The sequence below is a fragment of the Arvicanthis niloticus genome, chromosome 12 (genome assembly GCF_011762505.2).
Source record: "Arvicanthis niloticus isolate mArvNil1 chromosome 12, mArvNil1.pat.X, whole genome shotgun sequence".
In the NCBI taxonomy this organism is placed as follows: domain Eukaryota; kingdom Metazoa; phylum Chordata; class Mammalia; order Rodentia; family Muridae; genus Arvicanthis; species Arvicanthis niloticus.
The window spans coordinates 73,305,299-73,376,941 of NC_047669.1; the positions used below are offsets into that span (position 1 = coordinate 73,305,299).

The window sequence follows — 71,643 nt, forward strand, 5'->3', positions numbered from 1 at the left end:
CTCTCTCTCTCTCTCTCTCTCTCTCTCTCTCTCTTCTCTAACCCTCTTAACTCCCCTCCCCATGCCCTGAATAAACTCTATTCTATACCAAAAAAAAAAAAAAAAAAAAAAAAAAAAAAAAAGTGGTATATCTAATGCAGCAGAATATTACTTGGGTTTGAAAAAGAATGGAGTACTGACTCCTGCTAACCTCTGAATGGAACCATTAAAAGGAGCCTTTGGGTAACAGGCATTTAAAAAACAAAACAAACAGTATTGTAGGCACGGCAGACAGAAATCCCCAGCTCTTTCTCATTGTGCTCAACTGTAAACTGCAGGAATGGCCGACTCCTGCCGTCTGGGGCTCCTCACCACACACCTCCCGCATCCGCCCAGCATGCAGCGCTTCTCACACGCAGCGCCTCTCAACGTTGCATTTCCACCCACGGCTTCTGCTGTGTCTGTGTTGGTGTCTTCCTACCGAAGGCCAGTCACAGGTGTAGTGACCAACGTGGCGCCCTGCAGAATCTGCCCTTCCTGCAGGCCCAGAACAAAGAGCAGCTCCCTGGACTTGGCAGGGAACCCAGAAATATCTGTGGAAGCTTTAATTCCTCTCAGGGCTCCAGCTAGGCTGTGCCTGGAGAGGTTCTGGGAAGACAACGATTTTGTGCTTTCTGTTGGAAGACAAGGACTGGGTTTAACTATTGAGATATATAATCTGGATAATAGGATTCTAGAAAATTCTCAGGGTTTACAAAACACACTGACTTTCAACAAGAAAGAGAAGAAATTGTTATTTTTGAAATCACCTTTAAAAAATATTTTCTAGAGAAATAATGTTTTGCTCATGATAAATTAAGAAAGTTCCAAGAATGTATAAAGAAGAGAATGAAAGGCTCCCCCAGCTCTGGGCCCCAGGGGTCATTCTCTTAGTAATCTGGGTGCACACATTATTCATAACAATGGGTCCTGCTCTACCCTGTTCTGTAGCCCACTTTTAAATTAAATGTGGCGCGGTGTCAGACGGGAAGGATTTTGCCACCTTGACTCACAGTGATTCATTTCTACCCGAAGAGCAATTTCACGTTTGTTCCGCTTCTTTGCCTTTTTGGTTCGGGAAAGGGCAAAACAGACAAAGCAAGACCGATTCCGAGAACCGAGGACCGAGGAGGGTTCCTGGACTCGTGGGATGGGCTATGGCTGTCCTGCCCATTGCTCCTCCACGTGGCTCCGAGGGGCCAGTGTGTCCCTTGAGGTCCAGTAAAGTGATCTTGTAGCTGTAGAATTTTGTGAACTTGAGTTTCTCCTTGTCCCTTCTTTTGTCCTTGGGTGTTTCAGAGCCTTTTTGGAAAAGAGGTGAGGGAATGTGCCTGTGTCGTTCCCTGGTTAGCAGCCAGCACAGAGCCTGACTGAACATTGACATCCAAGTTCTCATTAATGAATGGATGGATGAGTCGCTCAGGAATGATGCCTTTATTATGGAAATCGTCAGACCATGTGGTCTTCTTCTGGAAGCATCAAATAGGCGTTCTATATTTAGGTTCTTGGAATTGAAACCTCAGTAACAAGTGAGAACCATCACACTTAAAGCATAGATGGAAAGCATCTGTTGTCTTTACAAGTCTGCTGGGTCTTTGCTGTGTACAGGTTCCACTCCTGGCCCCTCATCCCGAGGTTCAGGTCTCTTCTGCTATCCCCATTGCCTTTCAGACATCCCACTTTCTACTTGGGAAAGGCTCCCCCATATCCTTTCAGGCAAGTTTAGAGGAGACTGAGACAGTCTCAGGTAGCTGACCAGGGCTTAGGTAGCTACACTTTAGATAATTTTGGGGCTGATTTGGCGGCAAGTGGTCTGAAAGACCCCTCAGAGTGACAAGCTTGAGCTATTCAAACAGAGGAGGTGGCAGAGCCCGTTAGGACCCGCACCAACCTCTGGTTGGCCCAGCTTTATCCGGAAGGAGACCAGGAAAACACAGTACAATAGTACTGTCCTGAGCCTACAGCTTTACATAAATTATCTTCTTTAATTCGCTTTAGAACCCAATGTGATATGTCCTGTTATTAATTCTATTTGACCGGGAACAGACCAGAGCTTTACATAAATTATGTTTTTTTTTTTTTTAAAGTGAGACTCATCTTAAAAAGTATATTCTTTTGAAAGTACATTTCTGTACTGTAGTTCTCCATGATATAATAGTAACACATTTTAGGGAAAGATATCTCCAAAGCTAATGGTTAGGGATTAACAGTCGCCACTCTCCTAATTTCAAACATTGAATCCCCCCTCCCCCATTTTATTGCAAATAGAATTTTCTCACATAATATATCCTGATTACGGTTTCCCCTCCCTCTACTCCTCCCAGTTTTTCTCTGCATCCCTCCCCTCCAGATCCACCCCCTTTCTGTGTCTCATTAGAAAGCAAACAGGTATTCTAAGGGATAATAAAAAATAGGATAAAATAAAAACGAATATACAAGGCAAAACAAACAGGGAGAAAAGAGCCCAGGAAAAGGTTTAAGGAACAAGTATGGATGCAGGGACACACCCGGGGACTGGACACCACAGTATATGTGTTGAGGCCCTCTCCACTCCACGCTTGGCGGCCACTGTTTCCAGAGACCAGAAGAATGGAGACAAGACAGAGGTTCTGATCAAGTCTCAAGTCTCGTTTATTGAAGGGAAATCTGGGGTATTTATACGCTTTTGCCACGTGCCTTGTAGGCTCGTGGATACCATGTGCCTTGCAGGTGTTGATATGACATAAGCCTTACAGGCGTGGATACCACGTGCACCTTATAGGCATGTATGGCCTGGATAGCACGTGAACTGCATGCCTTGCAGCTGGGGGCAGTAAACAGCAAAACAAAATATGTGGGATATCAGAGTGTGCTTCAGCTGTTGTAGGCTGTTGAAAAACAAGTCTCATGTCAGGGTATATGGCTCAAGATGGCTGCAAAGCTGGAATTTCACTCTGTGGACCAGATTGGCCACAAACTCAGGAGTTCTGAGACTGAAGGTGTGTACCACCTCCACCTGGCTGACTATGTAGGATTTTTTTTTTTTTTTTGGTCTTTCAAAAGATTTCATTTATTAATTGACACGTTATTAGTTGACACGTGTTGAGTTATCCCTAAATCTCTGGGATAAAGCCTACTTGATCATGGTAGATGAGTTTTTTTTGATGTTTTTGTATTCAGTTTGCAAATATCTTATTGAGAATTTTTGCACTTCTGTTGTAATTCTTTCTTTGTTGGGTTTTTATGTGATTTGGGTAGAAGGGTAACTGTAGCCTTGTAAAAGATATTGGGCAGTGTTTCTTTTGTTCTATTTTGTAGAATAATTTCAAGAGTATTAGTTGAATTAATTGCAAAAAATTAATTGGTATTAACTCGTCTTTAAATGTCTGGTAGAATTCTGCACTAAAACCATCTGGCCCTGAGCTTTTTTGGTTGGTAGAATTTTAATTACCACTTTAATTTTACTAGGAGTTAGAGGTCTGTGTAAATTTCTTTCTTTTCTCAATATAACTTTGGTTAAGTGTTATATATTGAGAAAACATTCATTTCCCTTAGCTGTTCCATTTGGTGGAATGTATGTTTTAAAAACATGTTCTTATAATTCTCTGGATTTCCTTGGTGTCTGTTGTTATGTCCCCCTTTGTCTCTATCCTTACTGAATTTGATATTCTCTCTCTATGTTTTAAATAGTTTGGATAAGGGTTTGTTGGTCATCGATTTTTCTCAGAGAACCAACTCTGTCTCACTGATTCTTTGTATTATTCTGTTGTTTCAATTTTATTGATGTCAGCCCTGAGTTTTATTCTTTCTTGCTGTCTACTCCTTTGGTGTGATTTCTTTCTGTTCTGAAGTTTTTGGGTATGTTGTTAAGATATTAGTACAAGATCTCTCCAAAATTCTTTTGATTGTGAGCCTAGCCTTCAATGGCTGAGTCATCTCTCCAGCCCCCAATGTTTCTATGTAGGCACTGAGAGCTATGAACCTGCCTCTGAGGACTGCCCTCATCATGTCCCACAGGCTTGGGTCTGTTATGTATTCACTTTCATTCTGCTCTAGGAAGTCTTTCACTTCTTTCTTAGTTTCTGTCTTGACCTGTTTCCTTTCAGTAGACAATCGTTCAGTTTCCATGAGTTGATAAGTTTTCTGTTGTTCCTGTTATTGTTGATATTCAGGTTTAATCCGCGGTGGTCAGACAGAATGCAGGGCGTTGTTTCCATTTTCTCATATTTGTTGAGGCTTGCTTTATGTCTCAGTATGTGGTCAGTTTTGGCAAAAGTTCCATGAGGCTTGGGAAGGTATATTCCTTTGTGTTTCAGTGCAGTGTTCTGTAGATATTTATTGGGCCCATTTGGTTTATAATCTCAGTTAGCTCCAGCATTTCTCTCTGTTTTGCTTTAGGCTGGATGACCTGTCTATTGGTTAGAGCAGGGCATTAACATCTCCTGCTCTCAGTGTGTGAGGGTCAATACATGAGTTAAGCTGTAGTAGTCTTTACTTTATGAACTTAGGTACCCTTTTGTTTGGTGTGCAGATGTAAAAATTGTAGTGTCATCTTGGTAGATTTTTTTTCCTTTTGAGTACGTAGTGTCCTTCCCTGTCTTTTCTGAGTAGTTCTGGCTTGAAGTCTATATTGTCAGCTATTAGAATGGCTACACCAGCTTGCTTCTTCAGTTTGTTTGCTTGGAATATCTTTTTCCATTTTTTTCGCCTTGAAGTGATGTCTATATTTGAGGTTAAGATGTATTTTTTGGATGAAGCAGAAGGATGGCCCTTGTTTTTGCACCCATTCTGTTAGTCTGTGTCATTTATTGGGGAATTAAGACCCTTGGTATTGAGAGATATCAATGAACAATGTTTGTTGATTCCTGTTATTTTGGTGTGTGTGTGTGTGTGTGTGTGTGTGTGTGTGTGTGTGTGTGTTTCCTCCCTTTTGATTTGCTGGTCTGGGATTATTTATTCCTTGTGTTTTCTTGGGTGTGGGTGACCTCTTCATGTTGGAATTTTCCTCCTAGCACCTTCTGTAAGGTTGGATTTGTAGCTAAATATTGCTTATATTTAGTATTGTCATGGAATTTCTCCATCTGTTGTGATTGAAAGTTTTGCTGGGTACAGTGTTCTGAGCTGGCATTTGAGATCTCTTACAGTCTGTAGAACATCTGTCCAGGCTCTTCTGGCTTCTAGGGTCTCCAATGAGAAGTCAGATGTTAATCACATAGGTCTGCCTTTATATGTTACTTGTTCTTTTTCCCTTGCAACTTTTAATATTCTTTCTTTGTTCTGCTTGTTTAGTGTTTTAAATATTATGTACTGAAGGGAATATCTTTTCTGGTCCAGTTTACTTGGTGTTCTGTATGCTTCTTGTACCTTGATAGGCATCTTCTTGTTTAGGTTAGGGAAATTTTCTTCTATGGTTTTGTTGAATATATTTTCCGGGCCTTTGACCTGGGCTTGTTCTTCTTCTATTTCTATTATTCTTAGATTTGTCTCTGTTCACAGTGTCCTATGTTTGCTGAGCGCTTTGTGCCAGGATGTTTTTAGACTTAACATTTTCTTTGACTGAGGTATCCATTTCTTCTGTTGTGTCTTCAAGGCCTGAGACTCTTCCCTCCATCTCTTGTCTTCTGTTGGTGAGGCTTGCCTCTGAGGTTCCTGTTTGAGCTCCTAAGGTTTTCATTATGAGATTTCCCTCAGTTTGGCTGCTCTTTATTGACTGTATTTTCATTTCCAGGTCTTGAGCTGTTTTATTCATTTCCTTCCCCTGCTTGTGTGTGTGTGTTTTAATAGATTTAAGGGATTTATTCATTTCCTCTGTAAGGACCTCTTTTATATCCATAAAGGTTATTTTAAGGTCTCTGTCTTGTACGCCAACTATGTTGCAGTTCTCAGGGCCTACTGTGGTAGGGTTGCTGGGCTCTAGAGGAGACATATTGTCCTGCATGTTTTGATCGTGAGTTTATGCTGGTGTCTAGGCATCTGATTGTAACTGTAGGTGCCTATATCTGGTCTTGTCGTTGTTGGGTGGATGTTTTGTTCCTTGGTTTCTGTTGTCCTCTCTGGTTCTTAGGAGAGTGTGGTGGCTCTGTGTTGCCTGGTAGGAAATTCTTCCAAGATTCTGCCAGGTGTGACCACTGAGGTTTCCAGGTAAAATGCTTCTCTAAGTATTGGGAGGTGACACTTGGGAATAGAGATGGGCCAGGGCTGGGGGTGGGGCAGGAAGGAGGCAAGCAGGGTCCCACCAGGATCTGCTTAGTCACTCAGGAATGGGGCAGAGAGTGAGGAGAGGCCACAATATGTAGTCTGCTACAGAGCTGGGCATGAGACTGGGGGACTGGAGGTGAGGAAGGAGGGTGAAGATCTGAAGCTCTCCTGCCTACCTTTGCTAACCTAGCTGCTTCTCTAACAGGCTTGGCCGGTGGGTTAGTAATAATTATTAATTACCCCTCCCTCTCTTCCCTCTACTCCCTCCATTACCACACCAACTACCCGCTCTCTCTCAAATTCATGACTTCATTTTTAAAAATTATTGTTGTTATACACACACATGCATAGGTATGTGTGTATACATACAACTGCATGGTTCGTTTGGTGTTGCTTGTGTGAGTATGTTTTTAGGCTGGCCCTTGATATAACTGATTAGAGGGTTGTCTCTATGTAAGGCTAATTCATTCATTCATTCATTCATTCTCTCTCTCTCTCTCTTTCTCTCTCTCCTTTTTTTTTTTTTTTTTTTTTTTTTTTTTTTTTTTTTTTTTTTTTTTTTAGTTAAAGACAGATCTTTATTTCAAACTCTAATCTAGCAAATTAGCGTTTCCCACCAACTCTGGGATCAGAGACCTTCACAGGCTTCACAGTCTTTCATTTAGGTGCTGCCTTTGTGGGGGCCTTGGCAGCAGCCATTGCTGTCTTCTTTGATGCCTGCTTAGCCTTTTTTGCTTCCTTGGCAGCCCTTATAGCTGACTCTCGCTGAGCTTTCCTGACTTCTGGTTTCTGATTCCTCTTGGCTATTATATCAGCAAGAGATGCACCAGTGACGGCTCGCTGGAATTTGACCGCATGGCGGGTTCTTTTCTTTTGAATTTCTTCCGACTGTCCTTTCTGGTGTTTTCTTCTGTGGAGGACAGTCCAGTTTATCTGCCGAGGATTCCTTTTGGAAAGGAATGCGGACTCACATTTTGCATTAAGAAACTAGAAAACCTTCCCGTCAGTCCTGGCGTACCACAGCCCGTGTCCCCGGTAGATCTTGTACCCGCTGAAACTGCGCAGCTCTAGATGTCAGCATGCCGGGGGAAAGATGGCGAAGGGAAAGAATCATGGGAAAACTGATAATTCTCTCTCTCAGCAGGCCTGTAGCTCCTTCATCTAGAGGCAGGGGCCCCCGAGATTTATCTCCTTCACATTAGCATGTCTTGTTTGGGCAGCCACGTGGTTGAGGTTTCAGGAATGTAGTCTTCCTTGTCATTTCTACACTCTGCCTTGTTTCTGAGCCTTAGTGTATGTGTCTTGTGTTGTAGACGTGCCAATGGGGGATGGATACCCCAGCATCAGTTAGTTGCTCTCTGTGTTTTGACCAGTTGTGATTTTTTTTATGGTCTCCAGAAAAATTATATATATATATATATATATATATATATATATATATATATATATATAATTTATTCAGTGTTCTGCCTGCATTTATGCTTGAAGGCCAGAAGAGGGCACCAGATCTCATTATAGATGATTATAGCCACCATATGGTTGCTGGGAATTGAACTAGGGACCTCTGGAAGAGCAGCCAGTGCTCTTAACCTCTGAGCCATCTCTCCAGCCTGACATCCTATTAAGAAAGGAACACTACTCGAAAGAATGAAACTGGGCTCTAGATCCGAGGGAACAGCACGAGGTTTGTGGATCTTTCTAGGTCATTTACACTGCATCCATCTTTCCTGCCTCTGTGGAGTTTTCTGGAGCTTGTTATTTTTTGTATGTAGTTCAGGTAGGAAGGAGGGTGTCGGTCTTTCCGTCCACTGAGTTGTTGGTTCTGGTGTCAGTCACAATGCTGTTTACAGCCTTGTGTTATTCCCCTCCCCCCTCCTCCCACACCCCCACCCTCACCCTGAGCGGGACTGACAAGGAACGGTTCCCTGCTGGCTTGAGTGGATGAGTGGAAGCTTTGGGTTTTCTGTGGTGCTACGTGGCTGGAATTCCTGCATCACAAGGGGTCTGGTTTAAAGTTGTCCTTTATCCAAGAAGACACAAATTTTTACAAGGTTAAAAATACAACATTGAGGGTGACATGATGGTGCCTACTGATGGCCCCAGTAGGTGTGAGACTCAGGACAGCCTTGGCCAGGTCTGTGCAGTCCATTAGTAGTGTGAGTCCTTGAGCTGTTAAAACAAAACAAAACAAAACAAAACAAAACAAAACCAAAAAACCAAAACCAACAAAAAACAATCTAAATCAAAACAACTCAAGGATGACTATGGATTAGGCACTTGGTAAGAAGTAAAAGAACGGAAACCAATGTTGAGGAGATGTCTGATGACTGCCAGCCGCTTTGCTGACTGGCTGTACTTTGTGCTGTGTGTTTGAGAGCATCACGTGGATGCTTACAATGTAGCATTCGTTGTTTTTCCTAAGGTCACTGGGGCTCTTTAGGGCTTACTCATGGAGACTTAGAAAACGCCTCTGGCCTCCTCACGGTTCTCTTTGTCAGTTGTGCCCTTAGCTGGGATGGTGCAAAAGCTTGGCTGACCACTTGACGTTCTTCGCTTGCACTGAAGACATTCCTTCAGTGTTGACACTCCTCTTTGGAGAATGCAGTCTGAGGTCTCCATGACTTCTCTGACCAAGACGGCAGGTGACTCACTGGACCTACAGAGTGCTTTGAGAAATGTCTCACCTGGGACCTAGATGACCAAGGGCCATGGGACACAATACTGGCTACTTTCCCAGTCCCATATCCTCATTGCCTTTGTCCTGAGTACAGCTACTGAACACCCAGGATGTCAGGTACATCAGTATTAAAGAACAGGTGATGCTTTAAAGTTCAACTGTTGTATAACACTTAGATAAAGCTTGACAGAAGTTTCTAAATGAAACTCTCTTAAGACTCAAATTGTAAATTAGAAGCTTAATATACTCAGTAGAAATTATAAGCAATTAGCCTGATAAAACGTAAAATCTTTGTTCTGTAAGCCTACTAATTACTTCAGGAGAGCTGAAAGCACAGAGCTAAGTCACACTTCCAGTCCGTAGATTCTAGGACTAGCACAGCCTGGAGGGTCATTCCTCATGGGTCTTACTCTCCATGAATGAGAGGAAGAACCACTGTGTCCTGAGCATGAGGTACTTTCTCTCAGGCAATAGGGCTTTCTTTAGACCATGTGTAGAATTAAGGTTGGACAATGATCAACCAAATAACACTTTCACTTAAGACTTAGACTTTTTAGGTTTTTCTGTTTTAAAGTTTTAGTTATATTATGGGTTAAAAGAAATTTGGACTCACAATACTTACAATTATTTGACCATTTACGTCTAAGTCATGTGACCAATACAAGGATATAACTGCATGCAAGCAATATATGTACATATTGTTGTATATAAACACAGTTTAAAAAATTAGCAAAGATTTCATGGGCCTTAATTTAGATTGTTTACTTTTAATAGACTTAGCCACAAGTGGTGGTTTGAATAGGTATGGCCCCCATAGTCTCATATGTTTGAATGCTTGGCTCACAGGGAGTGGCATTGTTAAAATGTGTGGCCTTGTTGGAGGAAGTGTGTCACTGTGAAGTGGGCTTTGAGGTCTCATATATGCTCAAGTCTGGCCAGTGTGACAGTCTCGGGCTGCTGCCTGTGGATCCAGATGTGGACCTCTCAGCTCCTCCAGCACCATGTCTGCCTGGTGCCGCCATGCTCCCACCATGATGATAATGGACTGAACCTCTGAAACTGTAAGCCAGCCCCAAATAACTGTTTTCCTTTGTAAGAGTTGTCATGAACGTGGTGTCTCTTCACAGCAATGGAAACCTAAGACACCAACCTTAATCTTAAGTCTGTACATTTAAGTACTTGACTTTTAATATAATTTAGAAGACCTTTAATTTTAAAGACACACAGCCTAATCTGATGACTTAAACAGGCTGAGCAGGCACCAACAGTTTTGTTTTAAAACACTTTTTTGATGGTGTTTTGCTTTTTTTCTATTTAAATTGGAAAGATAAAATCCTCAAAACAAAGCAAAACAAACAAACAAAAAACCCCACCTGTTTTTGAAGCACTGACAGGCAACACTTTAGTGAGCAATTAGGTATTATAAGGCATAATAAATATTTATTTTTATTATATACATAGTATGATAGTATTTTGTCAACCTGACACAAGCTGGAGTCACCTGGGAAGAAGGAATCTTTTTTGGAGACAGAGTTTTTCTGTGTAGCCCTGGCTGTCCTGGAACTCACTCTGTAGATCAGACTGGCCTCCAACTCAGAAATCCACCTGCCTCTGCCTCCCAAGTGCTGGGATTAAAGGCGTGTGCCACCACTGCCTGGTGGGAAGAAGGAGTCTTAACTGAGAAATGCATCCATAGAACAAGAAATGCATCCATAGAACAAGGCTTGCTTGTGGGATGCCCCGCCCATTGTGGGTGTGGCCACCCGGGGCAGTGGTCCTATGGGTAGCGGTCTTATAGAAAGCAGGCTGAGCAAGCTTTGGACAGTAAGCCAGAAAGCAGCGATTCTATGGCTTCTGCTTCAGCTCCAGACTTGTGCCATCCTTGGCTTTCCTTTGTGATGAACTCTGATCAGAATGTGGGAGCTGAGCTGAACTCTTTTCTTCCCGTGTTAGTCATAGTCTTTCATTACAGCAATTGAAGTACTAAGGCAGAATAAGCTTACCCAGATTTGAATGCTATTATTTACTAGGATAATATTTTCTACAATCCCTAAGATGTATATCCATATATCATAGATCTTACATTTAACATTAAGAATATTTCTGAAAGCTAACCCTAATTAGTCCAATAAAGATTTTTAAAAAAGAGTTATTTTAATTGTGTACATGGGTATGTGTGTGTGTTAGCCTGCTTGTATATATGTGTACCATGTGAATGTAGCTGTCCCTGGAGGCCAGAAGAGGGTGCAAAATCCCTTGAAACTGGAGTTCCAGGGAGTTATGAGCTGTCAGATGTGGGTGCTGGGTACCAAACCTGGGTCCTCTGCAAGAGCAGCAAATGATCTTAACCACTGAGTCATCTCTATTGCCCCTAATATGTATTTATTCTTATTTTATGTGTATATGTGCTTGTCTGCTTTAATGTGTGTCCACCATTTTCGAGTCTGGTGCTTGTGGAGGTTGGAAGAGGACACTGGATCCTTTGAAGTTACAGATGGTTGTGAGCTGCCATGTGGGCACTGGGCTCCAAACCAGGGTCCTCTGGAACAGCAGGTATATATGCAGGCAGAGCATGGTGTACAGAATAAATAAATAAATAAATCTTTAATAAAAATAGCATTTTTTTAAAAAAAAAATTGAAATAACACAATGTGGTACCCGGGAGTAGACGAAATAAGACTCGTGATAGGTTATGATGCTAGAAGCAGGCTGATGAACACTGTGGTGGTCAGCGTTGATAGCCAGACAGTGTCTAGGCGAGCCTGGCCTGTGCACGTGTCTATGAAGGACGTACAGTTTAGATGGGAAGCCCTGCCTACTGTGAGCGTCACTATTCCCTTAGCAGGGATCCTGAACTGTGTAAGAATAGAGAGATCCAGCTGGGCAAGCAGACACTGACTCTCTGTTCTCTCTGCTCCTGACTGTAGGTGTGCCCAGCTGCTTCAGGTTCCTGTCTTGCCTTACTCCAATCTGGAATTGCGAGCTAAATAAATAATAAATCCTTCTCCTATGAAGGTGGCTTTTTTTTTTTTTTTTTTTTTTTTGTATCATTACATTCACAGGAAATAACAGTAGATAAACACAGAGAGATTTATTAAAACTATCCCCTCTAGGGGGCTGGAGAGATGGCTCAGTGGTTAAGAGCACTGACTGTTCTTCAGAGGTCCTGAGTTCAATTCCTAGCAACCACATGGTGGCTCACAACCATCTGTAATGGGATCTGATGCCTTCTTCTGGTGTGTCTGAAGACAGCTACAATGTACTCATATACATAAAGTAAATAAATAAATCTAAAAAAAAACCCTATCCCCTCTAGTTTTTGTGCATGTTTGAATATTTATATAATTACAAAAGTAGTTACCTGTCTCTCGTGTCTATCTATATGACTTTTATGTTCAGAGAATGGATTTAATACATTTAATTAAAGCATGCAAGGTAATAAAATTACTAAGTCGCCGTGACATGAAAGTTCTTGTGCTTTTAACATGGATCTTCAATGCCATCGTCCAAAGATGCAAATAACACGGACTTTTGATTCTCACTCCAAACTTGATAAGGAGACCCTTGCCACGAACCTGTTTTAGCTAGACTCTCCACCAGGCATGGAGTCAGCCTGATCTCAGCTTTTGCTGCATTTCTGGTAATTATTTCCTTTCTTTCTCAGTAATGTTTTTTATAATGTAAAAACATTATATAACGCTTAAAAATGAGTTCGGTCACATTGATTCTTAGATTTTATTATTTTTCTGCTGGCTGACGGGGCATACTGAATTCATCCTGTTAAATACAGGAACTAATAGGGGTTCTGAGAGGTTAATTGGATTTAGTTAGTTAATTCTTTCTTGTAACTGTGTCTTCTTACAGACATGCAGCATGCATTGAGCTGATGACATGTCTGATGTGGTTCTGCTCTCCAGAGAGAGCTAAAAGATACCCGAGTCTGAGGAGCTCGGGGGACAGCAAGCCAGACAGCTTGCTAATGGGCAGAATGAGACACCTGGTTGGTTCTTCAAATGAGCAGAAGCTTCTTGCCTTCCCCTACTTAATGTCAGGATTAGAATCCAAGCCCAGAGACCAGCCCACCTTCTGTCTAGTGCGACCCAATCTCTCTGTAGCAATTCTGGTTCCCGGCTTTTGAGCTCAGATTCCAGTTTTCTTTGTTCCTTAGTTTTTCCTGTAGGATATATATATTTTTTTCATAGAGCTCTGTGTGGTTCTGTTTGTTATGTTGCATAGAAGGAGGCTGATTTCTCTGTTGGGAGCTGAGGAGGGTATTCTGTCACACGGATGGAATGGATTGGAAGTGGGTGGATGCCGGCCAACCTGTGTCCTGCTAAGATGCAGCCTAGGGGAGTGTCTGTCCCTCACCCCCAGCAGAGTCCGCTGCCTTTGCTCTGCTGGCTGGTCACGTGCCTGTCAGTGTGCAGAGCCCCTGTTTACCTGCGCATGCAGTCGTTACTCACCCCTTCCCACATACCCCCACACTTGCACACAAAGCCTGAGAGTGGCTTACATTTTTTTTTTTTTTAAAGAACCATCCCAAGCCCATTCTAAAATGTCAAGTGTTTCAGTTTTGAAAGGGGGGGGGGGGGAAGCTGAAAAAACCGTGACTCATGACAAGGCTGACAAACTGCTCTGAAGGTATGCTGGTGAGTCACTAGGAGACTGTAGCGGTGAGGGCCAGCGGTGGGGAGATCGTCATGAGACCAGCCAGTAAAATTCCACTACTCTCCGGAGCGGAGTGGGAGGGAATTCAAACAGCCTGGGATTTTTCCAGCCCTCGTTTTCAGAGGGCTCTGGCTGCTCTTAGATATGTTGATCTACTCAGGATATCAGCAAGAATGATTATGAAAAATGAAAAAAAAAAAAACAACCCCAAAACCCCCAAAACACTGCACATTATTATCTTTCTTTGCCCAGTGCCATGTTGAACCAGCCCTGTCTGCCACTGCGCACTAGCGCACTAGCGAGGCTGCTGGGTTGTCTGGAAGGGTCTTGGGTTGCTAAGCAACAGTGCTGGCAGCATCTATCATGCCCAGTAATGTCAGCGTGGCCAGCAAAGCACATTGGTTCCCCACCCCCACCCCTCCCTCAGCCTCCCCACCCCCTGTGAAAACATTGATTTGCATCATGGACACAGGAGCTGTACTAGGTGATCTTGTGTATAAAATGCTTCAGTGCAGTGTGTGAAGCACAAATGTTGTTTCTAGTCGCAGGACAGAATGTGTGACGTCGTTGCAGATACAGACCCATTCGTGAATGTACTTCATGTTAGCCGTGTGTAGGTGCGATTTAAAAGCCATTGTGTCAAATGCATCCTCGTGTCTTCTGCCGTTTAATCATTTTTCCTGTCTGCCCACACAGCATCTTATTTACGCCTTGTTCTCTCTCTCTCTCTCTCTCTCTCTCTCTCTCTCTCTCTCTCTCTCTCTCTCTCCACTCCCTCCTTCCTTCCTCCCCCTTCCTCTTTGTGCTGTGGTCTTCTGGTGATGGAGTTATTGTTTGTACATAGGGATGTGTGGACAGGAGGACATCTATTTCTAGAGGTGAGAGGGCCCCATGGTTATGGTTGGAGACCGCTCTTTACAAGGCTTTTCAATGTGGTAATTGTGCTCCAGAAATGCTTATTTTGGGGGTGGGTCTCCATCAGGCCAAGGTCTGTCTGTGCCTTTTATTTACCGTCAATAGGCAGCAGTCACAGTGAGCTGGTAAAGGGCCAGAGGGAGCAATGTGGCAGACGGGAAGGAGTCAGCTTTAGAGGAGACCCAAATCTTCTCTCCTTCCCAGTTCACTCTGGCATTTCTACAAGTTACTGCATTCTGTGACTTTCCTGGGAAGGCACAAACAAATGTCTATTCACCACCACAGATAGGGCCCTGGCAGACTAAGGTGAGTCCACCCAAGTCCAGCGTGGCGACCCAGTGGGTTTACTGGGCATATTTGTAGGGGCAGGGGCACTCAAAGACAGCTGCAGCTCCTGGGTGAAGTCTCCTCTCCTCAAGTGTGTCAAGTTGACACACAAGACCAGCCATCTTGGGTATTTAAGGTCTCAGCTGGCCCAGGAGGTCTAAGCCTCCATTTTCCCCAGAGAAGCAGGGCACCTTCCATACTGGTAAGCAGAGTCTACACAAGTTGTCCTGGAAAGAGAACTGGGTTACAAGCTCTTCTTCAGATTCCTGGCCCAGCGGCCTTTCTTCCTGGTCCATTATGAGATCTGTTGTTCTCCCTCTCTCCCTCCCTCTCTTCCCCCCTCCCTCCCTCCCTTTCCTTGTTTTAAAGAAATAAGGTTTTTGTTTCAGTTAGATTTTGGCTTACATTTCCAGGGGGACAGACTTCATCATGGAAGAAGGCATGGGAATCCGGAAGCAGAGGTTACGTTTCATTTTCACAAAGGAAGCAGAGAGGTGGGGTGGGGGAGGAACTTGTCTTTCTTAAGATTATCTCTTGATACTCAGTTCTTCCTGGAGTAGCCAACAAGGTTGGCAGAAACTTTGGGTAGGACTTTGTTGGTGTTTAAGACTAGGCGTTTGAGCCATGGCCTGTCCAAGCTGAGGGATGTGTCTCAGGAGCTTAGAAAGTTTTGGTTGGCCTCTGACATCTTTCTTACAATTCGTTACCACTGAGCTGTTCAGGGAGAGCTACATCTAATTCCCAGCTGAGGCTGAGCTGTCAAACAGGAAGTGAAAGGATCCCTTATTCTGGGGTTTAAACCACAATTGCTGGAGATGGTTGATGTCAGCACTGTCTTACGGATCACTAGCAGAAGACACCTCCTGTCAATGGAAAGCTACCGTGTCTCTGGGCTGGTGTTTTGAGTAAAGGGGCAGCAGAATGAACAGCTTTGCCTTAGAGTCTTAGACCACTTCCTACTGCTATGACTAAGTACTTGAGGCTGGGGAATTCATAAAGACAGATGTGGGGAAGGTCAAAACCAGGTGGCTGCAACTGTTAGCATCTGGTGAAGTAGTATATCATGCAGATGATGTTAGGGGGGGTGCAGTAGTGGACACAGATAAAGGGGACAGAGGGGCTGGCCACTTTATAACAGCTCATTCTGGAGAACAAATCTGTTCCTTCGATGACTACTAGTCTTGCCCAGATGTGATGCACATCTCTCATCCCAGATGAAGGCGGTTTAGCATATCAAGTCCAGCCTGAATTACTCAAGACCTTTTCTCAATATGATTTTGTTTTTGTGTTTTCTATTTACTTTGTATTTTCTATTCGTTAACATTAACCTCACAGCTAACAACACTAAGGCGTTTTCTTCCTAAGGCATATCTTCCAGGACTTAGAAGCTCGTGATACCAGATAGCCCTTCAGCATTATATACAGAAATCACCAACAAAAAAGAAAAAAAGGTAGGCCGGGGGTAGAGCTTACAGATAGAGGACTTTCTTAATGTGTGCTTGGAATTCAGTTCCATTCATAGCAACACATGCACACATACACACACATACACACACACACACACACACACACACACACACACACCCCACAGGCACACAGATAAGGAGTATTTCTCTGTTTGACCTCAACTGAAAAAATGTTTGTTGGTGATTCTTTTATCCTCCCAGGCTTACACATGTCCACACCTGACAGAGAAAGCACCCCGAATATTGATTTGGGGATTATAAGTCACCTTCAGTAAGTAGAAAAATTCAGGTATTCAGAATTGGTGTAGTGAGGATTACCTGGATGTTAAGTGTCCCTTTGCTAAACACTCAGGGAGCAATACACAGAGCAGTCAAACATACGTGCCCTTTGCTGTTAGATTGCCCAGAGATCAGGACGGGCTGGAAAACAAACCAACAACTTGCTCTGCAAACAAATAAATTCATCATTACAAACTGCAGCCAGGGCCCTAAGGGCACTGGGGAGATTTGGTGTTGAGAGTGGTAGACACTTGCATGGTTGGGAATGAGCTCTATGAAACATAAAGGCTGGGAGGGGCTAGTTGTGACGAGGAGCAGAAGTCACAGGATCTGCATTAGCCATGGCCCTATGATAGGAATGCCCAGCGTGCTCTCCAGTCTGCCTCCACATACTTGGATCCTCCTGGTTACTACAAGCTCTGTTCCAGCTGAGTGACTTTCTCAGACAGCTGCTCAGCTTGCACCTGTCTCTTTCAAGTTGTCAATCAAGTTTCCCCCATCATCCTAATTAAAATACAAAACCCCACCCTTCTACTCCTTCTCCATCTCTCCATCAACTACCCCAACTGCCCCACTGAGCCATCACTCTCTAACATTTTGTATTTTTTTCTGATTTACATGTATGTATTTCTTATATAAATTAAAAAGTAACACCCTAGGCTTGGTCCTCTGTGCCCATGAGTTTCAAAGTTGCAGATTTGGCCAACCATTATTTGAAAACATTCAGAGGAAATTATGTATCTGTACTAAACATGCATGGGTTTCTCTGATTCCCTGTTGGATAGAACAGCTGTTTGTATAGCCTTTAGATTGCAAGAGGTACCAGAAGAAACCTAGACACATTGTAACAAACACAAGTGGGTTATGTACAAACAACCTAGACACATTGTAACAGAGGCAAGTGAGTTATGTACAAACAACCTAGACACATTGTAACAAACACAAGTGGGTTATGTACAAACAACCTAGACACATTGTAACAGAGGCAAGTTGATGGGTTATGTGCAAACAGCATGTTATTCTATATGGGGAACTTGACCATCTGCAGCTTTCCAAAGGGGGTCCTGGAAGCAATTTTGGGTGGGGAACTCAATACTGCTTATCATCTATCTCTTTTTGCCCATCTGTCTCTAACGGTATAAGTATTTATTTTGTTATCATTGTTTCCTGACTCCTAAGACACTGCTGCCACATGCTTTACCATCAGAGTCCTCAATTCCCAGTGACCTTTGAACAAGTCTCCCCCTTTGCAGTTACTGTACTGTGCAGGTAGCTGGTCCTGACTGCCAGGTACACCGTGGACACTCGATACGTCACTCACAGAATGGATGATGATGGTGGAACAGATGCAAGACAAATGGCTGTTGGCCATTCAAGTGAATGCAAGGAGTGTGTGCTTCACTCATTCAACGATCAGTCACTGTCTGCTGTTTTCAGGTGAGGCATTCTCTAGTGATGCTGGATACTCCAAATGGGAGAATCTGAGATAGGAGAGCCAACCAACTTCGACTCACAGAACAAAGGAAATGCCTTACACTTGTGAACATTAGAGAGAGCAATGTTTGAGCTCAGAGGAGAAGGGTTTGGCAGATTAATGAAGGCACTGGATATGATATGAGCATGGCTGGTCCTTTGTACAAGAGTGACATCTGTGATCTAGCATCCAAGCTTTTTTGCTTATATACATAAAAAGATGACTTTGTGGGACAAGGGCTAGACGGGGATGAGCCCAGGACTTATGGCCATTGGCTTCAGTTCTGTTTGCTTTCTGCAGAGGTTGGGGTCTACTGGAAGCTAAGGTTAAGCTGTACCCCATCTTCAGCTTCTGCCAGTTGGTCAGTTGGTGATCCCTGAGTTGGGCCAGTGTCTGCACTGTCCATGTGAGCCTAAGTAGCATGCTGTGCACAGAAGTCTGTGTAGCATGCACGGTACACCAGGAACATGCTGTACACGTGAACATGTTTAGCATGCTGTCCATGTGAGCCTGTGTAGCATGTCAGGCTGTGGTCTGGAGGAGGGGCCTATGGGTATAAGATTCAAAATGGTTGTTGAGGATCATCAAATATCTGTGATATCTATAGGAACCGGGATGATTTTATTTTGTTGTTAGTTTTTAGACAGGACCTTGAAAAACAGTTTAGGCAGGCCAGGAATTCCCCATACCCCTCCATAGCCCAGGAAGGGGTAGTACCGGTGTGGTCTCCCTTCAGGATTGTCCTGTTCTGGATTTAAGGGCTGCTCCTGCTGACAGGCAGCCCCTCCCACCTTTCCCATCTCTCCTTTTCCCTCTCAGGACTGGCAACATTGTTCCCAGTCACCACACGGCTGTGGACCCCTCCATGTGTAACTCTCCCAGCTAGAGTTGAATTTTAAAGCAGCAGGAATGAGGACCACTCTTCACAAAGGACTTACAGAGCTCAGGAGGCCTAGGATGAACCCCATGTTGGGCTGGAGCCATCAGGCTTTGAAGACAACTAGCTCATGTAGGCCTGTCTACACATCAGACCAGAGCCCAGGTACAGAAATGGAAAATGTTTCAACTTGTGGCCACAGATTCTAGAAATCTATGAAATATCAGGCAAATCTTACTGTTCAGAATGGATTTGACTAATATTCCACAGATTTATAGAATCTGTGGAAAGAAGAAAAGACAGTTACTAATCAGAGGATGGGTTCTGTTGAACAAAGATGACAGTTCTCATGGGGACAGTAGAACACTTTAGACACATTAGAAGCTCTTATAGGGCCGGGCAGTGGTGGCACACGCCTTTAATCCCAGCACTGGGAGGCAGAGGCAGGTAGATTTCTGAGTTTGAGGCCAGCCTGGTCTACAGAGTGAGTTCCAGGACAGCCAGGGCTACACAGAGAAACCCTGTCTCGAAAAACAAAACAAAACAACAACAAAAAACCCAGAAGCTCTTATAGGTGTGCACAGTTGGCATCCTGGGCTTGGGGGACGGGGGGAGGCTAGAGGCTGTGGCTGAGTAAACCAGAAGTTGCTGCATCCTGTAAAAGAGGACCAGACCCTAGTCATGAGATTTGCACAACATTATATGGACACATAAGGAGATGACATCTCCAAATACTTGGCCTTCACATTCTTTTCTGGTTCTATTTGAAAATGACAGGAGTGAGTACCCAGAAAGTTTAGAACATATGAAACTGCCAATATTGAATATACATATGCATATGTGTATATACATGTATATACATGTATTTATGTATATGTATATATGTATATGTACATACATATTTATATACATACATGTAAAGGATATTAAGCAAAATGGGGAGATGGCTCAGTGGACTAAGCACTTCCCATATAAACAGGATGACCTGTGTTCATATCCCCAGCACCCACATAAAAGCTGGGTGCAATAGTATTGTCTGAACCCAGCTAGGAAACAAAAGATGCTGATGGAGTGGTTGCTTCTCTCCTTAGGAAGGAGAGGGTGCTTTTAAACAGCTGCCTGTGGCGCACACCATGACACTGATTTTTCTGTGTAGAGCATAGTCATTCATGGCCATATGCAATGCTGCCCTTCTGCTGCTGTACCTGATGAGACTGACCATTTCCTGTCATCTGTCAGCAGTAGAAGGTTTGTATGGGACTTCAGGATGAAGGGTGATCACATCACCATTTCTTTTAGGGCCCAGTTATGATGTCATTCTCATCACTTCTTCTAATTATACCTATTGGTATGACCACCTACTGCAAAGCAGTCTGGGAAATGTAGTTCTCAGCCAGCCAGCCATGTATTCAATAAGATGTCCACATTGAGTATCTAAAGTGTCTTAAGATTTTGGATTTCTTCATATTTTGGAATATTTGCATATGCTTAAAGGAAACTTGGGATATGGGGCCTGGGTCTAGATACAAAATAATGTAAGTTTCATATGTACCTGAAGGAAACTTTATACAGTGTTTTCAGTAATAATTTAAAACAGCAAAATAGAAATTCTGAGTTTTTGAGGGTCACAGATTTTCAGATTAGGGATGCACAACTTATACCTCTGTAAGACAGAAGAGCAGAAATTTGAGGGTAACATCTGGAGCCAGTCAGAACCCGACAGAAAAAGCAAAAGTGATCATTACCCCTCTGAGGGGCTATTTGCCAGGCTCCCTGAGCAGCAGGCCCATTGTCCAAAGGCAAAGTCCCCTAGAGGCAGAAGGTAATTTAGGAAATGATTCAGGCTCCCTGCCTGACTCATACTTTGAGCATCCTGGAGAGAAAAGCAGCCATACACCCATTTGGGGTTTGTTGTTTAGCATGTAATAATAATAATGACTTTGGCACTAAGAACTTCCTGAGGGTTAATGAATGACTGGCTTGGATTAAAAGCCCAAATCACTGCCGAAGCTAATCAACTCTTTCCAGCTCTGTGTTAATCTACAGGAAACGTTCGGTACACTCAGCAGTTACTACTTCAGCCTTGCACAGTGAAAATGAATGCATGCTTCATTGGAACGTGGGGGAACGAACTTGGTCACTATTGTGTGTGGTCACCATGCAATTTTTTTCCAGGCACATTTCCTGCACTTCCTTTCTTGTTATTTTTGTTGCAGTGGCAGTGGCAGGCTCTCTAGATTAGCTTCAACTCCCCCCTCCCATCCCCACCCTCCTGCCGCCATTTACAGTGCGATTTGCATCCCAACTTCTATACTCAGATTTGCCTTTCCAGCTGCAGTGGGAACTCCATAAGGCAGAGACAGCCAGGGGACTCTCAGCTCCAACGAGCCCAGAGACTCTGTAATTACTTACTGAGTCCTTCTTAGCAGAATACAGGCCAGGAGAATAGCTCAGTGGCTGAGGGTGTGCACCGCTCTGGCAGAGAAGCTGAGTCCAGTTCCCCATAAAAGAACATAACAGAAGAGTGAAGGCATCTTAAATGATCTGTCATTGGTCCAGCGGGTTATTCGCCGCACCCCTGAGGACCTTGGTGTTGTAGCTGTATTTAATGTTACATTTCAGCTCCTTAAGATCCAATCAGGGTTTCAGAACGGAAGCTGGAGGCAGAGGCAAGGGTGAAGAGAAGGCTCGGAATGAGGGTGTCTGATGCTTAGTGCTGGTTGGGAAGAGAGACCAGGGATGTAGGACAAATGGTCCCATCTGGGACTTGTGGGGACTTCTTCCCTAATCATAGAGTTACTGACAAAACAAGTATATTCCTTTCACGGAGCCACTGCTGTCCTGCTCAGGCAACCAGAGTTTATAGCCGATGACACCCTTCTCTGCCATGTGACTTAGACTTCTGCCTTTCTGTCCTGTGTGTACACCTGTGTGTAAGCATCTGAGGGGACTTAACAGGCACAAAGGTAAGATGTGAGTCCGGAGCCAAGCTATCACCAGCACATCTCATCATTGGCGAGCTGAGCAACGCAGTGGTGTGGCCAGGCCTGGCTGCAGGGGTAGGGTGGAGTAGGGGATAGCCACCTTAATGACAAAATGGCTGGGAGTCACCCCCTAGCCCTATAAGAGCAGCAGGCAGAGGGCCCAGACAAGGACATTGTTGGTGACCATGCAAATGCTGGTGGCTTTTAAGCCCAGCATGGAGAGACATGTAGGAAGCCACTAGACTTAGGGAGCTAGGAGTGGGATTGAGGCTCAGAAAACACCCCTTTCCTTCTGTTGTTTTTATAAGAGCTGATAAGAGGACTTCAGAATGTGGGGGTGGAGCCTTGGAAGGATGAGGAAGTGCACGAAGAACATTCCAACTCTCATTTCCTGGGGTCTGTTAAATGAAACACTGCTGTATTCTGGCTGCCTTATTTTTCTCTTTTTATCCAGTGACGTAAGATGTATTGTGAGCTCTTGGTAGTGTGAAGTCATTATACCTAAGCAGTTACCAACCAGACGAGGATTTGAATGTAGACATATAGGTGAAGTCAAGTTTTTCTATCCAAGAGAGCAGGCCAGAGCGGAATTTTCATATATAAGAAAGCATTGGTGGTGGGAGAGATGGCTCGGGTGGGAAAGTGCCTTCTGTGTAAACTCAAGGACCTGATTCTGGACTCCCAGCTCCCCTGGATAAGCTGCACATGGCAGTTTGGTGAAGGGCATGTAATCCCAGCACTGGGGAGGAGGGAGAGGCAGAGACTAATGTCTCTCTCTGGAGCTAGTTAGTTGGCCAGTTACCCTCCCTGAATGAGTGAGTGCCCATTCAGTCAGAGACAGACTCAAACTTAAGATGGAGAACCATCAGGAAAAAAAAGACATGATGCTGCCATCTGGCCTACACACAAGCTGCACAAATACTCCTGTACATGCATCCCATGCATACATGAAAACACACAAGCACACACACACACACACACAGGCACACCCCACACACACACAGACACAGACACAGACACACACACAGACACACACACACACACACACACACACACTACAGCAGACAGAAGCAATGTTATGGTAAATTTCCCCTCCAGGATATGATAAGAGGGGCAGATACTTTGTGTAACACTTTGCATCTGGAATGTCTATCAAAAGCCCAGGTGTTAAAGTTACCATGTTACTATGGAAAATCATGGAGCCTTGGGAGGTCTGACAGCACAGGGAGTATGCTTTGAGGAAGAACATCTCTTCCTCTCTCTTACTTCTTTGTCTTATGAGGTGAGCCTTCTCCATGCATGCTCTTTCCATGGTGTTCTATTTTGCCACACACGCCAAACCATGGAGCCAGTCAATGAGGGCATAAAGCTTCCCTTCTTTTCGAGTTGATTGTCTTAGGTACTTTATTATAGTGACAGAGGTAGATGTCCTTTCAGCGAGGGCTGTAAGAACATAGGAGAGGCTGGCTGGGTATGATGGCACACGCTTAAAATGTCAACACTTTTGACTGAGGCAGGAGAATATGAGTGTGGAGCCAGTTTGAATTATAGTAGGAACTGTCTTTTAAACTATGTTTGGGGATTCATTTTATTATTGAATGTGCATGAATATTTTGCTTACATGTGTGCATGTGCAGCACAAGTGTGCCTGGTGTCCCCAACGACCAGAGGAGGGCATCAGATTCTCTGGGACTGAAGTTGCAGATGATTGCGAGCTGCCACATGGGTGCTGGTCCTCTGTAAGCAGCTAAGTGTTCTCAACTGCTAAGCTACATGTCCAGTCCCATGACCATGGCTCTAAAGATAAAAGGGAAATGCTTTTTTTTTTCTTTCCCAGCCCTGAAAATAAAGGAGAAAATTCAACATGCACCAGGGAGCAAGGCCCAATGGTGGACTCTTCTACTAAAGAGAGCAGCTTCTGTGAGAGACGGCACTAGCCCTTTCTTGCTTTCAGGAAGTGCTTTCATCAAACTTGGCTTTCAAGGCCTGAACCCTAGTTGTGACCAGCTAGTCTATTGACATTCTGATATTAACAAGGCTCACAGAGGACAGTAATTCTGTTTTCTTTCCATCTTTCATGTCAAGTCAGAAAACGGACAGAACATTTCATATTCCAAAATGGAGACGGGTACAAAGTGAGCACTGAAAACAAATTCACAAAATTCGAGCTCAGCAACACCTTTAAAGTTACGGATGGTCCTTGGCTTGCACTGGGTCAGCTCACCATGGGCACCAGGGAACTGCTGGAATTTGATAGCTTCAAGCCATGCTAGGGCAGTAAGGTGGCAGAAGTGTCCCTTGTGACAACGGGCAGCTGCAGTGACAGTGGCTCCTGGTATTGGCTGTGCTGAGCTCTGATGCTCTCTATAGCTTGGGGCTACCAAATGCATTTTCAATGTGTGGTGTTTAATCTCACAATGCATTTGTCAGGATGTAACACAACTGTTAACTACATTTAAGCCAAGTTACTGCTAATTGCTGGTAACTATTAAATTTAAGTTGAGAAGCACCTGCAGTGGGTCATGGGGAGGTGGAGGGATGGGTGTGCTTCAACACAGACACACACACACACACACACACACACACACACACACACACACACTATTTCCCCTTGGTTACACCCAGAATTGCTGGAGACTTAGAAGCAGCAGCATCTGTAAAAGAAAACATGGGCTTAGGGTCACATGGTGGGGGTGCATTCTGGCTACACTTACTTGCCAGGTAACTTGAAGCAAGTCATGAAATGTCTCTGTTTGCTCGTTTTATTGGTTTACTCTTCTGTTGTAATACACTCCCACAAACTTGTTGACTTATGGCAGCACACATATCTTCTTCCTTCGTTCTGGAGGTCATAAGTTCAAATCAATTTCGTTGATTCAAAAATCAAGTATTCCTTGAGTTATAGTCTCTCTGAAGATCCCAGGGAGAACAATTCCTTGCCTTCTATCTGATGATGTGTTGGGAGCTGACTTTTAGCAGAAAGATCAACTTTTAGCGGCTGGATCAACTTTACAGCCATCTCCAGCCCAGCTGCATGGTGCAGGGGTAAAGTGTCTTCAGCTGTGGTCCTCTGCTTGTGCTTATAAATACCCAGGACTTCCTTGCAATAGGAGAGACAATAAGGAGAGTCAATATGAGACTGTAAACGAGACTTGACCACACACTCTGGTTTGTCTCCATTCTTCGCATCTCTTCCCCTTCTTACCCCACTCTCTCTCTTGCTAGACCCTGACCCGCAGACCGGAGCAGCAGAGAAGTCCAGGACATTTTGGCCCCAAGTGTGGGGCAGCTTGGGCTGGGACATTTTGGCGCAAAACGTGGGACAGTGCGGACCTCAACAATGATGCATTCTGTGTAATAATGAAAGTTACTTACTTTGCTTTGTGTGTGTGTGTGTGTGTGTGTGTGTGTGTGTGTCTGTGCTCATGCCTGGAGAAGTCAAAGAAGGGGATCAGATGCCCTGGAGCTGTAGTTCCAGGTGTGTGAGCCACCAGACATGGGTGCTGGGCACTGAGCTCGGTGTTCTGGAAGAGCATCTCTGCAGTGATGGGTGCTAAGTTTCTCAGTTGTTGATTTCTTCTTCCATGCTCAAGGCCAGTGGCCTGGCATCGTGCTCCATTGCCTTCTTTCCTGTAAATTATCCTGTGTTTTGTTTAATTTTGATACGTGGTCCAGCTGCTTTCCCCAAACGGGTCTCAAGTTCCTGGGCCCAAGAAATCCTCCTGCCTCAGTACCTTGGATTATAGCATTTCATTTACATGCCTACACACACACACACACACACACACACACACACACACCATGTGGCTGTACTTAGATCCCACATAATTTTCTAAAATACCCACATCTCAAGATCTTTGACTAAACCACACATTGACAAGAGACATGGTAGAGAGGGTGGTGACTACAGGCTGAGGCTGACGGGATCAGGTGGTGGATGTCTTTGGAGGTCATTATTCCTTCTGCAAACTCATCTGTGAAGGAGTTAGTGATTCTCGTATTAAAGGAGAAAAAAAAAAGATCTGAAGAGGTCACAGTTATGAAAACACCCACAGTAGAAGCCAGTAGGTGTCACCTCTGGAATAGGGAGGGGGTCTGACATCCCACTAGTCTGGTTTCTGCCTTGATTGACATGCTAATAATGGAAGAGCCATGGCTGATGTAGCTTTGCATATTCAGAGACTGAGGTAGCCTCATGTGCCACTGACCCCAGCCGAAGCATGACTCTAAAGACTGAGAGCAAGGTAGAAGCCACAAGAAGATACCTACAAAGGCAGGACAGGAGACGACCATCTCATCCTCATGACCTCACCCTGAGGGCCATGTGGGTGGACGAGCATCTCCAAGTGGGAAATCCATGTCACTGAGAGACATAGTAGCCTGGTGAGCCATCCTTCTGGGATGTGGTGTGTTCAACTCGGAAAGATTTAGTGTGTTGGGGACCTCCCAGGCCTGGTGTCAGTGGCAAGCATTGATTTTCTTTTGTGTGAGCTGTGTCTAAATCAGGTATTTACAATATTGTGTGGGAAGAGAAGACAAAGGCATGTTCCTACCTCCTCTAATCCCCCCTCTCTTCTTCTCTTCCTTCTCCTCTGCTCTACATCCTTTGATGGTTGTTCTGAGCACTTACAGATGGTATGTTTTCATTTCTGGCTGCTCCTGTGCTTCTGTGCAGAACCTCCACCATCTCTGAAACTTTTACATCTTTTCTAGGAATGTGTTAATTTACAGATCCCAGGGATACAGCTTGGTTTCTTCTCTAAATGATTTGACTCCTTCTTTGAGTCCCCCCCTTTCCCATGTCATCTCCTAGGTCCCATGCTTCTCCTGGGTGTATACAGTCATCCCAGGAGACTGAAATGCCAAGGCCTGTGTGTGGTTCCGCTGAGTTCTCCCAGATGGCCAATGCTGTCCGTCCACACAGTTCACCAAGAATGAGTCTCCTGTTGGAGGAGTTTGAGTTTCAGCTCAGCCCATGGGTTCCTGGCACTATACTTGGTCTAAGAATCTGACAACTGCATCTATATCCAAGTGGGAGTGGGGGGAAGGCTGCTTCACCTGGTGCCTGGCTCTCCTCTTTTGGGACCTAAGCCTTTTCCTGAGGTACTTACTGGAGATCTGCTGTGACCAAATACCCAACAGAAGCATGTGAGGAGAGCCTACAGTGGAGAAGTCAGGGGTATAGCCTGAGGTGGAGCTTCATTCATACTATGGCCAATCAGGATGCTGAGAACTCTCTGGAAACCTTTAAAAGCCCACCCTAGGGATCTACTTCCACCAACCAGGGCCCACTTCCTAAAGGCTCCACAAACTCCAAAATAATACCATAAGCTGGGGACAGATGGTTCAAAGCCTGACCCTGTAGAAGACATTTCAGAGACAAATTATAGCCCTAGGCAAAGAGGCCTGTGAAGCCCCTGCCATCCGATAGCCCAAGGTTTCTGCCTTGCAGCTGGCCTGTGGTGGGGTGCAGGGCCCTGCATCTCTGGGGTCCTCTGCTTTCTCATTCTAGGAAGGCTGGGTAACCCTTAAATCTGTCATCTCAGAAGACTCCAGGTCTTTTCTTTGTCCCTTAGATCCTCAAATGCCAGAAGAGACTTATCACTTGCCCACCACTGAGACAGTGGGTGTCTGGAGGCCTGGCCACTACTGTGAAATGTCAGGAGGAGGAAGGGGGGACGGGTTATGGGGATCATAGGCAGAGCCATCCTTTCCTTACTTCAGTATCATCCTGCAACCAACCAACTAACCAACCAACCAACTCACTTACTTACATATATATATATTTTAAATAAGGCCTATACATTTTTAAAATTAAAATATTTTTGGTAGCTTACAAAGAGTTAGGTTTAACTATGACATTTAAAAACAATTAGTTTTATTGTTTATTTTTCTCTTTTCTTCCTTCCTCCTTCCTTCCCTTGAGCCCTCCTACACCAAATATCTCATTTCCAGTTTCCTGTCTTATGAGACTCCCCGCTTCCCTTCTCAACACATCTGGCTCCCTCTCATGTCCCCTCCCTAGTCTCATAGTCTATACCCACTTAAAAATCTTGGGATCCGGATGTGAGAATGTGCCCCATTTGTCTTGAGACAGAGTCCTCTTACTTGGTATAATCCGTTCCAGGTCCACCCCACACCCCCAGTTACCACACTAACTTGATAGATTACCGTGACTTTGGTTTTCATCTCTGTAATTATGCATATTTAAAAAGTGTTTACACACATCCTTGTGAGCCAGTCTCATCAGCGTCTTGAACTAGCATCACGTGCCAGTGACTCCAGGGTTTATATCTAGAGCAGGAATCTCTCCTCTGAGCTCTTCCTGCAGTCCAGATGCCACTTGGGGTTCTCACAGGCAAGCTCAATTGAGAAGTCTAACGTTGGAATTTTGAAAAGACAGTCTTCTCACTTCTGTCCTATTTTGTTTCAAAGACTCTTTTCTGTCCCTTCCTCCTCTCCTCTTCCTCTGGAAATTAATTGAATGTCTCAACAATCCTTGATCCCTCGCTCCAGACTTCCGGTCCAACCTCAGCAGCTGGGCTGTCTCTAACGCACCTCCACTCCACACCACGATAGGCTATCATGGGGGCCACCTCATGTCCTACTTACAACACAGTGAGGAATTGTCTCCCGTGTGGTTTTCTTCATCAGTTGCTATGGAGACTAGGTGACTATTAAGCCACAGTAAGCAAACACATCCCAGAGTGTTCTCACCTGCGTTCACTAGGCAACAACGTGAGCCAGCGCCCACAACGGAGATTGTTCTCCGAGCCTCCGCCCCTCCTTCATATTTACAATCCAGGTTTGCTTTACTGGGTCTCCTTGGACGTGGCGTGCCCTTTCTGGTCGGTGGTCACGTGGGCTTCTCAGTGCTCAGTCGCAGGTGATCCCGCTCAGCTCTTGGAGGTTTGCTCACTGCCCCTTGAAGCCCATTTCCCCTGTGACGCAGGAGCTTAGGCTCGGGTGGTGCAAAACACAATTCTGCTCTGACTCAGTCATCTGAACACAGGATGATACCAAACGTTTCTTCAACTCACATCTCTATCTTGCACTTTCAGTTTTCTACCTGCGATGCTCCACTTCCTTCTCTGCTCTCTTCTGCTAGGGGAGAACGCTTGTGGTTTGGTGGGGTTTTCTTGTTCCAAGTGTCTGTATTTCACCTCGGGGTGTGTGTGTGTGTGTGTGTGTGTGTGTGTGTGTGTGTGTGTGTGTGTGTGTGTGTTCTGGCTTGCTGGGATTACAAGTGCCTGCCACCACTCCTGGCTTTATAAAACAAACAAACGAATGAACGAACAAATAAACAGGGCTCTGAGGATTTAACTCAGGTCACTGTGCTGAGCTCGGCAACCATTTTCTCCAATGAACTGTCGTTCATTGGACCAGACTTTCATCCTTGTAGGGGGTTTTTCCTAGACAGAGGGGCTAGGGTGTTAGCATTCTGTCTAAACTCCACCCCACAGTTACCTGGCAACAGCCCGGTAAGCTCCACCCACGATTACCTGGCAACAGCCAGATAGGTCTGACCCACTATAAAAGGGGCTGCTTGCCCCCCCCCCCCTTGCTCTCTTGATCTCTTGTTCCTTTCTTGCCCTCTTGGGCTCATCCCTTCCCCCGTCCCTTCCCCCTCTCTCCACATGTTCATGGACGGCCTCTACTTCTTTACTCTCTCTCTGCCTTTCTCTGCCTCTACTACCCTCTTAGCCCCCCTCCCCAATAAACAATAAACTCTGTTCTATACTATACCATCATGTGGCTGGTCCCTCAGGGGGAAGAGATACCTCTGAGGCATCCCCTTCCCCCATACCTGACTATACATCCATAGAACATATTCTCTTTCTCTTTTTTATAAACACATCATAGGGTTTGTTTGTTTGTTTTAAGTGTAAAGTACCATTTTCAGTCCGCCTTGGTTTTCAGAAGTCAGTGGGCCATTTTCCGAGCACATCTTTGAAGGAAATCTCTTTCTCACTCAGGTTGCTCTGGGTGTTCCCTTTCTTCTTTCCACCGTTAGACATCAACCTTTCTCCTGCATCTTTCTCTTTTCTGATATTCAACTCCACCTAGGCTAAGTCCGCTCGCTCTGTTGGCTACCCCTTCTCTCCTGCTCCCCACCCCCAGCATCTTTGTTTTTATCTGCTTTACTTTTGGCAATTTCTCTCTTTGGTTGTGCTCAATGTGTATGTAGTAAAAACCACCCATTTGCTCTTTAATTTTAGCTATGACACTTTTCTTATCTGGAAGATTTTTGAGTTTGTTCTTATATGAACAGCATGGAGCTTTTTATAGTTTTGAGTTCCCTAAACGTTTCTTTGGCTACAGTGGGCAGGGTTGATTTCGTCTGTGCATAGTAACCCATAGCTGGGAATCTCCGTGAGCCGGGCTCTCACAAGCTGCTTCTTACTTGAAGCATCACGTCGTCGTCTTCTTCTGCTTCTCCTGTTTTGGGATCTCTTCAGCTCCAGTTGTCTCCGGACATGGCCAGGGAGCCCGACCATCAGGTTCACCATCGTAACATGTCAACGGTCACCTGGTCCATGGCTTTCTCTCTCTGGCCTTGCTGTCCTTCAGCACTCTACAGCACTGCGGCATTACCAAGAGCTCTCAGAAGTTCATTCACACAGATCTGGTCTGCCCACCAGTGAGAGAGGGAGGGAGCAGGGTTGGGGGTTCCTAGTTTTAAAATTTGGGGTAAATAATTCTTTCCACTTTTGCTTGTCCGTGTCATAGGAGGGAACTCAGATCACAGGGCAAAATGCTATGGTCTCTGTCCTGCTGGCAAGCTTGCTGCCTTCACTTTTACTGTTTGATTGTTCGTGTAGATTAGCTTTTTGAGGGCTCACTGGCCTTACACCCTGACAGACACGCTCAGGCTTGCAGGAAGAGAGGAACAGAGTGTACAGGTGGGGGTGTAAGGGTTGAGTTGAAGCGAGCAAGCCACAGTTTTTTTCTTTATAAATTAGCCAACACCCCCTCCCCCCTGCACCGCATCTATTTTTGTTTTAAGTGCCTTCAGGCTCTTCTTTGGAAAAAGCACATGAACTCCTCTGAGGCCCTTGGTTCCACTTGGTAAATTTCCTTCAGCCAAGCACTGAGGGAGGAATGAGTCCTCCTCATTCCCTCCCTCTACAAAGCAGCCTCCAAGCCTGTGGTGCTGGGGTGGGGGGAACTGTAGTGTTGGAGAGGGAAGACTGTGGTGCTTCAGGAGGACTGTGGTACTGGGGGGAGGACTGAGGTACTGGGGGGAAGACTGTGGTGCTGTGGGGGAGGACTGTGTGCTGAGGGGAAGACTATGGTGCTGGGGATGACAATGATGCTGGGAGGCTGTGGTTCTGGGGGCGGATTGTGGTGCTGAGGAGGCTGTGGTGTGGGGGGCTGTGGTGCTGGGGGTCCTGTATTGTTTTCTGTTGCACTTCAGCAGCCAGCCGCAGTCCTGCTCTCAGGGCCCTTCCCTAAGGGTGACAGTCACTCCATTTTTACTGGTAGAACAGAAAACTCCAGGATTCTGTCATCTGAATGCCTGAGGAAGAGTGACATCAAGGCCTGAGGAGGGGTGACATTTTACAATCACAGTCAGGGTGAATGAAGAGAAGGTGAACAGCGCGCTGCTCTGGGGGTCAAAAGTCTCTTTCTCAGAACAAACGAATTTCTCTTTCCTTGAATCTTCTCCCTATGATGTTCAGATTTTTTTCTTTTTAAACAGCCAACTTAAAGTCTTATTTATTTTTATGTGCATTGGTGTTTTGCCTGCATGCATGTCTGTGTAAGGGTGCCAGATATCTTAGAACTGGAGTTACAGACAGCTGAGAGCTGCCATGTGGGCGCTGGGAATTGAAGCTGGGTCCTGCGGAAGAGCGGCCCAGTGCTCTCACCTGCTGAGCACCTCTCTAGCCTTATGATGTTCAGCTTTGAGAAGATGTGTGTTGCTGTGGTTTTTCTCTGAGATGGGGCTTTGGTCCTGATGCTGTACTGCCAAAGAAGAGTGAAAACAGATACCATCAGTCACCAGTGAGGCTGAATTTAACCCCTCAAAATTTTTGAGGGGAGGATGGTCTACAACTTTTCAAAGCTGACAGAATGTCCGTGTCTGAGGAGACCCATGGCACAAAACTAAGTACTTTTACTAGAGAGAAAAGCAAAGGAAATAAAACAGACAAAACAAACCAAGGTGCAGAGAGGAATGTATCTTCCCCAAGGTCATAGAGCGAGCCAGCGAGCAAGTGATGGCACTGGTCCCTCCGGGTATCCGGGTCCCAGACCAGAAGAATCTTCACCTGAGGTTGAAAGAAACAAGAGAGAGCTTGCGTTTGAATTTTGAAATCGTGCTAGCGTTGAAGCACTCCTGTCTGTGGGCACCAGGTCTTCTGGGCAGACCAGGGAAATAATGCTCACAGTGTCTCTGGTATCACCCCTCAGCTCACTCAGCCACAGACAGTGGAGCTGTGTGCTGGCACAGAGGTTTCAGCCAGGGATGCTGAGCTTGGGCCTGAGATGAAGTGTCAAGGGGCAGACAGTGTTAAGAGTTGCAACCAGAGGCCAGAGCGCACCTGCTTGGACGTCTCAGATCACAGAATCAGATGCACGTGGATAGTGATACACCTGCTCCTGTCTATCAAAGGAGAAAAACGCTCCTCTGAGAATGAGAGTGAGCTGCAGACATGGAACAGGACCAAGACTCGGAGCTCTCAGCTGCGAGAAACCCGATCCTCTATAGGTCACCTACGTGTACATGGGTGGCCTCCATGTTTCCCCACATTCAGAGAGCCCAGGGGTTTCTCATGCCTGCTCTGTTTTATTACATGCAGCCCTGGTTGGGAAAGGTTTCTCACTTTTCTGGCTTCTTCTAGCATGCTCATCTGGATGCCCCTTGCTCCATCCTGATCTTCTGCAGAGGGGTTTGTGTGCAGGAACACTATGCAAGGTCTACAGGTTACTACATTTAGGTCCTTTGGCAAAGGACTGACTGTCTCAAGGCTCTGTGTGTTGGTAGCAAGGAAGGAGCATGCCCAGTGACTGGGGTGAGGAAGAGAAGGTGAGGTGGTCTAGCACTTCTCTTTTGGGTTGAATAATATTCCATTGTAGCCTTACTATGCTTTTACTAACAAGACGTCACATGTTAGTAAACATCTGGATTGTTTGCGTGTTTTGGATATTGCGATAGGGGCTGCAGTGGCTGCATCTCTGCACATTACTGTTTGGACACCTGCTTTCCATCCTCCTGGGTATGTACCTAAGGGTAAAATTGCTGGTCACGTGGTAAATCTGTTTCTGTAGTGTTGATGGATCACAGTGGCTGCGCTATCTTGCAGCCTCGCCAGCAATGAATGAGGGGCTTGCTGGATAATGAACCCTCCGGTGTCTGGCTTGCGGGGCTGGCCCTGGAGCAGCTGATTTCCCTTGGAGAGGCACAGTGGCTGGTGGCTCCCTTATTCTGATCCCCTCTGAGACCTCCCCGCCTGAGTCTCCATGGACACTCACTCAGACAGGAATCAGTGCTGTGCTGACTACTGGGGACATGGCATACAGCTGACTGGTTCTTAAGAAGCCACAGAGGCAGACCTGCTGTCCAGGAAACAGTTTCCATGGTTTCTGAGCATCGTCAGAATCAAGTCCTTCTTCCTTATGCCTCTTAGCCAGCCCTGATGTATGAGAAGTTCCCTTTGGGGATGTGGGTAGGGTCCTTTTTGGCTCCCAGCCTGCATCATGCCTGCTTGCTCTGCTGCACTGGCTCTGTCAGTCTCCTGGGTCCCCTCATTGAATGTGCTTTTCTCCTCTGTCTATGCCCTTTCTTCCCCTAGGCACACGTTGGACTGCCTCTTACAGTCACTTGATCCACAGAGAGCATTCGTTCTCATGTCTCACGGGGAATAGAAGATATCCCAGTTTGTATTCAGATGCATGGCTATGAACTCAGAATGCTTCTCCCTCATAATCTACAGTGATTTGTCTATATGCAGCAGCCAACTGGGGTGAATTAGCCAAGTATCATTTAATCTCAGTGTTCCTCTGGGGCGATGGGAAAAAAAAGGGAAGCCCGGAAGTGGTCTTAACCCCTCCGTTCTCTCTCTCACTTGAGGTAATGTCTCTGGAACAGTCGTACTGCCAGATCTTTAGTGGAGCGCACGTCTAAATGTGGCCCTAGGCACCCTCTCATGAGGCAGAATTTTTGTACCTGGGACAGAATGGAGGGCGCTGGCTCTTGCTTTTGTGATTTGGAATGGCCACAGGGCCACCGCTCCTCACAGACAGAGAAACACACTGTTCTGGAAACAACACCAGGCCTGACCCACAGCCTTTCAGGGATGAGTGCCCACCTCAGGATGAGGTTGAGAGAGTACTGGTGGCCACTGAGAAAGTTCCCCTCTGACTGGAGAATGTTGGAAGCAAGGGGTTTAAGTGCCCACATGCATTCCATCCCCCCTGCCCCCCAAACTGTTACAGGAAACAATGTTTTAAAAAACAACATTGTCCCTGGCCCAGTGTCACTAAGTCATTGCATTCAAGGAGTCCCCACTCACAGAGGGAGGACCCAAAATATGCAGGCTCATGAGCTACTGGCGGGGCACATGAGACTGCATAATTTCCAAGGCCTTCGTCTAAGCATTGTGGTTGGACTTGGTGTATTTAAAAATAAGCCTCCAGGCCTGATACTTGGCCTATTTCCAGACACTGTGGGCTCAAAATTCCAAAGGCTCTGGATGCATTCTAGTGCCCACTCAGACCCCAAAGAGGTACACTTCATTATCATGTAGATTCTGTTCTGAAACTGGGGAGGCCTGGTGAGGGCTTAGGTCTGTAGAATGCCATCTGGGGAGCCCAAGGAGGCAAACATTGTGATAGGGTAACTCTAATGCTCTGGTTTGGCCTTTTTGGGAGGTGCGGATGTGGGAGAGTCTTGTTTCCCAACGTCTGCCCCAGCCATTATGGATGGGTGTTCGTTTTGCTACGTGGTCCAGAGCTGAACTGCTTGCTATGAACTTTGTCAACTCACCTCTCTTTCCAAGGCTGATGCAGAAAAGGGGAGGAGGAAGTGGAGAGGAGCCCACCCTCTTTGCTCAAGGCTGATGGGTGATAAACAGAGAAGGTGGTGTGCTAGGGAGGTAGGTGGAGAGGGGTGGAATGGAGAAGTGGATTGTGGGGACTGCTGCCTCGTGTCTCTTAGCATCCTTGGCTCACCCCAGAGCCAAAGCGTGCATGCACTGCTCTGACACGCCCCACCCCACCCCACAAGCCACACACAGATATTAAACAAACATGCCATGCATGTACATCACATATACTGTATGCTCCACACTTACACACACACACACACACGTGCATACATACGAGCACACACAGTACATCCACATATCCACATCGCACATGTCTCATGCGTGTACATCACACATATACTCAATTCCACACATAGTAAATCTGAACACCTACCACACCACAATACCACAAGCCACAGTTCCTTATATGTGCACATATAACCATATACATACACCATTCATGCACATGCTAAATGTCCTGTCCTAGCCCCACTCCCAGCCACAGGACACAGGGCAGACTGCATAGGACAGTCCTATGAGAAGCCCATACCCTGAAAAACATCCTGGATAAGCATTTCCCAGGGCTCGCCTAACGGACCATGCAGACACCTGTGGGACACGTCCTTCCCAAGGATTGTCCTGTTCTGCCACATCATCATAAGAAGAGTGGCTGAAATTGCAGAGAAGCATTGCTGGACAGTCCTGACCCGAGAAGAGCAGCGCTGAACTGCTGGCAGGAGCTTTGAGGTGATTCCCTGGCTTCTGTTGTCCGCAGGCACCTCCTTGGCCCGTGGGAGCATTGTCACTGTCTCTGCCTTCACCTTTGTGTGGTGTTTTCCTTGTATGCCTGCCTCTGTCTTCCAATCCTTCCCTGCAATGACATCATCACACTGGGTTAAAGGTTACTCCCTCCTGTGTATTCTATTCCTTCATGCCAACAGAGCTGCCCGATACTATCTGCACATAAGACCACCCTCCGAGTACCTGGCAGTCGTAATTTCAACATAGAGATGGAAGGCAGACAGTTCAACCCCCAACAACGGGGCCATGCTCTTGTTTCTGGGCCCCGTTGCCTTGTTGGATCATGGAATCTGGGCTCTGGAGTAGATATTTTTGACCAGGACTCATGAGCAGCGTGTCAGGGGCTCAGCTTTCAGAAGGCTAAAGACAAGCCAGTCCCAGGCTCTCACGTAATGCATAACGGTGTCACAATACGACTTTCTAATTACCCAGGGTATCATGGCCCCGACATGTTCATGTTTATGGCTCCTTCCAGCCTCAGAGGTGGCCATGTTGAGAGTCAGGGCTTCAGGACTTCTTATTCTCTTGTCCAAGAACTAATGTGCATTCTGTGGCTACACCTGAGGGGCCCTTGACTGAGAACAGGCTTTAGATCAACCTGTCATGGTGGGATGCATGTGAAGGGGATGGTTTGATGTCTTGGTGGGTGTTATTTATTACACAGTGATGAAACTAGGGTGGGTAGTGTAGCTCCCACACCATACACTGGATGATTTCCCTGTAGTAAGAACATTCAAAGACCCCACCTTCTAGACATTTTGCTACACAGGACATGTTAACTGTAGTCGCCCCACTGGGCAGCAGAACATCAGAACTATTCTTCCCATCTGAGTGTGATGTTTACCTGTTGACCAAGTCCTAATTCTCTTCCATTTTGCCTTTCAACTCTCTGAGAACCATTCTTCTGTACTTCTAGAAAACGCTGTAAGTCAGTCTCTGTCTGTCTCTGTCTCTCTTGGTCCATTTCTCTCTCTTCTGTGTGTGTGTGTGTGTATGTGTGTGTGTCAGTTACTGGATATTGAATCCTGGCCTTGGTGTTTGTCTGAGTCTGACTTACCTTAGTTAATACAAAGTGCCTTCCAGGTTAATCTATGATGTCCAAAATGATGGGATTCCATTATTTTTCTGGCTGTATAGTGTTCCATTGTATAAGTGAACCCCATTTCTTTTACCCAGTGATTTGTTGTTGAGCCCACATCTAGGGTATTGTGAGGAGTGCAGCAACAAGTGTGGGTAGGCAGGTGTATGCACAGCATGGAGAGCAGGGTATTCCAAAGTTGTACAGTTCCACTTAGCATGGGTGAAATAGATCTTCATCTGTGTCTCACTCACTGTAACCAGTGTTACCTCATCTACTCAAAATCAGAGTTCTCATAGTTCAGCTACTGTCCTTGAGGTTAGAGGAAACTCACTCCCTTGGGCTTTGAGGGTTCCTAGTACTCAAGCTCCGCCCAGTGCGGAAGAGTCAGTCTCTTTCTGTCTGTCTTTAACTCAGGATGTAGAGCTCTCAGTTCCTTCTCTAGCACCATGTCTTCCTGGATGCTGCCATGTTTCCCACCATGATAACAGACTGAACCTCTGAACCTGTAAGCCAGCCCCAATTATATGTTGTCCTTTGTAAGAGTTGTTTTGGTCATGGTATCTCTTCATAGCAATAAAAACCCTAAGACATAGGGCTTAGAGAAAGCACCTTCCCCTTGTCTGAGCCTCCATTTCCCAAGAGCTGGTTTGGTGTTAGAATCAATATCTTGGCCAAGTGAACAGTCTGGGGCCTCCTAGTCTAGCAGGGGCTTAGCTAGGCTATGTACTGAGTCTTGTCTATAGACCTATGTGCCCCCTGCTGCTGACTCAGCATTTTAAATACATGTTAGTGTGAAGAGTAAGTAGCAATGTAAGTGTCTTAGTAATGTGAGCCCATTTGACATGACAGGCATGAGTGAAATTATTTGGCCTTGTTACAGATTAATCTATAGGGATAGAGAGATGGCTCTGTGGTTAAGGGCATTTGTTGTTTTTCTAGAGGACCCAAATTCAATTCCCAGCACCCCCACAGTGCCTCCACAGCTTGATCTATGCCCTTCTAAACTCATATATATTGAAGTGTTGTCTCTTGGAACTCAGAATGTACCTGTACTTGGACGAGGAGCTTGTAAATAGGTGGCTAAGTTAAAATTATTGTTTAGCTGGCCCTGATCCAACTCAACTGGCATGCTTGGAAAAGAAAATTGGGAGACATCAGAGATGTGTGTGCAGAGGAAAGGTCTTGTGAAGATACCTTGAGCAGGTAGCTGTCCGCAAGCCATGGAGAGAGGTCTTAGATGAATACAACTCAGCCCACGCCCTGATAGCCTGAACTCTGTGGTATTTCATTAGAGGAGCTCAAGCCAGCTGATAGTCATTGAAAAGAGGTGATCATCTTGAAAAGACCGCCTCTCCTCTATCCCACCGTGGTCACCGGTAGCCAGCCCTCCTCTGCACCTGGCGCTAATACTCTTTGTACTGAGATGTTTGCCATTGGGTGTATCTCAGCTTTTTTTTTTTTTTTTTTTTTCAGAGATCACAACTGACCATCAGCTACCCACTCTAGGCAATGACTCTGCCTCTGAGTGTGGGTGCCACAGCTTCTTCAGCTGGAGTGACCTTTTGTAATCCCAGTTCTCACCGTGGGCAGATTCCACCGAGTTGGAATCCAGGATCCCACATCTGATTGGCTAGGTTGTTAGAACCTGTGCTGGATAGTTTTAACCTAGAACCATCTGGAAAGACAGTCTTGATTGAGAAACTGCCTAGATACAGTAGACTTGTGGACATGGCTGTGGGAGAGTGTCTTGACTGTTAACTGAGGTGAGAAGACCCACTCTGAACATGGGTGGCCTCACTTCACTGTGTGAGTGAGGAGAGTCAGCTGAACACATGCAGGCAGGCAGCATGGGTAAGTTCATCTCTCTGTTCTCCTCACTGAAAACAGGATATGAGTTAGCTGCTTGGGTTTTTGCCTTGACTTCTCAACAATGGACTGTGACCAGGAACAAGCTGAATAAACCCTCTCCTCCCCTGTGGTGCTTCTGGCCAGGGTGTTTTCTCACAGCAACAGAAATGAAATCAGAGCAGAGCCGTAGTAACAAGGGAGGCTGAAAGCCATGCTGAGCTCATGGCCTTGGCTTCAGTGAGACGCCGAGCTCTGCCACCTACAATATACTCCATAAGATGGACCCTGAGGACAGAGAGCATAGATGTGGGGCAGCTAAAATAACCACAAAGTCCCTCTTCAGGACTACGAGGGAGGGAGACAGCAGAGCTGGAAATGGCCTCAGAAGAGCAGAAAAAGTAAGAGAATGAAATTGGGCATCATACAGTGGGTTTGGGTCAGGGCAGCTTTGAGAGCTGGGAATCATGACCTTTCTGAACCTCGGTTTATTTATATGTAACCCTAGGATGTCAAGCCCATTTTGCATGACAAGAGAATAATAATATTATTAATAGTAATAAATACATTACCTTCCTTCTTCAGAACTGTTCCTAGCTGTCATGGCCGCCATCTATGACTCCCAGCCCAGACGCAGTCTGGCTAGACCGACCTTCCAGCTTCTCCCTTTGTAGCACAGACATCAAGCCAGCTTTTGACATCTGTATCCTGACAGAATTCTCGAGACACAGGTGCTTTTAAAAGGCTTCTCTGCTCCAGCCATACGCTTCTAATTGTTTTCTTCTCCATGAGTGTGCTGTCTCTCTGGCATTCAAAAATAAATATAAAAGCCTGTGCTCCTGCTGTTTGCCAGGCATGGTCTAGGGAGCAAGACCCAATGGAGCAGAGTGGACATGGCCCTTGTCTCACGGTGTCATTGTAGCATGTGATTTCTGAGCAAAACAACGAACATTTGGAGAGATGGGAAGGTCAGATAAAGCACAGGTTATGTGGAGAACCACTTCCTTAATCTCATACCTATTCATTACCTCAGTATTTGCTGGTCACTTACTTCGGGGAGTTTATATGAGACTTGGGCTAAAGACACAGCCAAGACTCATCTCTTCCACTGAGGGGTTTAAGTCCGGGCTGTTGCAGACATTGTAGGTCATGTGTCGGATCTGCTAGAGGCAGGCAGGCTCCGGGGAAGAAGAGATACGCTCAGGTAGAGGGGATGTCTAAGGCTTACAGAGAAGGGGGTGTTGACGTCATCCATGAAGGACAAATGAAAAGTCACTAGAAGACACAGGGGAGGGGAAAGCTCAGGCCTAAAGGGAAGAGAAGACATCCAGAGCAGGGGATGCAGGTAGGAGGTGGCTGCTAGGTGAGGGAGGGCCAATGAGGAGCAGTCCCTGAGGTGAGGAAGGGCCAATGGGGAGCGGTCATGAGGTGAGGGTGGGCCAATGGGGAGCGGTCCCTGAGGTGAGGTGAGGCAGGGTCAATGGGGAGGTGCCCTGGGATTTATTGCTGGGCAGAGCCATGCTTTAATCCGGTCTGAGTTCCAAGAGGGGCCATGTTCAGAAAGTAGCTCACTAAAATTTACATTTGAGGTTGATGACCTGTGTGTGCCCCTTCAGATCATCACAAGGGATGTCCATTAGCTGAACAATGAGGCCTCTTTCAGGGCCATACTGTGTCAGGTTTCAAGAGTCTTAGACTAGAGTGTTCTGGCCTCTAAATGGATTGATTTTGGATTTGCCAATAAAGCCAAGAGCCTGCATTCCACTCATAAAAGTGAAATGGAATACTTTAAAAAGCAAACAAACGGTAAGGCAGTGAGGACTATAGGAACCAGAGAGCCCCTGTCCACAAACCATTCTGGTTGACAATAGCAGATTAAATATCAATTTAACGAGCAGGGAAATTATTAGCAGTTGCTCTTTTAAAGATATTACTTCTAGTCTCTGTAGAGGAAAGAGAAACAGAAAGGATTTGCTTGCAGGGTTTCAGCTATGCTTCTTTCTTTAACATGTTCAGTTCCCCCTTTCTCTTTTGCAGATTGGTCACCTGGACCCCATCCATGCTCAGGTGAGCTGAAGGAGTGGAGCAGAGAGGCCCAAGAGACATATGAAGAGGACAAAACAAGTGTGTGTGTGTATCTGTCTGTATTATGTATTTTTAAACATTTTTATTTTATACGTTTGGGTATTTTATTTATGAATTTAAGTGTACCATGCGCATGCAGTGCTCACAGAGGCCAGAAGAGGGCATCAGATCTCTTGGAGTTGGAGTTATAGATGGTTGTGAGCTGCCACGTGGGCACTAGGAACGGAACCTGGGTCCTACAAGAACAACATGCTCTTACCTGCTGAGCCGTTTCTCCAGGATGGGAAGGTAGAGTAGAAGGTGGAGGTGGGGAGAGAGGGAGAAGGACAGAGGGAGTCAGGCAGGGACAGAGACACACAAAGAGACGGAGATTCTCATGTAGTCCAGGCTGGCCTGGAAGTCACTATGTAGCTAAAGATGACCTTGAACTCCAAATTCTCTTGAGTCCATTTCCCAAGTATTTCACAGGTATTAAAGGTGTCTGCTGCTGTAGTCTGGTTTGTTCTTGCGATGGTTTTACCTGTAATCAGTGAACCTGTACTTCCACAATGTCTCTCAGACCTTATAGCCTTCATCTTGAATTTGGCAGCATCAGATTTCCTTGAAGAAATGGTTGAAAACTGCACATTTTCAGCTCCACCTAGCGCCATCTCTGGATATGCTGTTTACCAAGGTGTATGGTGGAAACACAAAAGCATTTCCTAGATGTTAAATGTCCGGTGTTAGACGCCCACGCACAGCTTAGAACAGACCACTCCAGACCAAACGTTTGGGGGGGGGGGCGGTATTCAGGAGATAGGGCAAAGGTGGGGGAAGAAGATGGAGAAAGAGAAAGAGGTCAGGGGGTTCTGCCTGTTTTATATGGGTGGTGACGTAGCTTCTCCCAGGTAAAGGTGAGGTAGCCAGGTGGATTCTGGGAATGTATGGTGGTTGCCTTGGCAACGATGTGGGAGTCGCCTAGATACCTTCAGAGCCTGATACCAACATACCTCCCTTTTTCTTATTATAAAGAGGAGAAAAAAGTGGGAGGGGAAGCCGATGGTGAAAGGGGAGTCAGGGCGCAGTGTCTCTTAAACTACTTCCTGCTGTGTAGAGGCGTAGTCCATTGTGGGGAGTAGCTGGCTTTCACCATCGGGGTACACAATAAATGTGTGCATCAGGTTTCTCTGTAGATAGCGGCTGGTAATCCTGTAACAGGAAGTTCCCTAAAAACGGCATTCTTCTTAGAGGAACTGGCAAAGACCATCTTCTTTAGCTGTCAGGACATCAGGTCCCTGTCAGTTCTGAAGCATCGCAGCTAGAATCCCGCAGGTCTTGTATACGTAGAAAAAAAGTGTTTTGCAGTATTGGTAGAAGAAATGGTGGGTCCGTGATCCTAGCATATGTATCTGACAAGACCAATATGGGCAGCCCCCATAATCATCTGGCCAGTTTCTACAGTAATCTTCTATCTGGTCAAAGAGAAAGCAAGTATAGAGAACATAATATTTAGATAAGATAACAGATACAGGGATGATAGCAATTTGGATTGGTTCTTGGCATCCAGCTATGGAGCAGTTCCCTGACCCTGTTTGGAAAGACTGTTATCTGTGGGCGTCTCTTGAACCTTGAACCTCCAGATGTCAGGGCTGACCTGGATAGAAACAAGCAGCAGGGGGAGGGCGAGAACCCATGTCTAGTCCAGTGAGGTCTAGCTCGGCTGTTGGAGTCTCATTTTTTGGGATTGAGGACAAGGTGGGTGATTTCGAAGTCCTCTGGAGCTTAACAGAGCACAGTTCTGTTAGGGTCGATGTCTATAAAGAGTCGATTTTAGGTGGAGGGATGAAAGGTTTGAGGTGAGACAAGTGGACCCAATGAGGGAGTCGCTCAAGTTTAGCAGCTGTAGGGGTCACAAGAATTACCTTAAAAGGGCCCTGCCATTTGGGAGAGAGAGGTGAGGGCCGATGATCTGGAGGGGAGAGAAGGACTTGGTCTCCAATGTTGGCAGGCAGTGGACAAGAGACAGTGTGTGATCAAGGAAGATGGTGGTCTGTAAAGTTCCACAAGAGAGAATGGAGGTGGCAAAGTAATGGGGTGAGTAGATGGTCTGGGAGGGGAGAGCATTTAGGTGAAAGACCAGGAGTTAGGACTGGACATCCATACATGAGTTCAAAAGGCGAGATGAGGAGAGGCAACTTGGGGAGAGCTCATAGCCTGAAAAGAGCCAGAGGTAAGAGTTTTACCCAGTCAAGATGAAGTTCTTGTGACAGCTTGACAAGAGTGGTCTTTAAAGAGCAGTTAGTTCTTTCTACCTTACCTGAGGATTGAGGGTGGTAGGGAATGTGAAAATGCCAGGGGATGTCTAGGGCCTTAGATAGAATTTGAGAAATCTGGGAAGTAAATTCAGGACCATTGTCTGACTGAAGGGAGGTTGGGACACCAAATCGGGGGATGATCTCTTGGAGGAGGAGATCAGAGACTGTCTGAGCCCTTTTGTTAGTTGTGGGAAAAGCCTCTATACAGCCTGATAAGGTGTCCACCAAGACCAGGAGGTATTTGGCACGTTTGACAGAGAGCATGTGGGTAAAATCAAGTTGCCAGTCAGTTCTAGGAAGGGAACCTCTAGCCTGATGGGTAGGAAAAGGGGTGCTGCGATACCTTGAGTTGGGATCTGACATCTGACAGATTTTGCAAGAAGCAGTGATAGATTTTAAGAAACTTAAGTCCTCAGGAGTGGGCTGTAGGTGGGTCTTAACAAAATAAGACAACGCTTGGCTGTTAGGATGAGAGAGTTGGTGAAGATAGGACAGAGTTTGACAAGTGTCAGGGGGTGTAGATGGGGATGTGGGTTGCAGTGTAAGAATGTCCTGGGGAGGGTGAGATGAGTCTAGACCCCTAAGGGCCGCAGCTCTAGCTGCCTCATCAGCTCAGTCGTTTTCCTTGGAGACAGTGGAGTCATCCGTCCTGTGGGATCTGCAGTGGACAATCCCAATAGCTGTGGGGAGATGGGAGGCCTTTAGCATGGCCATAATTTGGTTTGTATTAGTTACTGATCCTCCTTTTGTGATAAGTAACCCGCGCTTCTTCCAGATGGCAGCGTGGGACAGGAGGATATGGAAAGCATATTTGGAATCTGTGTAGATGTTAAGGGATTGTCCCTGTGCCAGCTGGAAGGCACAAGTAAGGGCTATTAGTTCAGCCTGTTGGTTGGTGGTATGAGCAGGAAGGGCCTGTGCCTCCAACACCTTGGTGTCTGACACTATGGCATAGCCAGCTTTCCTGGCCCCTTCATGTAGAAAGGAGCTTCTATATGTATACCAGGTATAGATGACCTGAGGCAATGTGCCCTCCTGTATGTGTGAAGGATGAGGTAGTAGTTCCTCTAAAGTTTCAGTGCAGGAGTGAGATAGGGAGTAGTTAGTACTAGGTCCAGGAAGAAGATTGGAAATATTAATAGGTGGGCATGATTGAAAGGTGAGGGTGGAGTCTTCTATTAGAGCCACCTGGAGAGAAAGAACCCTGGAGGGAAGTAGAGTCTGTAAGCCTTTATAACTTAGGAGCTGTGACAGGTTATGAGAAGAGAGAACAGTTATGGGCAATCCCAAGGTTAGTTTCTTTGACTCTCGAATAAGGAGTTCAGCAGCTGCTAAGGTACGAATACAATGTGCCCATCCCTGGATGGTTAGAGCTAGTCTTTTTGACAAGTATGTTACAGGTGCAAAAGATGGTCCCAGTTGGTGACCTAAGACTCCAAGGGCAAATCCCTCTTTTTCAGTTACGTAGAGGGAAAAAGGACGAGTCAGACCAAGGCGATGTAAGGCAGGGGCCTTAAGGAGAGCCTGTTGGAGCCTTTGAAATTGCTTAGTAACAGGTTTGAGAAGAGGTTTGTGGGTGGGGCCTAATGCTGCTTCATATAAGGGTCAAGAAAGTAGGGAAAAGGAAGGAACCCAGGAACGCAAAAAGCTAGACATTCCTAGGAATGATAAAATCTCTACCTTTGTAGAAGGAACAGTTAAGAGACTGAATTAGATTCTTTCTATATAAGGTAATAGCCTTGTGGGTTGGGGTAATTGTTAGTTCCAAGTAGGTGACCTGAGGAGTAGGCAGTTGGACTTCAGAAGGTGAGACCCTGTAGCCCCAACTGGAAAGGAAATTTAGAAGAACAGTGGTGTGAGCTTGGCTAATCTCTAGAGAGGGGCTACAGAGGAGGACATCATCTACGTAAAGTACAACCTTAGATCTAGGGAGAGATAAAGAGAGCAGGTCAGAAGCCAGGGCCTGGCCAAATAAGTGTGGGCTGTCCTGGAATCCCTGAGGTAGAACAGTCCAGGTAAGTTGGGTAGAAAAGTGGGTGTTAGGATCTGTCCAGGTAAAGGCAAATATGTCCCGTGACTGGGTGTCTAGAGGGATAGAAAAAAAATGCACCCCTGAGATCTAGGACTGAGAAATGAGAAGTCCCTGAGGGGATAGTAGAAAGAAGTGTGTAAGGATTAGCCACAACAGGATGGAGGGGAACCACTGCAGAATTAATGCATCTGAGGTCTTGGACCAGGCGATAGGTACCATTAGGTTTCTTAACTGCTAATATAGGGGTGTTAAAGGGTGGAGAGGTAGGGCGAAGGAGTTTTTTCCTTAAGAGGTCAAAAACGATAGGCTTAAGTCCCCTGGGCTCTGGAGGGAGAGAGGGTATTGAGCTTGGGTGATGTACCTGGTAGAGTCCAGTAACTGGATGACAACAGGAGAATGATATTTAGCAACAGAGGGGTTCTGGACGTCCCAAACTCGGGGGTCCACCTGAGAAGCTGGTAAGGGAAATAACATGTTAGTGTTAGTAGGTTGACTGGCTAGAAGAAGGAGCAGAGGAACTGCTGGTGAGCTTGGGTTTAGGTGAATTGGGGGAGCAAAGGAAATAGAGGCTCCCAACTTAGCTAAAATATCCCTTCCGAATAAGGGGACAGGACCTGTAGGCACTACCAAAAAGGAATGGGTGAGAGGTACACCCCTAAAAGTACAACTAAGTGGGGGATCTGGTGAGGAAGGTAAGGTTGTCCTCTTACCCCTGACAATAGGAAAACACAAAGGTGAGGTGGGTCCTCAAAACTCCGAGATGGGTCTTCCCTATACCATAATATCTACCCGGGGCTCCTGCTAGTGATAGGGGTGGTCGGGTCGAGAGAGCTCGGGCCCCGTCAGTCCTCCATAGACAATCCTATTATAAGGTCAGCTGAAGGGTTTTCTGGGAGCGATGTCCCTCTGTTCTGGGCGACATGAGGGCAATCAACACCCCAATGTCCCTTCTGATGGCACCTAGGACACAGTCCCCTTGGCTTGCTGGGGTTGGGGCAAGCCTTCGCCCAATGACCATGTTGACCACATTTATAGCAGGAGCCTGGTGGTCCCTGAGCCTTCAAAGACCAGGAGTCTGGGGTAGCGGCTGAGGCTGGTCAGATAGCCTTTGCTAGCATGTGGTATGTCTGTTTTGGGGCTTTCTCATCTCTCTCATGGTACACCTTGAAGGCCAGCACCAAGACTTCTGTCTGTGGAGTTAGGGGCCTCCTCTCCAATCGCCTAAGCTTAGCTTTTATGTCGGGGTAGCTCTGGGAAAAAAAGTAGGTCATCAGAAGTTGCTTATCTTCTGGGTTTTCAGGGTCCAGATTAGTATACTGCAACAAAGCCTTTGTAAGGCATTCTAAAATCTGAGACGGGTTTTCCTGTTTGTCCTGGACAACCATAGCTGCCTTCCAAGCAGTTGACCCTGGTTCTATTCCTGGCCAGCGCACCAGTATTAGATGTCTGGTGTTGAAAGTCCACGTGCAGCTTAGAACATACCACTCCAGACGAAACGGTTCCAAGGAGATAGGGCAAAGGTGGGGGAAGAAGATGGAAGAAGAGAGTGAGGTCAGGGGGTTCTGCCTATTTTATATGGGCGGTAATGTAGCTTCTCCCAGGTAAAGGTGAAGTAGCCAGGTGGATCCTGGGAATGTATGGCAGTTGCCTTGACAACGCTGTGGGGGTCACCTAGATGTGATGTCACTGGGTTCCAAGCCTGATACCAACACTAGAGTTGAGGAGGGGACCTGGATGCTTCCTTTGGCTGAAGCACTGACTTGGTTGGCTCTCACTTGTGTTCCCAAGTACCCTGTTTAAGACTAAGGGAGCTGGCTTTGGACTCCGTGTGACTCTGGGGAGCTGATTGTGTTTTTCCTTAGACATGATGTAGGATCGCTGCAACTGTTCAGTGTGGGAGATGGAGCTTAGAAAGAATTTCTATCTTGATCTCCAGCACTCAGGAGGCATAACCAGGCAGATCTCTGTGAATCTGAGGCCAGGCTGGCCTAGAGCTTTATGGTATAATGTGTGTTAAAAAAAAAAAAAAAAAAAAAAAAAAAAAAAGAAAAAAAAAAAAGAAAAGAAAAGAAGAGAAAAGAAAGGAAAGGAAAGAAAAGGAAAGAAAAAAGGAAAACGCTGTGGAAGGAATTTGGAGATGGCAGCGTTCTCCGTGGCTCAGTGGAGTCTTTGTTGAGCAGCCCTTAGACCACCGAGCTCATGTCTCCCCAGCCTCTCCCTGCGGCCTCCCCTGCGCCCCCCAGATAGATGAAGCATACCAGGCCACATAGAAAGGAGTCACGATTCAACCTTTAACCCTGGTACTTTTCCACTGCATATGTCTGTCTGTACTTCCAGAACTCCAAGCTTTCCCTCCCATGTGATTTCCCAGAACGTTGGTCCTCTCTGCAGGAGCTCTAAGGCGTCAGCAGTGGACAGCGGGCGGGCAAGTCTTTAGACTCTGTAGAGATCTCCACAAAGATGTTTTTCTCTCTGAGTTCCTGTCTTCTCATGTTGCCGCCTTCAGTGACTTGTGTTGATGCCCAAGCCTGCTGCCTGCCCCTCAGTCTTCTCGTCGCCTGCAGAAACTAGTTATTTTTTTACAATGGTGTTTTCCCCCTTCCAATCTGATCTTAATACAAAGATGGTTTTGGCACAACAAGCATGCCCGCCTCCCCAAAGGTACCCGCTGCTTCCTCTTAATTCCTCTGCCCCGCTCTCCTTCAGGGGAGGGGTAGACGAGACCTCATTAGGCACTGCATATCTGTCTGGTCACTCTTCCAGAACTGACTTGCTGAACTCTTCCAGACAAGTTCAAAGTCGCTTCAAAGTCTCCACCAGTGGATTTAAGGTTTTCCTGTGAGACCAAGGCAGGCTCCACATCCCCACTCTTGTCAGGATCTTTTAATTCTGGGGCTACTGCGGAGTGCAGATCTCTGATACTCATTCTGTGTTAGGACTAAAGGACACAGTGCATTTGTTTTGTTTGTCTGATACCTTTGTTTTGTTCCCCTGAAGCGATTCATGAACAAGCCTTGGAATGAACCTCAGCCTGCGACCCAGGCTGTCTGTCTGTCTGTCTGTCTAACTGCTTTGTTGTCTCTGGGGTGTAACTCTCTTTCCTGTGACTCAGAATGGCTCTTCGTCATCTCTCAATCCAAGTAGTAGGAATGCCTTTGGGGCTGCATACGTCTCTCCCTCACCTGCTTGCTCACCCTTCCTCCGTCTATGCATCCTTTCTGTCGTTACCTGTATCTGGGGGAATGATCCCAGTGAGTCCCTCATATATTTCTATATGTCCTTTTAAATGTTCTGTCTGTTCTGTGATTCCTCTTGTCTGGAGCCTGCTACTTCTACTTTCATTCTTTTGTAAACATTTTATTTGTGTGTGTGTGTGTGTGTGTGTGTGTGTTTAGGTGCCAGCAGAGGCCAGAAGAGAGTGTCTCAGATCCCCCAGAAATGGAGTTACAGGCAGTTGTGAGCTACCCAAAGTGGATGCTGGGATCCGAACTCAGGTCCTCTGCAGAGCAGTGCATACTCTTCACTACTGAGCCATACGTTGTCAATGTCTATAGGATGTTGAGAATCCCGTGTGCTTTCTTCACGGGTTCTCAAATCTCATCTTTTTTGTGTCTCGTTCTAAAATCCCATTCTTTTATTTCTGTCCCAACTCTCCTTTTATATTGCCAGGCTCAACTGAATAAGGAGAAGAAAGGGGGTGAGTCTCAACAGGGTGTGTCTGTTTAGTCTCAGCAACCGGCACCTTTTGAGGATGAAGCACCCACCCTTAGCTGATGCTGATGGTGTAATAGGGACATGCACATACATGGTGCCACCCACCAAGCTGGGCAGACCATGCAGAAACTGCTCAGTCCCTTCTTATGCTTTTCAATGCACCACTGCAATGGGGATCCTGGATTTCTCGATTCTACCGCTGCACCAATCCTATGGGGCGTTACTGCAGAATTCTGAAGGGAAGGAATGTTCTTCTCCCAGTGGGCTGGGGGGGAAAGGAGCAGAGTTCAAGCTGATTTTTCTACTCTGTTCTCCAATGCAGCTCCACATGCTGGTGCCCAAGATTGTCCCACCCCCACCCCCCACTGCCACATTTACTATCACCACAGGCCCATCTGTTCATCTAGGGCCTACAGGTTTCCCTTTGGTTACTGGAATTTGATGGAGAGGATCATGGTTTGTATAAATCATACAACTTAGCAGGAACTGGAACAGCAGTGTCATACTCAGCAACCCTGTTGCATTGGTTAGGGTCCTGTAAAGAGATGGAACTTAAACTTGTTTGTCTTTCTATGCTCTCGGAAGCTGGCATACCTGAAATCTGCAGAGGGAGGCACAGCCAGGGATCCCAGAAGGGTCAACAGTTTGCTTTGAGTTTGATCTTCCGTCTTACCAGGAAGACCCAATGACACATGAGAAATCTGAACATAATCTGCTAGAAAATTCTCTCTCAGTAATGGGAAGTTACTCTGTTTTCCTGATGTGAGGCCTCCAACTATTTGGACGTGGCCCATCATGAAGGGTGTAGTGTGATTTGCTCAAAGCCTGCCAATCTAGATGCTGATTGCACCCCCTAACCACCCAGAACAGTGTCTGAGCACACATCTGGACATGCTGTAGCCCACCCAGGTCAACGCATATAGTTAACAGCCATCACACCTGCTGTTTCAGGTATCGTCTGAGGTCCAGTCCTGACCTCCCCTGAGAACTCATTAGAAATGCATTCCAGAACCTGTGTTTAAACAAGGTCTGCACATTTCAGTAGGACAAGTCCTGTTCACCGAGCCAGGGATTCATGGTGCTAAAATGAAGACTTTGGATCACTTCAGCCTGAATCCTTAAAAAATAAAACAATAAACACTGCCTTCGCCCATCCCAGCTGATTGAAACCACGTCCTTGGGCTGGACAGCCACACAACATTCTCAAAAGAACTACCCTGGTGGTTCTGTGGTTCACTGGACAGCTGGTAGAGTGTTTCTGTAACTCGTGTATACATCCAATGGAAGTCTGGTGAAAGCAGAGGGGCTGGGTTTTTATTTCTAACATACATTACTGAAGCTGCGTTACACAATCCTTGGTGTGAGTTGGCAGGAGATGGGTGAAGTCCTTGGTGGTAGTTCTGAGTTTCCCAAATCCCTGTAAACTGGGAGGACTCCACCAGCTTGCTCCAACCAGGGGTAAATGGTATATCTGTTAGTGTTGAACCAAGACATGATACTGTATCAACTTTTGCCACTATGATGAAGCATCAAACTCAGACCACTTATAAAAAGAGGTTCAGTTACAGTTGGAGTGTGTTCTGGGCATGGCATGACCGTGCTGTCTTGCATTAGAGCAACTGTGATCACCCTCATAGGACAGGGCCTCTTAACATTACCTGCAGAAAAGAGGACGTTGGGGGAGGGAGAGTGGATTCTCAATTGGACTCTAGCTGCGTGTGGTCTTGGGGTGTGCTGCCATGTGGAAGGTTAGGCAGGGTTGGGACATGGATGATGATGCTTTTATGCATGCTGGGGTGCCACATCCCTTTTCCCCTCCCCACACCCCACCCTTTTTTTTTGGTCTTGCAGCCCAGACTGGAGATGTTGAGGGAATGAAGAAGGCCACACGCAGAAAAGCTATTACAGAAAAGCTGGGGTCAGGTAGAGTGTGGAGCTCAGATGGGGCCAAACTCACCAACACAGAAATCTGTAACCCGAGCATGCTGTGTGCTATCTTGGGTTGTAAACAACTTCGAGGAGGAAGGGATGCTTTTGTACATTGATAAAAACTTCTGTAAACACTCATGCTTGGAAGAAGACTTCCCTAGTTTCAAGACTGACCCAGGGCCTGGAGCAAGCAGGGAGGGGGAAGCAAGTAGAGGGGGCAGAGTGAGTGGGTGTGGGGAAGACTGACCCAGCTAAGGAAAGACCCACGGGTCTGTGGTCTTGGGCCTTGTCATGACTGTACTCATGTCTACAGTGTACATCCACTCAAGACTACTCACTCTGCTTTCTCTGACTCTCTACACTGGGGCGGGTTTTTTCACTGTTGTAGCTGCCTGAGAGTCCCCTATGCTCCTGTAAGAAAGCCTGTCAAACTCCTTGGTTCTCTGATTTAATTTCTTTGCCTGCTGTCGTGACACCATGCGTTGACAAGAATAACCTAGGGGAGAAGGGGCTTATTCTCTCGCAGAGTTTAACATGGAGGTGGGGAGGTTAGGACAGCAGGAGCTGGAAGCAGCAATGGCATCACACCCACACTCAGAGTCAGAGAAGAAGGCATGCACACACACCAACACTCAGTTCCTTGTCTCCGTTTTGTACAAGCCAGGATCCCCTGCCCGGGCAGCGGTCCTACACACAGTAAAGATGGCCCTCCCCATGCCAGTGAACATAACTGCAATAATGCTTCACAATTCTAGATTCTGTCAAGCTGATAATTGATGGTGACCATCCCAGTTCATTAAGCTGGACTTAGACGGAATCCTTTTTTTTTTTTTTTTTTTTTTTTTTTAATCAGAAGGTGTCCTATCGAGGTGAGTAGCCATTTCAGCATATCTGCCCTGGATAAAGAACTGGATCAGAGAGGTTCAAGGGCAGAGGCTTCTGAGTCAGCCCAGCCCTGTGAAGGGCCTCAGGGAAGAGGGCAGATGTTCGTGGATGCTTTATTTCAGGCTGGGAAGCAATAGGTGGAAAGGTGAAAAGCAGGGAGAGAAGAACAGAGACATTTGGGGGGCGGGGCTTGCTCCAGGAGGGAGCAGGGCGGGACATCTTCAGCATCTTTACAGATATGTCCATATCCCGTGTGTGCTGGCTGATGCTCCCACTGTATTAGTCAGGGTTCTCTAGAGTCACAGAACTTTTGGAATGTCTCTATATTGAGGGAATTTATTGTCCAACTCCCCAATAATGGTCAGCAATGAATAGGAGGTCCAAGAATCTAGCAGTTGCTCAGTCCCTCGAGGCCAGTTGTTTCAGCTAGTCTTCTGTAGAAGTACATCTGTTGGAATGTAATGCAAGCAGTGAAGAAGAGCAAACCTTCCTTCTCCCAATGTCCTTAAGTAGGTCTCCAGAAGGTGTGGCCCAGATTAAAGGTGTGCACCACCACGCCTGGGTCTGGGACTTGTTTTGTCCCAGACTGATCTTGAACTCAGAAATCTCCTTGCCTCTGTCTCCTGGGATTAAAGGCATGTGCTGCCTTGCCTGGGCCTAAGCTTTTCATGGCCACTACGCTACAAGACCTCCATGTCAAGATCCAACTTGTGTCTTCTAGCCTCAAGATCTGGATCACAGGTGAGCCCTTCAATTCTGGGTTGTAGTTCATTCCAGATCTAGTCAAGTTGACAACCAGGAATAGTCACTCCATCCATCAAGCTTTACACGCTCGCACAACATCCCCTTACCCTTCCCTTGTTGCTAGCTTCCTCCAACCTTTCTTCTCTTCATTCATCTCACAGCTTATATGTCATCTCTCCCCCACAGGAGCTCCTCTCAGCTTTGCCAACCAAGTACGAGTCTCTGTCCCAAAGCCTTTAATGTTTCCCCAGCGTTTGCGACTCTGAGGGGTAGCTAACATATTGATTTCTGTCCCCTTGTTTCCACCATGAAGTTATACTCTACAGGACACTATCCTTCCGTCACTCTGTTATCTGTAGTGCACAGACCTTTGAGGCTCGATGTTGCCGCCTGCAGCAACAGCTGAATGGGTTCACCTGAAAGAGAAGCTGAGAACAGGGAAACAACAGCGGGAAGAGATGAGGCCAAGACAAAGTTCTCTGATCAAGGCCTCAAATTTAATAATTGGCTTTCACATATAAAGGGAAAGCCCCACCCTCCAGAGTCTCTTCTCAGTTCAACCCAGGGGCTGGGCAAGGAGATAGCAGTCCAGAAGGTGTCAAGGCTAGCTCAGCAGGCAATCCATTCAGCTCATCTCCTGTGGAAGACTTCAGGTCTCCAGTGCAGGTAGCTTCCCAGGTCCTTTGTCTCTAGTGGTAAACAGCATGTTCTGGCCTGTTCAACCTGGACAGGTTGGCAGCATGGGGGAAGGGCACAGTTCGAGCCCAGGAAGCAAAGGATATCAAGGAGTGTATCCTGGATCTTTCACCGGACTTAACGTCATTCCTTCATTTGCCGAAACCCTTCTTGTTCTTCTCTTCCAACCAAAACATACCTAGACATTTTTTGGCATCATGCAGAAAGATGGATCCATGGAGAAACATAACAAATCAAGACACTTTTGACAAATAGCAAGGGGCTCAGGTGGGTTCTAGTTTTACCCTTGTAGGGCAGCTATGAGACCCTGAGTGGGGAAATATTCACCCATCAGATGTAAGGGCTCGCAACAAGCTCCGAAGTCTTTCTTCAGTGGCAAGATGGAGAGGCAGCAGCCAAGGTCAGGGAGCATCAGGCCATGCCCACCTTCTCCCTCCACTGCCATGCCTCCAGGGTTTCCACAGGCATTGGCAGAGTTACTCACATGACAGGCTGCCTCATAGGGTTATCAGAGACCTTCAGCAGAGAGGTCAGTATCGATGGGCATCAAAGAGAGCCAGGAAGCCCAGCAGGTTGTGCCAGGTTAGGATGAGAACAAGGTGGATCTCCACTGGGTTTTCAAGCCATTCTATGACACTGCTGGTGATTAATGCCCTCCCAGGTCTGCATGACTCAACTCATCACAGCTAGCAACATGGAGGGCCAGCGTCATGCATCCTGTGAAGTCAATTGTGTTATTAACACTTGATCCTCACCGGGTGGTCCATGGGATCTGCCAGGTGGCCTTGAGTAGGTAGAAGGGCAGAGGTTGGCATCTGTACCGCATCAGATGGAACTTACATCCAGGCCCCACATTTCCCTAGAGATGTAAATTTCCATCCAAAAGTGTAGAATAAAGCAGCAAAGCAGAACCACAGCCAAGGTTGTTTGATTGGAAGAAGGTCTTACAATATTCTTATGCATGCTGGGGAAGAAGAGAACACCAAAGACAAAGATTGTTTGGTACTTTGTGTGGTGTGTGTGTGTGTGTGTGTGTGTGTGTGTGTGTGTGTGTGTGTCGTGATTTTGGCTTTACCAAAAGGTCTCAGTATAGAGTTATTTGGAGTTTGATAGGAGGGTATCTATCTGGTGTGTATGGTTCTTTTCTCTGGGTTGATTTGATTTACTAGGGGGAAGTTATATGTCTGTTCTACACCAGGTGCTGTATCAGGCTCTGAGGCACCGTAGTGTACAGCATGTAGATCTGGTCATTATGTATCTGGTGAAGGATGTAAATGAGATGTAAATGAGAGCCCCTTCCAGGGGTGTCCTGAAGGTAGTGAGAGGCAGCCAGCTCTTTCCTAGCTAGAAATGTGGAGTTCAGAGACCAAGTTCAGGTTTCTTTTTCTTCTCTTTTCTTTCCTTTTCTTTCTTTTTTTGAGACAGGGTTTCTCTGTATAGCCCTGGCTGTCCTGGAACTCACTCTGTAGAACAGGCTGGCCTCGAACTCAGAAATCCACCTGACTCTGCCTCTCAAGTGCTGGGATTAAAGGTGTGTGACACCACTGCCCTGCCAAGTTCAGGTTTCTAATCCTAATCTTTCTAATTCTAATCTTTCTCACAGACGTTTGACTTGTAGACAGTGGATTCAGTTTTCTTTTTGGTGTGGAGACTGAGCCCAGGACTTCAAGCATTCCGAGTGATCCCCCGCCCACCCGCTCCAGCTGTTCCCATCATTTTTCTTGTAGGTATACATATGTATGTGTGCATGTTCTTGTATGTGCAGGCATGTGTGTACACGTGTATGTTTGGCCTGGAGGACAGCTCCAGCTGTCATTCTACAGGTTCCATCCATCTTACTGTTTAAGATAGTATCTCTGTTGGCCTGGAGATTACTGATTAGCATAGACTGGTTTGGCCAGTGCATCCCAGGGATCTACATGTTCTCATTCCCCAAACACTAGGATTCCAGGTAAGCAACAGAATCCTTGACTTTTTTATGTGGATCCTGGAGATGTAACTCTGGTCCCCCTGTCAACACAAACATATCACCAGTTGCACTGTCTATTAAGCCCCAGTTACTCATCTCTAAGCCTTAGTTTCCTCATCTCTCACACAACACAATGATCTCTACTCTGTCCATCATAGATAAGGATCCGGTGAAAGATGTTGTCTGAAAGCCTTTTGTGAGCTTGCAGGGAGACTTGCGAGTTGCTATGGGTACCACCAAAAGTTTGGCTTTGGGTTTCTATCAATGACATCCCACTAGGCAGTATAACCTTGTGGCATTTCTTGTTACCAATGGGATGTGGAAATCTGAGGAAAGAAACCAACAGTGCTAGCTAGCCATGACTGAGGCAGGCAGTTGGGGAATCCCTCAGGAATGAGAATTTGCTAAACATGTTCAAGGGCCTGGGCTCAATCTCCACACCAAAAAGAAAACTGAATTAATTGTCTACAAGTCGTAAATGTCTGTGTGAAAGTTGGTGGGTTAGAATCTGAACTTGGTCTCTGAACTTCAAATTCCTAGTACTAGCTGGGACAGAGCTGGCTGCCTCTCACTGGCCCCGAGACATCCAAAGAGCCTCTTATTTATACCCTTTACCAGATAATTAAGGTCCAGATCTGCATTCTTAGCTACACATGTATTTATAATTTATGGTCTCTCTCTAGCTAGGTCTCTATAATCTCTAGTCTATATATGATGGATGTTGGCTCACACAGTATGAAGTTTTGCACTCTGATCTACCTGCAAGCTGAGGACCTGGGAAATTTTTCTCCAGATCTAGAGGCTTTCAAGACGTGCTGGGGAGGATGGTGGTATAAGTCGCAGAGTCTGAAGGTTTGAGAACGAGGAGCACAAATGTCCAAGAGAGAAGAGGAGGAGAGTACAGTGTTTCCTTTCCTCTGCCACTGTCTTTTATCCAGGCCCCTAGCACACTGGACCACACTGTCCACGCTGAGAAGGATCTTCTGGACCTGCCCCAAGGATTCTATTTCTCCTCTCTCTCTCCCTCCTCCCCCCTCAATGGAAGCACCTTCTCAAAGACATCCTGGAATAATGTTTTACCACCTGGGCATCCCTTGGCTGAGTCACAGTGATCTCATGAACTTAATCACCACAGAGGGATTCCCTGTGGTTCCTCAGAAGCCTTTCCCCCCCCCCCCCAGAATGTTAGATATTTAATAGAAACAAATAAACAAACACCAGAAACAGATAAGAACACAGCCTATAGAATTTGTGCAGTTTGGATCATACGTTTAAGTTCCCACCAAAGCAGGCTTTAGCAGGCTGAGCATGGCAGACATGGCTCTGGTAGGCTGAGCCATTCCCCACTTCCCTTAAAGCTAGCAACCACGGTCTGTTTCCTTATTTGGCCACTTCCTCCTCCTGAGCCTGACTACCAAGGTCAAGGTATCATATTAAAGTTCAGAGATCAAAAGCCCCCTTGAGCTTACCTAATTAACATGCCCAATAAAAATTAAACACCTTATCCTAACATGGGATTTTCTCTCTTTTTGTTATAAGCCACAATTTTTCTATGCACCACACCTGTCTCCTCTCTATCCAGAGGCAGTCTCTTGTCTTTCTGGGGCAAATGTCCTCTCTCTCCTTCTCCCTTCTTCCTTTCCCTTCTCCCTCTCCTCTACCTCCTGTCTTTGTCTCTTATTTCCTGCCCTTTGTCCCTCTGGGGTCAATAAATCTCCATTGTGCTGAGAATTTGGTCTTGGGGTGTCCTGTGCTGACTAGGAGGTCCTTACAACCTCTGGGATTAGTACCTGAGAGTCTCAACCCAAAAGGTTTGAGAAAGGGGTTTGTCAGCTCATGGTTTCTGACACTGGCTACCTGACCTGTTTCTTTGGGTCTACGGCATGACAGTGCAGCATGCTGGGGGTATGTGGTGATGGAACTACGGTGGGATGTATTTCCAAACCTGATTTCTTCCCACTAGGCTCCACCTCACCAAGGATCTACTACTTGGTAGAAACCACAGGCTGGAAACAAAAGCTTTGACACACAGGACTTTGGAGGATATTCAAGATCCAAACTGGCAGGTTAGCTGTGGTTCCCTTCCTGGAGGATCCAGTGGGATGGACCACTGCCATCAGGCCAGATAGCTCAGCTCACGCTCTAATTTTCCATATGTTGCTGTTGAAGACTTCTGAGCTGACTGCAGTCTGGGATTGGTCAACTTGGGAGTTTTACTTGTTGGCTCATACCGAAGCAGGCCAGGCAGTCACTACCCAGATTCTACAAGTCCGGTTGCCAGTGACAATATAAAAGACAGACAAAGAAGCCTTTCTTTCTCAGAGTGTGTCTTCGCAGTGAGGTCATATCGTCCAGGAGTGACACAAACTGGCCTTTTCATTTAGCAAAATAAGATGCCTGTCCACTTCCACTGTGCTGGACAAGCCTAAGCCAGAATCTTGTTTATAAAAGGTTTTGTTTGATTTGCCACCCCCAAGACTGCCCCTCCACCCCGATTGCCTAGCATCAGGCTGGACAAGAAGAAAGGGGGGAGTGGCCAGGCAGATATGGCCACGTGACGGGCCGTGTGGAGCAGCTTCCGCAGCATTCATATTAAATAACCTCAGGAAAGAGGTGAAATTTTGATGACAGCAGGCATCTGTACCTCTGGGGGATTTGTGCCTGTTTTCATGAATACGAACAGTGCACGGCCGTCTCACTTTTCAGAGCTGTGTTTTCTCATTAAACACTACTGCATTGCCCTCGGACGGAACTTAGATATTCCGGACAGGATTTGGCAGACCTCAATCACAAGTACTTCAGTATTGGCTTCCAGAAACCCATTCCACACTTGGCCCTGACTTTCAACCCTTGTCCAGGCACCAAGCAGGAAGATGCCTCTGGCTGGGGCCCCGGGGCAGGGTGCTGCACTTTGGAAAACTCTTAAAGGATCTCTTCCGGAGCCTGGTTGGAGAGGCAGAGTAATATGCTTTTCTGATGAGGGCACAAAGTCAAAGTGCAAGAGGGGTTTCATGTGTTTCCCCAATAGTATCACACGAGCAGAGGCACCAAGGGACCTTTGGGCACAGACCAGGGATGGGGTGCTTTTGTCCTACCAACCTCCCCCTTCCCAACCTCCACTTAACCAGGTACTCTGACTACTGTATAACCTGCAACACTTATTACATTCAATGTAACATTTGCTTTAAGGTAAAAGACATACTTATGGTCACAGGTTGGACCCTGTCTCATTTGGCATTTCATAAAACATGGTTGAGAAACTCTCATCCCTCAACCAGAAACCAGGAAATCCATTTCCACTGGAGATTTGCATCAAATACACAGGTACGAGACTTAACAATGTGAGTTATCATCACGCTTTCAGCAAGCCCCAAAGCACCCCCCTGATGAGCCACTGGATATAAAAAAACGTATATGTTATCTCAGCAAGTTGTGATAGTGAACAAGATGGATTTCTTTGTTGGTGTGATGGTTTGTATATGATTGACCCAGGGAGCGGCACCATTAGGAGGTGCGGCCTTGTTGGAGAATGTGTGTCACTATGGGTGTGGGCTTTAAGACCCTTGTCCTAGTTGCCTGGAAGCCAGTCTTCTAGTGGCCTTCAGATGAAGATGTAGAACTCTCAGCTCCTCCTGCACCATGCCTGCCTGGATGCAAGCCCTAACTAAATGTTGTTCTTTATGAGAGTTGCCTTGATCATGGTGTCTGTTCACAGCAGTAAAACCCTTCTAAGACAGCTGTTGCGCATGGCAACATGTTTAACTGTGTGCCCACTTTAGGAAAACCTTGAACCACGAAAGATAAGGAGTGTGCTGGACCTCTGTTTCTTGATATGGCTATCTTGTCTCTTTGGAGTTGTGAGCTCTTTGCTCAAGAACAGCATTCCTAAGAAGTTGTGTCTGTGAATCTTTGGTGGGAAGAATTTGTCCTCTAGTGAGTGTTATTCCAACCTGTTGATAAAAAGAAAAGAAACAAAGCCATAAAAAGAAATAAAACATGAAACTGAAGGCAGTTTCGTGTGTGTCTCTCTGTGTGTGTGTACATGAGAGCATGTATATGTTCATGTATGTGTGTATAGGTCAGATGTCAGCTTCCACTTCCTCTTTGTTCCTCAGGATACCTTCCACCCTGTTTTTTGAGACAGGATCTCTGCTGGCCTGGAACTTGGCTAGCTGGACAATTACCCCCAGGGATCTTTCTGTCTCTGCCTCTCCATTGCTGGGTTTATAAATACATGCCATGGTGCCGGCTTTTTCACATGGGTTCTGGGGATTACACTCAAATCTTCATGGTTGTACAGTGAGCACTGTGTTGACTGAGCCACCTTCTTTATCCCTTCACACAAAGCAAACCCCCCAAACCACTTTATACACCAGTCCTGGGTGACAAGATCAGTGTCCTGATTACTTACTGGTTTATGCTACAGTGTGTGTATACACAGCTCTGTGCAGTCGCACACTCCTGTTAGTACCTAGGGAAGTCTGAGTCCCTGCTCCTTAAAGAACATGTTTTCTAGGATTTACATGATGTGTGGGTCTAGAATGGTGTTTATTGCTGAAAGAACGTTTTTGCTAGAGCTACACTGGAAAGAGTTGTATAGAATGTTAACAGTCTTCTGTTAGACTTGAGTGGAGCAAACTGCTAATGTTAAGACGAGGTGAAATTTTTATTTTTATATTATTATTTTTATATTTTTTGAGAATTTCATATGTGAATATTGTATTTACGTCATTTCTGCTCCTCTCCTGATTCAATTCCTCCTATGCCCCTACTCCCTCTCAAAGTCGTGACCTGGTGTTTGGTTGTTATTCATCACACACACACACACACACACACACACACACACACACACACACACCCTGCTGACTCTATTTAGGGTTGCTCATATGTCCACATGTTTAAGTCTGACCTCTGGGGCCTGGATAACTAACCTATGGCTGGGCTCATCCCTAAAGAAGACAGATTCTCCATCTCTTAGATGCCTACAGCTCTTTATCTAGGGGTGAAGCCTTGTGAGGTTTTCCTCACCCTGACTTGTCATTGTGCAGGCATTGTCATGGTGCAGGTGTCCTTAAGAACTAAGAACATCATCTTCTTTAGAGAGATTGGAAAGCTTTCAGATTCTGCTACCTATTTTGGGTCCAGTGGCCAAGGCACAGTGGTGTCTGTCAGTCCAGGGCTGTCATTCTCAACTCTTTTCACAATAACCAATTTGAGAAGACTTGGCTTGGCATCCACAGTTCACAAACTTGTGCTTCCTCTCTCCAGTTTCAATCATAGCAAGAGTGCCCCACACCCAGAATGTGGAACACCCAGAATGTGGAACACCCAGAATGTGGAACACTAGAATATAGAACACTAGACTATGGAACACTGGAATATGGAACACCCAGAATAGAGAACACCTGGAATATTCAACACCCAGAATATGGAACACTCAGAATATATAATAACTGTAATGTGGAACAACTGGAATGTGGAACAACAGCTGGAATATGGGACAGCTGGAACATGGGACATTAGGATGTGGAACAACTGGAATGTGGAATATCTGCCACAATGGAAGGCAGTTTGACAGCTTCTTATAAAGTTTCCCCACAGAACCCAGCTGCATGCAACTATATGTTTGCCCAGATGGACCAAAAAATGCATAAATTGGCTTATGAATGTTTAGAATAACTTTATTCCTCATTTCTAAAACAGTCTCCAACAGATGACTGGGTAAATGAACTATAGTACATGTAATATTATTCAATGGTAAGCAACAATAACAACAAAGACTGTCAAGTCACAGAAGGACATGGAGGGACCATGAATATACATCATTAAGTCAAAGAAGCCAGCGGGAAAGGGCTACGCACTGTGTACTCCAGCCATGAGATATTCTGCAGGAAAGAAAACTATTGGTACGTGATAAAGATCTGTGGAAGCTGGAGAGATGGATCCGTGGCTATGAGCACTTGTTTTTGCTGTGGACCCAGGTTCGATTCCCAGCACCCACATGGTAACTCGCAACCATTTGTAACTCCAGTTCCAGAGGATCCAACATCTTCTTATGACCTCCCCAGTCACCAAGCACACATGTGGCATATGTACATATGTGCAGGCAAAATATTTATATACATAAAGCAATAAGATAAATAAAAGTGAAAAAAAATCAATGATTATCAGGGGATCAGGAGAAAAGAGGGTAGGATGAATAGGCATGTCCATATGATATCATACCATGTCCATGTGATATGATACCACAAAAGTGGACACATGTCATTGTACATTTGTCAGATACCACAGGAGATATAACACCAGAATGGGCTCTGATGTAAGCTGTAGACTTCATAATAAAATATCAATGTTGGTTCTTTGATGCTAACACAGGTTCCGTAGCCATGCAAAGGGTTAATAATGGAGAGGAATAATGAAGTCAAACATGGGGAACAGATGGGGACCCCTGTTCTGGACTTTCTGCAAACCTAAAATTGTTCTAAACAAATAACTCACTAAAGAAAAAAATGGGAGTAGGTAAGGTCCTTGTTCCCTGATGAATGGTCACTGTCTGGGCATTTGGATTACCAACCAAAGAGAAGACAGTCTAGAGGAGCCCTATCCCCAGGGAAAGGTCAGACCTGGTCACCCTTGAAGTTTCACAGTCTGTCTTCACCGTAGCACACTGGGTGGCTCCTTGGACTTGTGTGGGCAATGGCTCAGAACGTCTTGTTCCATTAGCAACTCCAGTGTTTATGTTTCTCACTGCTGTGACAAAATTCTTGGTAGGAAGCGACTTAAGGGAAGATTTTGCTTTGTCTTACAGTATGAGAGTCCAGTACAATGTGGTGTGGAAGGGGAAAGGCATGGCGGTCGGAACATCGGGCTACTTACACACATCTGGCCAGATGAAGATGCAGAGGGATGGAAGCAGGTGCTCACCTGGCTCTCTCCTTCCTGCATTGTTGTGCTGTCTTGGCCCCCAGCCCACCAGGATGACCTAGGTCTTCCATCCTTAGCAAATCTGTCTGGAAATATCCTTATAGATACACCCAAAACTGTACCTCATTGATACCTGTGTTTTCCTTAATCCAATTAAATTGCCATTCAAATTAACAACCATGAAAGTGTAAATTCTATCCTTTATGGTGAGAGGTGGGGCACCCTGTTCCAACAGAACTGGGAATCCCAGGCTCTTGGGAAATGCTTTGGGCCACAGAAGGATGAGGCCCTGCACTGAACGTTGCTCTAATGGGGTAAATCTGTCACTAAGGGGGGCTGTTTTTCTTCAGATGACAATGGGGGCTTTATTTCTGTGTGGTGTCGTTATACTTCGGACCCCTAAGAATGTTCCAATTAATGTTATCCTTCTTTCTCTCCTTCCTATCTGCTCCTCTTCAGTCTCTTCCTGCTTCTCCCTCCTCTCCCCTTTATTTTTCCTTTGTAATACTGAAGACTAAATTCAGGGTCTGGTGCGTGTTAGGTGAGGGTTTGTCGTGAAGCTATATCCCAGGCCAGTGGTTCTTCTAATCTTCAAACCTGCCTATTAGTTTAGTGATGATGCTAAGGGGTTGCCTGAAGCACAATAGAAGTGTAACATAACGTTATGTTCTGTAGAGTGGTTATGAAGTTGGTTCTGGGCTCCCTTACAGCCAGATGTGACTTTGTGGTTCTGGCCAATGAGAGGTAAGCAGGTATTGCTGGATGTGGTTTCCAAGAAAGCTCCTTAAGAGAGGGAGGGGTGTGAGGAGGGAGGTGGGAGTGTGTGTTAGGGAGGAGAGGTGTTTATTCAGGGGTCAGGGGGAATGTGTGTTAGAAGAGAGGGGAGTGTTGCATTACGGAAGGATGCAGGAGTGTATGAGGGAGGAGGGAAGGGTTAGCAGGCATCCATTGTCTGTCCTTTGCTTTCTTCTTCTTTTTTTTTTTTTAGTTTTTTTTTTTAAATTGGATATTATATTTACATTTCAGATTTTATCCCCTTACCCTATTCCCCCACCACCACCCAGGAATTTCCTATCCCATCCCCCTCCTCATGCTTCTATGAGGATGTGCTCCCACCTACCCCCTACTCCCCCTCCCCACCCTCAAATCCCCCCCCCTCGGTGTTCATCCTTCATGGGACCAAGGATCTCCTCTCTCACTTATGCCCAACAAGGCCATCCTCCCCTACATATACAAATGGAGTCATGGGTCCCTCCCTATGTGCTCCCAGGCTGGTGGTTTAGACCCTGAGGAGTTCTGGTTCGTTGGTATTGTTGCTCTCCTCATGGGGCCACAAACCTTTTCTGCTCCTTCAGTCTCTTCTCTAACTTCTCCATTAGGAAACCCTTGGTCAGATCAGTGGTTAGCTGTGAGCATCTGCCTCTGAATGTGTCAGACTCTGGCAGACCTCTAAGGAGACAGCTATATCAGGCTCCTGTCTTTGCTTTCTTCTAACCAGACTGTTGACTCCATGCTGGAAGTAGAGACTGTTTTATAGTCATGAGATGACTGTGAGCAGGAAGGCTGCGAAGGTGAGGTGGGAAATAGATACTAGAAGAAATACAGTTCAAATGGCATCCTGTGGCTGCTGCCTGATGAGACTTCTTTAGATGAGAAAAAAACAAAGCCCCTCATTTGCTGAAGTCTGTGCTCGAAGAGTTTCTGTTGCTTGAGTCAAACTCAAAATCTGATTTCACCAGAGGTCTTTTGTGTTTGTGCTAAGAGCCAAGATCTGAGCTGCAAGTTCTGAAAACACAGTGATATATTTTGCTATTTGTTTTGAACCCATTGTTTCGCCTGTCTTGGCTTTAGATGCTTCAGCTGTGACATAGAGTGAATAAGAATACCAACCACTGTTATTTAAGAAGAACTTGAAGGAATATGCTCTCAGTGCCAACTGCACAGTACCTGACACACACCAAAGACTAGATATGTGGTAATACAGCACTGGCCAGCCTTCCCTATAGACATCTGTTGCACAGTCACATTTAGGAACTGAAAGCTGCTGTCGTAGAAACTGAGTATCATATAACTGGAACTTCTTTGTCACACACACACACACACACACACACACACACACACACACACACACAATTAAGGCCACTCAAAGTCAAGTGGATCTTCACAGGGCCAACTTTAGATTGCCAGCCCTTATTAGAGGCCTATTAACCACTGTAGAAAAACCACCCACACGACATACACATGCTTATTGGGGAGGGGAGCCAGACAGACGGGTGGAGGGTGCAGGAAGCTTTGGATTTTTGCCTCTGAGGTACCTGCATTAGCTGATACACCAGAATCTCACCTGGAAAACCTATCTTAGACTGGCCAGACTACGAAACTTTCCTGTCCCCAAGATGTCCATTTCAAATGACCTCGCCTCTTCTCAGAACGTCCCCTCCTCATTCTCAGTTGATGACATCATTTCTGGGTTTAGTGAGGAAACAGAAGCATTCAGAAGAAAATGGTCTCATTCCCCCACAGCAACCCTTTTGATCTGTCTTCCTTCCTTTTTCTGATCCTTGTGGAGGGCATTGTCTCTGCTGGACCCTGGGACCCATGTCCTTTGCTTCTCTGAAATGTCACTTCTCTCTCTCTTCTCGATCATTCCTTCTGCCCTGGCAACCTAAAACTGCCACCAGCTTCACCTTCTGCCTCTTCACCACCGTGTTTCTGCCTTGAACCCTTCGGCCTCACCGTTTCCCCTTCTCCCTCCCTGTCCTTGCACTGGCTCTCCCTGCTCTGGTGCCTTTTGTAACATAGAAACTGTTCTCATCAAGGTCACCAACAACTTATTTGTTGCCACATACAATAGCTAACTCTTTGTTTTTGGCCAATTCCAACTTCTAGCTGAGTGCCATCCAGATGATTACTTTCTTTAAAATTGTTTCCAATTCGATTCGGCAGTGTGGGAGCTTTGTGATGATCAGGGTTTTATTTTGTTTGTAGCTATGTTCCCAGGCAGCTAGAATACTGCCTGCCACACACACAGAAATATCAGTATATGTTTATCTAACAAATGTAATCGACATCGTGTACGATGGGTGGTTGTGAGTTTCAGATTCATGGGATTTATAATCACCAAGGAGACATATCCCTGGTGTGTCTGTGACATATTTCCAAAAAAGGGTTAACCTCAGGGGAAGACTCTATCTTAGAATGGGCAGGACGTTCTAAAGGCTGGTCCAAACACAAAAAAGAACCCCCCCCCCCCCAAAAAAAAAAAAGCACTATGCTCTGCCCACCTTCGCTTCCGGGTGCAACACCTTTACTTCCGGGTGCACCATCTTCACTTCCGGTGTATCTGTTGCTGTTGCCACCATCCCTGCTGCCATCAGTCTTCAGCTTCTTCAGCTTTCCAACATGGACTCAGTTCCCAGGAAGCTCCAGATCCTTCAGTGTCAGGCTGCAACTAAAGAACCATCAGCTTTGTAAACTGAGCATGTACAGATAGGTAGATGAATGGGTGGATGGACCGACAGTCACATAGACTATTGGTTCTGTTCCTCTGGAATATGTTGCTTAATACATCAAAAACTCAGCAAAGAACAGACCACAGACCAAATCTGGCCCCCTATCTGTATTGTAAATAAAGCTTTATTGGAACACAACTGTTCTTGCTAGTTCATAAAATGTTTGAGGTCGACATTGCAGCACAGTTGAGCAGCACATCAGAGACTGGTATGAGTCACAAAGTTTAAAATAGCTGCTACCTGGACTTCTACATAAAGAGTCAGAAAACCCCTGATTTAGAAAATTGCTTTAACTTCGAATCTGTGCTGTGTATGTCAGACTCTTCCTGGCCCCGGGAGAGAAACTCAAGTTTCTAGTACCTTTTTCTTGAGCCTGAGAACTGCTCCCATGTGACCTGGTACCCAGAGAATCACGATGTGACCATCTGGCATCCACATGAACATGAATTCCTGTTGAAGGTCTTGAGCCTCATGATCTTGAGAACTCGAGGAAAACATGGCTGTGCAGCTATCATCTGCTTTTCTAGATGTTCCATGTGGTAATAGTGGTGGTTGCCTTTTAACTTGGCTGAAAATGTGCCTCACAAATATTTTACTCTCTTTTAAGTTCCTCATAACCTTGTGGTGATTGTATTAGTGTCTTCTGTGGATGGGTTTCAGCACCCCACCCCCACAGCACAGATACCAAAGACCAAGAATATGCAAGTCCCTCGTATAAAATAAAGTCATATTTGCATGTAACCTAGACACCCCTCCATGTATTTTAAATTGTCTTTACATTATTTTTAATACCTAAAACTATGTGGATGGTCATAGTATTATATACTGTTTAGAGAAGAATAACAAGAAAAAAAGTTTGTACGTGCTCAGTATGGATGCAATTTTTGGAGTGTGTGCATTAATTAGGTGTGTGTGTATGGATGTGGGTGTGCGCATGTCACACAGTGGAGATCAGAGGACAGTATAGGTGGTGGCCCTCATCTTCTACCTTGTTTAGGTAGGGTGTGTCATTGTTCAGTGCTACATAAAGCAGGATAATCTCCAGGGCTTCTCCTGTCTCACCTTTCATCCTCCTATGCAGGTACAGTGATTACAGATGTGCGTCTACTGCAGCCAGCCTTCTGTGGAACCTGAAGACTTGAACTCAGGTTGTCAGGTTTGCAAAGCAAGCTCCTCAGCTCCAGATACAGGTCAGCAAGTTGATTTTTAAAGATTCAATGTGTGTGTGTGTGTGTGTGTGTGTGTGTAAATGCAGAGGCCAGAAGAGGGCATCAGATCCTTTGGAGCTGGAATTACATGAAGTTGTGAGCCACCCAATGTGGGTGCTGGAACCTGAACTCTGTCCCTCTAGCAAGAGCACTCCATGTTTTTACTGACTGAGGCTTCTCTCTGGCTCTGTCACTGATGCAACTTCCCAAACAAAACCAAAAGTCTTTCGAGCAATGGTTACTTAGATCCCTCGGAGGTGGAGGGCTGGCTCCGTATAGCCTCACTTGACAGTTGAGGAAACTCACGAGAGAGAAGCTGAAAGCATTCCAAGGAACTAGGAAAGGCCCCTCTTCCTGTGTGACTCAAGCACTAACTCCACAGCATGCTCTGGTCACACCCCTTGCTCCCCGCCTGGTGAGGAAAGACACAGTTTCCTGCACTTGGGTCCATGATCACCAGGAAGGATGGTTCAGCACAGCCCTCTGGGTTAGCCACTAGGAAGCAAGTTAGTTCCTGGAATTCTTTATTCACTTTTTTTTTTTTTTTTTTTTTTGCTTGTGACACCACCGAGGCCAAGGGGATACCTTTCTGGGAAATATACACATAACCTAAAACATTTTGCTTTTATTAGATCCTATGGTGACACACCGCCTTTAATCCCAGCACTTAGGAGGCTGTGAGTTTGTAACCAGCTTGGTCTATAGAGTGAGGTAGCCAGGCCCACGTGGAGCAACCCAGAGATGTCTCTAATTAGGAGCAGGAGTGCGCCATTTCCTCCTCTGAAGTTTGGTTCCAAGGGTGTCTGTCTTGCCGTCTTTCATCTTGTTGAGTATATCTTTTAAAAATTGTCTAGCTTTTATTTCTAAGTGAAAAATTCTGTATTTCTCAAAAACAGGAAGGAAAAACTACCGCAGAAAATGTTTCTTTTCTTTGTTCTGTATTGCGAGTAATTGTCATGATTAAAGTCCCCGCCTCCTAAAGGTGCCCAAGCATTTGCATTCTTTGAGTTGGAAGAATAGAGGGAAATGGACGTTTCTAGGGGCCCGTAAAATGGGAGCAGGATGCAGGATGCACGTATCATGTGGAGCAGTAGTGAGATGCAGGAGTTCCTAACTCCCTGAGAAAACTTCTTCCCCCTAAGAAAGACAAGAGTGTTTATTCTTTGTTTCTCCTATTCAGTGTGGAGAGGCACCGAAGGGCCCATAGTGTCCAGACTGGCTTTTGCTGTTTGTGCATCCATTCTACAAACCGCTCTTCATCCAAATGGTTAACTCTGCCTTGCTGTCGTGGTTAAAGTTTCTCCCTGCCTGAGAACCCGGGGTGGAGGTCGGAAGGAAGCCACCAACACAAAAGCCACAGAGCAGCACTTCCGCTTGCTTGGAGGTGCTCATGGAGACCGAAACTCGAGAAAACAAAGGGACCGAGTATGTGAACTCGCAAACCCTCCTCACATGTCGTTTGGCTGGTGGGTGGCATGAGAAGCGTTTAGTTCCCTGCAGTGGGCGGTTTTTATGGCACCCAATGACAAAGAGCCAAAGAGGATAAGAACCCGTGAGCCCAAAGTGGAAAACTACCAAGTTCTGTCCAGATACTCCTGCCGCCAGTCACCTCAGGAGTGAGCACAGCGGGGGCTCAAGCCTCCCAAAGCTTGCAGCACCAGGCGGGGTCCTCGGCACCACACAAGGCAGCATTTGTTCCTCAGTTTTCTCATACTTGGCTCCATTTGTTTCAACTGACTGACAAATTATCACGTGTGGGTCGACCAGTGGATGGAGATTTCAGTTATGGCTGCTAACTAGTCCCTGCCCTCAGCTTTTAGGGAGCCCGCGTTGTAAAATTAACATATCGAGGAGGTGACATCAGCTGGGAGAGCCAGGGAAGAAAGTAATTCAATTGATCTCAGCTCCGTGGTCTTCTCAGTGGATCAGCTAAATGTGTGCTTGGAGAACAGTAAATGCTCTGCAAAATAGCTTCAAAACTCGGGCAAACTGTGAAGCGGCTGCATCAGGCATTCCAAAAGGCCTCACCTTTGTTTTTTTTTTGTTGTTGTTGTTTTGTTTTGTTTTGTTTTGTTTTTTGAGTTAGCTTTAGCAGTTGGTAAGCACTTTCTGCATGCGACCCAGGATAGAGCAGTGAAAACCTAACACACACACACACACACACACACACACACACACACACACACACAGGTCAGTAGTGGCTTCAACATCGGCAAAGGAGGGCAGGAGAGCTCTCTGGAAAGCTTACTGCTTGTGGAGATGTGAGAATCAGAGCCGAAAGTCTATCAGTGACAAACCTGATTGAGGGCCTTGGGGGTCCATGATCTTGCCTTTCTCAAACAGGACAGTGGAGGAGAAGGTGCTTCATGAAGTGCATCACTATAGGTAACAAACAGGTTTCTATGACAAATGACCTAAGTTGCCAATTGATGTGTTTGCTCAACAAACATATAGTAAGCATCCCTAAGGAACAGGACATATTTAAAAACAGACCAGGTTCCCTTCCCCCCCCCCAAACTTACAATTTATACTGACAAACAGGGAATTTACTTCCATTGCATGCTAAAGGCTAGTAGGGCAGATGGTGGCTCCATAAAAATTCATGAGGATTGTTCTGACCCTGGGCTCAGGAAATTCTCCCAAGATGTCTTGGAAGGTGTAATTTTCTAGTGACTTCTGCTCAGTGAGGTCTCCCATGTTCACCTTACGGATACAGTGCCACCTTCCTCTGCAGCCTGCCTTTCCTTCGAATACAGTACTGCTTTCTCTACGTGTTGTCTTGTTTGTACATCGGGCTTGTCTCCCTCAACCAAAATATTAGCTCAGAAGGTTAGAGCTTTTCTGTCTCTGTCTGTTTCGTTTCCTTCTGTGCCCTCAGTGGCCACCGTGTTCCCTGGTATAGGATAGAAGGCACTCAACATATCTGTCAGATGAATTGGTATGAAATGCAAGTTTGATCAGCAGAAGGACAGGAAGGAAGGTTCTAAAGGGAGATTATCATAGAGAAGGGTCAGGAGTCAAAGTGTAAGTGGACGGCTTTGGTGGTAACGCGTGGGTGGAACATGGAGAGACGGAGTGAGTAGGCTGCATGCATCGTGAAGGGACGTAAAGGCCATGTTGGCAAATTTGATTCTTATCCTGAGGGTCATAAGGATGTTCAAATAGCCAACTATGGAAGGGAGAGTGAGGCCTGGTTTCTTCACAAATGGGGAAGTTCTGTTCATGTCCCGGTGAGTGGACAGTCCTTGAGAGTGATTGGCAGTGGAGAATGAGGAAGAGAGAAGGCTCTGTGAGGAGAGGAAGAGCAGAAGCAGATTCAAGGAGCATCATGGGTAATGGTGTCCTCCATGAGCTAGCAGAAGGGGCAGGATGGGGATAAGAATGTCAAGTGTTTTAGGTGGACCACTGATCCTGTATTAATTCATTTCTTCATTCCTAAAACACAATAACCGACCAAAGTGGAGGAAGGGAGGGTTGCTCTAGCTCACAGCTGGAGGGAAGTCCCTTTGGAGGGAAGTCCCTCTGGAGGGAAGTCCCTCTGGAGGGGCCATGGCCGAAGCTGTGGGGCTGCTCATTCACCCATGGTCAGAAGACAAAGTGATGGATACTTCCACTCAGTTACCTTTTTCCTTCTGTTCAAGCTACGACCGCAATGATTAGAACAGAACAAGATCAAGGAAGGTCTTCCCACCTCAGTTAATCTACATTAAGTAGCCTAGATAATCTCTTAGAGATGCACCCAGAGATTTGTCTCTTACAGTGATATTAAACTCTATCAACTTAACAATCAAAATAAACCATCACGTAACTAAATGTTTTGTGAGCAAGAACGCAGGTGGGTCAGCCTACACCCACCTGTTGTATCAAAGCCACAGGGATGTGTGGCTTTCCAGAAAACTCTACTGCCTTCTTGCACCAATGTCTGTATTCCTTCAATGAAATGCCAGAGGCGGCCGACTTAGTAGAGAGCATAGGACTTCCTAGATCACATTCATGGCAGTTCAAAGGCATGGTGTGGACTCAGTTCTGGTGAAGATCTTGAGGCATGAGGCAGCTGGTGGAGCCTAGATCATGAGGGCATCAAGAAGCTGAGCGAGTGAGCCAGATGGGGCTGAGCTCACTTCCCTTTGAGAATACCCCACAATAACCCGAAGATCTTCTGCTAGCCCCTCCCGCCATCTTAAAATGCCTTCTGCTTTTTCCTTGCCCCCCTAGAAACCAAGCCTCCAATCATCATGGACTCTTGGGAGATACCCCAACCGCAACTGGGTGGTTTGGGGTTTGGAACTGTCCAGATCATTGAGTAAAGGGTATGCCCAGGGAAAACCCCATCAAAACCTTTTGCTAGAAAGATAAGAAAGAGCGAGGGAAGACTAAGGAAGAAAACAGGCAAATTTTAGAACTATCGAGGAAGACCAGGGTAGCTCAAGAAGAAAGGGGCATGCCAGGGTAAGTTCAGTGTGAAAAAACTGTGAGTTCAGGCTGTTTTCCCAAAGGACTGTTCTAACTCTTGCCCTTGCTTGCCTGTGAGTATGGTCTTAACTGGAAAAAGGTTGTTATAGATATAACCAAGTGTACAGGAGACCATGATGAACCTATCTGATGACTTATGCTCTTATAAGAAGTTGGACACAGCTTCATACATGGGCTGGGACTGGGACTGGGGCTCAGGTGAAAAGGTGACATGCATATATGTGTGTATAATATCTCTATCTCTATATCTATATCATCTCTATCTCTATATGATTTTAGAAATAAATATAATAGCCAAGTGAAGAGACAGGCAGAGACTGAAGCCTAGGATCGCCAAGGAGGTTGGCAACATCTGAGAAAAGGTCATAGTCTAGACCCATGCAGGTGGCTGCATCCTTCAGGCTGCGCTCAGACTTCTGCAACTCTTCTTCCCCCGACCCCTGCCCCCAACCCCAAAATGTGCCAGAATAATTTTTGACCGTTTTCAGCCACCTAGTTTGGAGTCATTTATTATCATAGCCCCAAGAAACTAATCCAGGAAGGTAAAGTGTCCACAGA

General features: G+C 46.0%; 2 long non-coding RNA genes and 1 pseudogene across 6 annotated transcripts in view; 1 reads left to right on the forward strand and 2 right to left on the reverse strand.

The window, feature by feature from the left end:
* Positions 1–6,798: 6,798 nt before the first annotated feature.
* Positions 6,799–8,814, reverse strand: LOC117717653 (large ribosomal subunit protein eL24 pseudogene; annotated as a pseudogene).
* Positions 8,815–31,187: 22,373 nt separating this feature from the next.
* LOC143444098 (uncharacterized) lies at positions 31,188–56,688 on the forward strand. 4 transcript variants are annotated; one of them, XR_013113656.1, is made up of 4 exons: positions 31,188–35,640; positions 38,249–39,021; positions 39,206–40,744; positions 55,907–56,688. It is a non-coding gene; the product is annotated as an uncharacterized LOC143444098 (long non-coding RNA). The 4 variants fall into 4 exon arrangements; XR_013113658.1 differs by lacking the exon at positions 55,907–56,688 and adding an exon at positions 54,603–54,672 and having other exon boundaries at positions 40,658–40,744; XR_013113655.1 differs by lacking the exon at positions 55,907–56,688 and having other exon boundaries at positions 39,206–41,425.
* Positions 56,689–71,566: 14,878 nt separating this feature from the next.
* The window catches only part of LOC143444099 (uncharacterized), a 23,538-nt gene continuing 23,461 nt past the window's right edge, over positions 71,567–71,643 (reverse strand). For both annotated transcript variants that reach the window (XR_013113659.1, XR_013113660.1), the window contains exon 5: positions 71,567–71,643. This exon is cut by the window's right edge and continues 1,637 nt beyond it. This is a non-coding gene — a long non-coding RNA (uncharacterized LOC143444099).